This window comes from Pituophis catenifer, unplaced genomic scaffold (assembly GCF_029215685.1).
Source record: "Pituophis catenifer annectens isolate HBS135680 unplaced genomic scaffold, rPitCat1.0.hap2 SCAF_5, whole genome shotgun sequence".
In the NCBI taxonomy this organism is placed as follows: Eukaryota; Metazoa; Chordata; class Lepidosauria; order Squamata; family Colubridae; genus Pituophis; species Pituophis catenifer.
The window spans coordinates 46351664-46423752 of NW_027256885.1; positions in this window are offsets into that span (position 1 = coordinate 46351664).

Here is a 72089-nt window from a genome sequence, read left to right on the forward strand (position 1 = left end):
CAGGAGCCAAGTGTTTCTCTCTGCCTTATGTTTGTCATTTGGGTCATCGTGCCTGATCCCGTACATGGAGCCAGAGTTACTGTCCCTGGAGTGGTCTCTGCACTCGTGGTGTTTCCTGGGGTTGGGTGACCACCCTCGCCCCCTTTCCTTTGTGTACCTGCGTTCAGGTGACCTCCCCCCTCTACTGTCGTGCTGTCCCCTGTCCTTATGGTTCCTGGGGCAATCCCTCTTTAAGTGGTTCCTTGACCCACAAGAATAACATTCTGAGGTATCCCTGGCCCTATCTTGGAAATCCACCCTCTTCGTGGGTCTAGGATCCCTTTTGGATAGTTGGCGTTCCCTCCTCAGAGTGTCCTCTGCAACGAGCTGACTGGTCAGTGCGCCTAGTGTTAGGTATTGCAAGCTGAGGCTATTTAGTTGGGTTATGAAGCTGTCCCAACTGCTATCAAGAGAGTTTATGATTATGCTTATCATGCTCTCTTCAGTGATGATTTCCCCCCTCTGCATGAGCTCTGCCCTTGTAGCATTCATCTTTAAAATGTGCTCACTCATGGGGACCCCTGCCTTGTGCTTGGTGGAGTGGAACTCCCTAGATATTCTAGTGGTAGTGGCTCTGCTCTGGCTATAAAACAGGTTACATAGTTTTTGCATAACATCATAAACAGTCAGATTGTCCTCAATAGATGGATACATAGCAGATGGAATGGAGGTTAACATGATACAAAATGCCCTGTGATGAATACAGTCAATTTCCAGTGACCAGGGCTTTTGGGGAGGTCTGTTAGCTAGGAACAGTGCATTCTCTCTCATGAGAGCAACTCTTAATTGTTGACTCCATTCTATAACATTACCCCCATCTAACTGTAATTTTGGCAAATTGGCATAATTTGCCCCAGAAATGTTAGTAAGGTTACTTACTGGGGGGAGCTGTCCATGGTCCAAACTGTGATTGAACTCACAATAAGGCTTTGGGATGTCTGTGGCCATTCTGTACTTGCTTGGATCTATGTAGCTTGCTTCTCTTGTTACAGGCAGGTACTGGGCATGCGCGAAACTTATTCCGCGCTGGAGTCCATTGGGTGAGGTTCCTGTTGCTGGAGCTCCCAGGCCTAGGCCTAGGCCTGTCGGTGGGAGGCTGGACCCACCCCTGGTGGGTCCGAAGATTCCTCCTGAAGGTGGACACCACTGCTGGATGGCCGGATCCCCGGCGAAGAAGGGTAGAAGGTGAGGAGGCGACGCGGTCGTAAGTCGAGGACTTCCGCGGGTTGGCGGCGCGGCAGCAGCGGAGGTCGTAGGTTGAGGATTCCCTGCACCCAGCGGCTCGGCGATAATGGCGGCGGCGGCGGATCCTCCCTCGTGGTCGCTGGTCCCTGGTCGCGTGGATCGGCCTGGTGGATGTCATGGCGTTGGTGAGTAGCCGGTTCTTCTCTTCTCCCTCAGGCCTCGCGTAGTTGGTGTAGCAGGTGGCGAGTTCGAGTCCTGTGGTTGATCCTTCCTGCAGGTGGGCGGTCTTTTGTGCCGGTTGTTGGTGTGCGCGGTGTCTTTAGTTGGCTGTGACTCAGTTGCCTGGTCGTTGTTGGTTGTCCTGGCCTTCTTGTGTTTTCCAGGATTTTTCTTTGATTTTTTGAGTGCTGCAGGAGGCTCGAAAGCGGAGCCCAGGGCAGCGGTGATGGTCTCGATTGCCTTTTGCAATTCGAGATCGGTAGGCGTTTTTTTCTTAGTTATTGTGATCTCTTTGTGGTCGCTTTCAGAGCTGGGCTCTTCGTTGTCGCTTTCTGAGTCCCCCTCGTCTGTTTCGGGGTTCGGGCATTTTCGCGCCAAGGGATTCAAATCCTTGGAAGAGGGCGCGAAAATGGATTCTGCCAGCTCAGGATCATCGGGTTGGGGTGGCTTACCCTTTTTTGCTGGCTTTTCTCTCTCGGTGGTCTTTGGGGCCTCAATCGCTGCTTCTTGCTGCTCGAAGAGGCTTTGAAGGTCCGCGATGAGGTTTTCTTTGTCGCTGCTTGCCTCCATCAGTTTCAGGATGGAGAGTTTGAATTTATTCATTTTCTGTGCTGTTTCTTCTTCCGGGGCGGTGATCTCCTTGGATGGCCCCTCTTCATCTGATTGTGAGTCCAGGCTGGAGTCCTGCTCGCTTCCAGCTTCTGTCTCCTCCATGGCTGTGGCTTTGGTTGCAAGTTTCTCAGCCATCTTCTTGGTAAGAGCTCTGGTCTGTACTCTGTCTGCTTCTTCAGGGTTGGTGTTGGGTTCAGTCATTATCTGGAGTTATGGGCAACCGACCTCTGCTACCATTTTGTTGAAAGCTGGATCTAGCCCAATAACTCAAAGACAGACTTCGATTCTTTTCTGTAACTTTATTATAGATTTAATGGTACTGGAGGTCACTGACCTTGTACCTTTCTCTTTCAGGTATACATCTGGAATACCCTGTGGACCACGTGGTCAGAGCCTTTATACCCAGGAGGAGGGGCAAAGAGGTAAGGAGTGGTTACAGGGGTTATGGGATATGTGGTCAGTTAACCCTTGCAGGTCCGGGTGATCAGGGAGATGTAGAAGTTAGACATTTACCATGACAGAAACTCATAAGGGAATATGTCTCCCACCACCTTGAGTTCGGAAGCAGTTCCATAGGTGGAAGGCGTAGACATTTTGGTGAGGTAGTGACGTTTAGTACTGTAAGGAGCCCCAGACCTCTCCTGAGTGAAGGAGTGGAACATCTGCCAGTTTGAACTGAGGTAACGGAATGTGAGGCAACTGGCAGTTTGAACTTTTCAGGTGGGGAGAGGGAGTAGAATGTCTAACTCCTTAGCATCAGAGCATGTTAATATACTGTATATGAATATACTGTATATGCAGTGGTGGGTTTCAAAAATTTTTACTACCGGTTCTGTGGGTGTGGCTTGGTGGGTGTGGCTTGGTGGGCATGGCAGGGGAAGGATACTGTAAAATCTCCATTCCCACCCCACTCCAGGGGAAGGATACTATAAAATCTCCATTCCCTCCCCAATCCAGGGGAAGGTTACTGCAAAATCCCCATTTCCTCCCGATCAGCTGGGACTTGGGAGGCAGAGAATAGATGGGGGCGGGGCCAGTCAGAATTTTTACTACTGGTTCTCCGAACTACTCAAAATTTCCACTACCGGTTCTCCAGAACTGGTCAGAACCTGCTGAAACCCACCTCTGTGTATATGAAATACTAATGATCTGATGGTCATTTTGAAAAATCCTTTCTTAGCGAGCACCTAGAAGCCAAGAGGAACATATGTGCCAAATTTCAAGTTTGTAGGCTTTACCATTCTGGAGAGTTCATGATGAGTAAGTGGATTTCGCTTTTATACATGTAGATTATATTCTCCTCCTGTTAGAATAGAATAGAATAGAATTCTTTATTGGCCAAGTGTGATTGGACACACAAGGAATTTGTCTTGGTGCATACGCTCTTAGTGTACATAAAAGAAAAGATACATTCGTCAAGAATCATAAGGTACAACACTTAATGATAGTCATAGGGTACAAATAAGCAATCAGGAAACAATATCAATATAAATCGTAAGGATCCAAGCAACAAATTTACAGTCATACAGTCATAAGTGGAAGGAGATGGGTGGTGGGAACGATGAGAAGATTAATAGTAGTGCAGACTTAGTAAATAGTTTGACAGTGTTGAGAGAATTATTTGTTTAGCAGAGTGTCACGAGTGTTTCCAGGATTGCTGTGGCTATCTGCCTACTCACAAACAGTATGGTTTTAATCAAGCCATCTGCTGTTGGCAATTACCTGCAAGCCTTCCCCACCCTAGTTAATTGCAGGTCAACTCCCTATATAAGCAAAGACCTTTTGCTTGCTACTCGGGCCTAGTCTTCTAGGCCTAAAAGCACAGCTCCTGCAGGAAGCTTGGTGTCATGCCGCAGATGGAAGAAGAATGCAGATAAGGACTCCAGATGTTACAGAGAGACTCCCACGGATGCTTGCCTTTTGCTGTTTTATAGCACGCAAGCTATCATCGGGACTGCTGTTGCTGGATCTTCTTCCTCCCACAAGCTTCAAGCAATGTTTGCTGTTTGAACTGATTTTATTTCAGGTGACTTTCAGCTGTGAAGCTCGTGCTGCTCCCACCATGATGGCCTTGATGATGTATCGACGCCGAAGCTGCTTACCTTCATGCTAGCTTTATTCTTTTGTGAACTGTTTCGGTATTGTGGAGAGGGATCTAGGGAGATAGCCTTGCTTCACATACCCAGATAAGACTTTGTTTTTAATGTGTTTTCTTAAAGACATAGTGCTTTTTAAATGTTTTAAAGTAAATTATATTTTTACACAAGACACCTCTGTCAGAATCATTTCAGTCTCAGTGTGTTTACTCATGAGCTGGTTCACGGTCCGGGGCACCCCTCAACCCCATTTCGTCACACAGAGTGATGGCGTTCGGGAAAAAACTGTTCTTGTGTCTAGTTGTTCTGGTGTGCAGTGCTCTATAGCATCGTTTAGTCCTATGCATAAGAAAATTATTCCCAAATATGGAACCATTGCATTAAATCAATCCATTCTATATCTTCAGGGATTATCATATTACTATCTCCTAGCACTACTGTGTTCAAGTCAGGTTGATCTGATTCAATGCTCCAATATATAGAGTTTATATGGGGAGCAATATTTTGCACATTTCCACAATCACAGTGTCTCACTATTCCGCACAGTCATGTATCAGTTCACAATCACAACAATAATAACAACATTCAATGATACAGTTACAATCACAGAACCAACACAATCTGTATAGTGTGAAGTTGCACAGCTTCTTTTGGGATCTTCAGATGGAATAAGAGAGGCCACCACTCAGGCCGGAAAGACCAAAAAGTTGCTACTCCTGCAACAAGAAAAATCACAAACAAAATCCATTCATACCACAATGACCACATCAGTTTTTGGGAATGTTTATTCTCAGCGGGTCTTCTCCAGGAATCACTTGCCACTCTTTAAGTTCTTCCACTGGTCCTTTTACATGGGTGTAGTGGTCCACCCTTTTGTCTTTAGTTTGGACTGCTGTTTCAGTGGTTAGCAGGACTTGGTAGGACCTGTCCCAGGCTTGGCTAAGTTTTTCCTCATGTCAGGTTTTATCAGGACCCAGGGCCGGATTTAGATGAAAAGAGGCCCTAGGCTATTCCACTTATGAGGCCCTTTCACCTATAGTGAAAGTGTAATTTTAATTTTGCTAACAATTTGAATGTAGGTGTCAGGTATGCTTCCTTCAGTATCCAGGAAAGGAAAACCCAAACTCAAGCATTTTGAAGAATTTAGTACTTTTACTGAATATGAAAAGAATAGCAACCCAGTTAAAGCTGGAAGTGAGCAAAACGCGCGAAATGCATCTACTAAGCTTCTCCCCCCCTCGTGTTCATAAATCATCAGCCAATCCAAAGGTCTTCCAAAGGTCAGGTGGCAACACGTCTGGCAGCGTCATTCATCAGGAATGTAGGGCAGTTGGTCAGCCGTCCCCTTTTGAAGATTCAGTTTCGTTTCTCACGAAGTCCCATCCTACAAAGACAAAACCACCTCCTGCTCCCTTCCCCCCCCCTTTGCTCCATAACTAATCCCTCCCCGTTTCTTATGGCAGCTGAAGCAGGCAAGCTGAGGCTGACATTCGGCCCCCCTTGCAGAAGAGACGTTAGTCCTAAATAAAAGGAAAGGAAAGAGAGAGAAACAGAATATATACAATAATTATGGTTTATCTGGGTATTTGGTATAAAATTGTTGTACTTTCTTGGGAGCTCGGACATCTCGTTTATTCACCCATTCAGCCTGAGATAAAGGAAAATGTTTCCAGGCAATCAGATATTGGACTTTACCATGGTGTTTTCTAGAGTCCAAGATTTCCTTAACTTCAAAATGTTGCTCCCCCTCTATGAGAATGGGAATTGGAGGGGTGCTTTGATCAGCCCTTAGGGGAGATGAGTGTTCAGGTTTCAATAAACTAACATGAAATACAGGATGTATTCGTCTCAAGGTTTTTGGCAATTCCAATTCAACTGTTACTGGATTAATCAGTCTAATCACAGGGAATGGTCCTACATACTTAGGCCCCAGCTTTTTGGACTTCTGGGTGGTTTGTAAGTATTTGGTAGACAAATAGACTTTGTCCCCCACTTTATAAATGTGAACTGGGGACCTTTTCTTATCGGCTTGCGCCTTATGAGCCCGGTGTGCCTCATCTAATGCTTTCCGAGTCACTGCCCAGGTGCTCTTTAATTGTTCAATCCAATCCATCAAAGAGGGATTTTGGGGATCATCTTGAGGTAGCTCGGGAATGGGTACAAAATCCTGGCCCGATGCGACCTTAAAAGGGGTGAATCCGGTGCTACTGTGTACAGAATTGTTATATGCCACTTCTGCAAATGGCAACAAGTCTACCCAATTGTCTTGCTGGTAATTTACGTAACACCTAAGGTATTGTTCGAGCACCCCATTGGTTCTTTCACAAGCCCCATTTGTCTGAGGGTGGTGACTGGAACTCAACCCCTGTGCGGAGCCTATCAATTTCAAAAACTCCCTCCAGAAACTGGAAGTAAATTGCACACCCCTGTCAGAAATTATTCTTTTCGGAGATCCATGTAGTCGGTAAATCTGCCGAATAAACAGTTTTGCGAGGGTTTTTGCTGAAGGGATCTTTGAGCAAGGGATGAAATGTACTTGTTTGGAAAACAAATCAGTTACTACCCAAATGACAGTGCAGCCCTCACTGTCTGGTAAGTCCACAATAAAATCCATAGATATTTCCTTCCATGGGGCGTTCGGTCTAGCCACACTTTGCAGTAATCCAGGGGATTTTCCTGGAGGTCTTTTAGCCGAGGCACATACTGGACAACTAGCCACATATGCCTCTATGTCCTTTTTAAGTGCAGGCCACCAAAATTGTCTCTTAACAAGATGTAAAGTCTTGACAAAAGCAAAGTGTCCTGCGGCCTTGGCATCATGAGCATATTTCAATACGGTTGGTCTTAATGTGGTTGGAACATACAATTTCGATCCAACCCAAGCTAGTCCGTCGCGAAGTGTGCATTCATTCGAGTGGGGCTTAAACCACTCGTCAGTTTTTAGCGCTTCTCGTAATTTTTCGAGTAAATCCCCCGAGAGTTCTGGTTCGGTTTTACTCTGCGCTCTGGTAGTGACAGGTGTTGCCAATTGCGTTAAGGGGATCATTGGTTGAACCACTTCCTTCTTTATGCTGTTGTACTGTGGCAATCTGGAAAGTGCGTCCGCCATGAAATTTTTTCCCCCAGGAAGGTAACGTAAAGTTGAAACGCTTGAAATGTTGGGCCCAGCGCGCCTGTTTGGGTGATAGTTTGCGTGGTGTTTTTAATGCTTCTAGATTCTTATGATCAGTCCACACCTCAAAAGGGTGTTTCGCCCCTTCTAAAAATTGTCTCCATGTTAACAGCGCCCATCTAACTGCAAACGCTTCTTTCTCCCATATGGCCCATCTCCTTTCCATCTCTGATAGTTTACGGGATGTGTAAGCACAGGGTTGTAATATTCCATTCTCATTCTTTTGCAAGAGTATTGCTCCTACGGCGACGTCGCTAGCATCAGCTTGTACTACAAAAGGTTGTTCTATGTCGGGGTGTTTGAGCACAGGTTCAGCTGCAAACAGTTGTTTCAGTTTTTCGAAAGCAGTTTGACAGTCCATAGTCCATTCTAGTGGTTTCGAGGGTTTGGGTTTTACTTCCCCTTTGGTTTTTAGCAAGTTTGTAATTGGCAGTGCGATTTTCGCGAAAGAGGGGATAAATTGTCTATAAAAATTAGCAAACCCTAAGAAACTCTGTAACTGTTTACGGGTGCGTGGTGCAGCCCATTCCATCACTGCCCGGACCTTTTCCGGGTCCATCTCTATTCCCTCATACGATATACGATATCCAAGATAGTCGATTTTGTCTTGGTGGAATTCACATTTAGAAAGTTTGGCATAGAGTTCAGCTGCTCTGAGTTTATTCAAGACCGCTCGAACCAATCTTACATGGTCGGCCATGTTGTCAGAATAAATTAGAATATCGTCCAAATAGACCAACACCCCCTTATATAAGTGCTCATGCAACACTTTGTTGATCAACTGCATGAATACAGCCAGGGCCCCCTGTAGTCCAAAAGGGAGTACTCTAAATTGGAAACATCCCAGTGGGCAATTAAATGCTGTCTTCCATTCATCTCCCTCTTTTATTCTCACTCGGTAGTATGCCTCTCTTAAATCAAGTTTGGTAAAAAAAATTTCCCTTCCCTAAATGGGCAAACATGTCCTTCATGAGTGGGAGGGGATAGACATTTTCTACGCAAATGGTGTTCATGTTTCTATAATCAACTACTAATCTGAAGGATCCATCTTTTCGCGGAACATTACTGGCGCTGCCACCTTGGGTTTGGCTCATTCGATGAATCCCCGTTCTAAGTTTTTGTCAATAAAATTTCGCAATTCTCCCAATTCGCGAGGTGTCATGGGGTAAATTTTTGGTTTGGGAAGCTTTACCCCTGGGAGTATTTCAATGGTGCAGTCAGTGGCCCTGTGGGGAGGCAGAGCATCCGATGCTTTTTCGCTAAACACTTCCTTGAGGTCCCAATATTCCTTTGGAATTTTCTCTTCTCCCTCAATATAGTTAATGGCTACTGCCGCCCTTTCTGGTCTTATGTCGTCCCTCGGGGGGGGCCTTCCTTTTCCGGAGTTGGTTCTGCCGTGCGGATGTGTAGGACCCCCGTTTTCCAATTTACTCGTGGGTTCCATTTGCGAAGCCAGGGCAGTCCTAGAATGAGGGGTCTTTCCATACCAGGGGCTACAATAAATCTGAGATTCTCTACATGGTTCCCCAACTGCAATTCAAGGGGTTCAGTCATAAAGCTAGCTGGGCCCCCTCCTGCAATCGACCCGTCTAATTGACAAAATGCAATGGGTCTTTTTAAGGTTTTTAGTCTCAGTTCCAATTCCTCCACTACTTTGGGGCTAATTATGCACCTAGTGCACCCCGAGTCCAACAGGGCTAACAATTGCACGTGAGCCCCTGTGGAGGGCACTCTTATTTCTACGGGAATGAGTAAGGGTTCTTCCGTGTGACTCACCCGATCGTCGGTGTCGGAGTCGGAGTCCGTCTCGCTGTCGTCATCGTTGGTCGGAGTTCCCAACTCACTCTGGTTTCGGGGAGTGAACTCAACAACTTCTCCTTTCAGGGCGGTGCCCCGGGTTTTGGCGGGTATTTTGTCGCCTTTCTTTTGGCCGGCCCCGGAAACTTTTGGCGGTGGCTTGGAGAAACATTCGGCAGCCCGGTGACCCTCTTTCCCACATTTGAAACAGGTGAAGGGCTTTGTCTTGGGTTTGAATTCGGTCTTCCCGCCAGTCATCTTGGGTGCCCCCTTACGGTGGAAAGAGGATGACTGGTCCCCCATCCGCCTGCCTCGGAGTTCGCTCCGTCTCAGCTCGATCTCTACGTCCTCAGCTACTATGTATCATCTATCCAAATCATCGGGGACCCCCATGCTTCTGCAGTCCCGATATATCTCTTCATTCAGCCCATCCTTGAAACTCTCCAAAAGAGCCATTTCTCACCAGCCTGTCATATAGGGTGCCAGTTCACGAAACTCTTGGATATACTCTGCCACCGGCCTCCGGCCCTGCTGAATGCTCTTCATTCTGAGTCTCGCCTTTCGTTCAGCTAAATGGTCTTCAAAATGCCTTCTAAGGGCCCTCATGAACTGGTTGTAATTTCTCAGCAAGAGGGAGTTGTTATTGTGGAGAACCACCATCCATTCAGCCGCTACTCCCTCTAGGGCATTTGCAACGCTTCTGACTTTAGCCGCCTCTGTTTCGTAGTCCTCCCCCCAATCCTGCATGTGGTTCCACACTTGGGTCAGGAAAAATCCCAAGGTTTTAGGATTCCCATCAAACTTCCCAGGAAGGGGGGGGGGATTTTTGGCTTTTTACGTCTGCGGGGGGGGGGGGCTGCAAGGCTGGGGTTCTCTGGCCGGCTGCATCTCTCCCTCGAGCTGCCGAAGCCTGGGATGTTCCCTCCTCAAACTCTTCCTCTCCCCCGCAGGCTGTCTCTTTGGGCTCCCCCCTGGGGTCTGCTTCCCCCTTCTCCACAGGAATTTCAAAAGACTCACGGTTTTTCCTGCTTTCTTCCACATCACGGATAAACTGCAAGGCTTGGTCTATCATGAGACGTTCCTTCTGCTGTTGCATCCACACTGCCTCCTTTTTACGGGGTCTGGAAGTCGTCACTCCCCGGGGGTTCTCCCCCCACTCCGGCAGTCTCCCCACTCCTTTGGACCATCTAGCTTCCTCCGGCTCCAAACAGAGTTTTTCCAACCATTCTGCAGTTTCTCTTTCCGACTGGAGGGCGGTTGAACTCGCTGCCCCCATCTTCCCTTCTTCATCACTCCCTCGATCTGACATACTTTGGATTTTCAGTCCCCTCGGTTTTTGTCCGGGATGACTGGTTGTGACTTCCAGCTTAATGTCAGGTATGCTTCCTTCAGTATCCAGGAAAGGAAAACCCAAACTCAAGCATTTTGAAGAATTTAGTACTTTTACTGAATATGAAAAGAATAGCAACCCAGTTAAAGCTGGAAGTGAGCAAAATGCGCGAAATGCATCTACTAAGCTTCTCCCCCCCCTCATGTTCATAAATCATCAGCCAATCCAAAGGTCTTCCAAAGGTCAGGTGGCAACATGTCTGGCAGCGTCATTCATCAGGAATGTAGGGCAGTTGGTCAGCCGTCCCCTTTTGAAGATTCAGTTTCGTTTCTCACGAAGTCCCATCCTACAAAGACAAAACCACCTCCTGCTCCCTTCCCCCCCTTTGCTCCATAACTAATCCCTCCCCGTTTCTTATGGCAGCTGAAGCAGGCAAGCTGAGGCTGACAGTAGGCCCCTCTTGATCTTGAGGCCCTAGGCTGAAGCCTAGTTAGCCTATAGGAAAATCCAGTCCTGTCAGGACCCAATCACCAGGCTGGAACTTATGAACAGCAAATTTGAGAGGTAGGATTTGAGCTAGTCCTTTGTCTCTGAGGTAAGATAAAGAAGACAACAGGCCAAGTATACAGTTTTTTACAAACATATCTTTAATTTCATATTGTGGAATTTCCCCCATTCTGTCCAAGTGTGGTAATCCAAACATCATTTCAGAAGGTAAAATACCAGTAACCCTTTTTGGGCAGGGTTAAAGTCTGAGCAAGGCCAAAGGTAAAGATTTGGTTCACGGCATAGATGATTTTGCATTCCACGGAACATGACATTCCCACTGAATTCCCACTCCCTCTATGATTGATTGAAGCACTTTTGCAGTAAAATGAGTCTCTTGGTTGCTGTCTATAGCTTCTACTACTCCATATCTAGGTATAATCTATTCCAATATAATTTTGGTGACTACTGCTGCAGTGGCTCTCATGGCTGGATAAGCCTCAACCCATCCAGTCAAGTGACCCACTATCTATCTATATATAAATAAAAATGTAGCTGTTCGTTTGTTCAAAATCGTAAATCTCTGAAAGTTCTTCACCGATTGCTTTGAAATTTTGACACAATGTTGCATTTGAATACGCGCATGTTTTTATATACCTATATTATATAGATGTCACACCTGTGACAGGTAAAAACATATTTTTTTGAAAACCACAGGTAAAAACATGTTTTTTTTTTGAAAACCAGCGCCATCTGTTGGACATAAAAGCAACACACGCTATACTAAATATTTTACGATTCCATTTCAATGTTTCCCATTTACGATCCATTTACGATTTCCAAATTTCAAATTTTACGATTCCATTTCAATGTTTCCGATTGCATTGTTAAATTGAATTTTCATAGATTTTGATTTAGTCTCATTTTGATTTAATTATTTCGTGCGACATTGCATTGGAATTGAGCTGTGCCGTATCCCTCTGTAGCTCAGGTCACACCTACTTTGCCTCTGTCCCACCAGTCTTTTCACTCGGTCGATTGGATTCAGACCTCAGTTGCCTTTCTCTATGTTTCTTTTTGCACTTTAACGTCGCAGCACCACAATGGCAGGCACGAGTCGGGTCTTTTCCCTTCAGCGCCACTGCCGCCAAACCCACAAGCAAAATGGCGGCAAATGTCAACCGCCGCGAAGCGTCCTTCCGACTAACGGAGTATGCTGTACCTTTGGCAGGGACCCTGATGCCTCCTGTGGTGCGGAGAGCTGCGAAGGTGAAGGCGGTTATACCGGCAAGCTGGGAAACCAGCTCTTACACCCGCGGCAAAGTATCCTCGGAGGCGTCCAAAGACAAACCTCTGGATGGCTGCTGGATTCAAAATATTTGTCAGTGGCCACCGTCCCAGAGCCCCAGGAATGCAAACTCACCGACGCCAGCCCAGGCAGAGGCCTCCGCCAATCCCACGACGTGCAGCTCTCCCAATACAAGCACCAAATAGGTAAAAGTCCAACAAAACAATTGATTAAGCGACATTAAAGTCCAAAAAGAAACATAGAGAAAGGCAACTCAGTGTTCTGTCCCCATCTCACACACGCACACCAGCAGTTGACCAAGAGTTAAAATAAACCAGCAGACAAGAATTTCCTTTGATAACAGAATTGGCAGCAACCCAGTGGCTGCTTGCCAACAGTCTTTACTTACAAAGGGAGGTTTATCTCCTCCGACCGAAAACATCAAAGTCCACAAAAGCCAAAGAATAGTCAAGTCCAGTCCAAAAAATCAGTCCAAGCAGAGCATATAACAAAGTTCCAGAAATGCAGAATGACTTGCTAGCTTTCCGTTTTGTCCGTCACAAAGCCTGAATGGCCACCACACCCCCTTTTATCCCCTGTGGGGTGTGGTCCAGTGACTCAGCTTAATGTCTGGCACGCCTCCTTCTTTGCTGCACGCGCTTGTCTTTCCGACGCTGTCGGGGATCCAGCCAAGACTTATCTCCGTCGCTGTCTAACTGCGGCTGCTCGGAAGTGCCTGGCTCCTGGCCTATCTCTTCTCCTTCGGAAGACACCTGAGGCATTGCCAGAGAGGAGGGTCCTGGAGAGGGAGGCCTTGCCAACTCCTCTCCTTCACTTTCGGAGTCTTCTCCCTCCGATAAGATGGGCTCGGGGGTCGGAGTCACAACACTCAGAATCAAACTGGCAAAGCATAAATACTTTGAACATGCAAACAAAACAGGACGCTGGTTAGCGTATAGATTAAAAAAGAAAAAGAGAGGAGAATAATATACCAATTACAAGATGAAACTGTTGTGACTCCGACCCCCTCACTGGCTCACTGTACAAATCCTGGCAAGAAATTAGAAAGCAACATTATACTAAAATCCCGAGATGGTTATCGACCATGGAAGCATCGATCTACCCAAATGTAATGGACGTAGAAAAAACAAGGAGCTATCAAGAATTACTGAGCAAAGAAGGGAATTTATATACGAGGCAGGAACTCAAGAACCGGGGTATAGACATTGACTGGTGGCCATATCTCCAAATAGAATCAAGATACAAAGCAGATCGGGCAAAATTCGGATTTCAAAATGAACCAAATGAATTAGACAAGATATTAAAAAGTTCGAATGAGAAAATGATAACCAAAATTTACAATTACCTAATAAAATACAAATTAGAGGAGGAGACTGTGAAAGAAAATATGATAACTTGGGCAAGAAACATTGGATATACTATTGAATTGGATAAGTGGGATAAATTATGGAAAGAAAATTATAAGATGACAATGTCTATACCTTACAAAGAAAACCTTTATAAAATGTTCTACAGATGGCATCTACCACCGGCACTTTTAGCTAAAATGTTCCCAAATGTGTCACCAATGTGTTGGAAATGCAAGTCACAGAAGGGGTCATACTACCATCTCTGGTGGTCATGCAGAAAGGCGCAACATTACTGGCAAGAAATCAAGAAAATGATTGAAGAAATAACGAAACAGAAAGTTGAAATGAGACCGGAATTTTTTTTACTTGGAATAATTACCCCACAATTTACTAAGGAAATAAAATATCTCACTATACATATCGTAACAGCGGCACGCATACTGTATGTTCAAAATTGGAAATCTGAACAACTGCCAACAGAAGACAAACTAATTGCCAAAATAACAGAATGTGCAGAAATGGACAGACTTACAAAGCAATTACAAGAGAAAGATGATTCTGAATATTATTTAGTTTGGCAGGGATGGTATTTCTGGTTAGAGGGAAAGATAAATATAGGAAAATAATGTAGCCTGAATGTCTAAGCAGGAGCCACAGGTAGCTAAGCAAGAAGTAGGTTACAATTGATTTGTGTATAACTATGTGAATAAATGAATACGTAAAATAGATATGTATAGATATGTATAGAGGAAAACAGGTGGAACAGGAAAATAATCCACCGATGCAACAAATTTATGTTCTTTTTGATGTTGGTTTGTTTTTCGTATTGTTTTATTGTATTTATGTTTGTTTGTATTTTACTGTTGTTTTTCTTTTTTAAACAATAAAAAATTGGGGAAAAAAAAAAGAGAAAGGCATCTCAGGTCTGAATCCCATCGACCGAGTGAAAAGACTGGTGGGACGGAGGCAAAGTACGCATGACCTGAGCTACAGAGGGAAATTATTGACACTTGATCAAAAAATATTGTATACCCACAAGACTGGGCTACAGCAACACGTGGCCGGGTATAGCTAGTTACCAATAAATATTTAAGTCTCCCCACTTGAGGTAATGTAATAAAATCAACTTAAATGCATTGAAATGGTCTCATGCTAAATGTTGTCCTCCCTTTTCTTTATGTCATAGAACATACATTTGTCACAATTCACAGCATCCATAAGCTTCTAAAAACAAATCACATCATACCTTAGTCCCCCCAATGACTACCCTGATGTAGTACTACCTAAATCAAAGTTTGCCTTCTATCAGGTACTACCCATTTACCTCCTCCACTTTCTACTGCTCACACTTTCTCTAACTCCTTCTTCTCACCTAACATTAAACATTCAGTTCCTTCTGCCATTGCCAACCTGGCTTCCAGGTCAGCTAAATTATTGCCTCGAGCTTCAAAGGAATTCAAAGCTTGATTTAAGGCTTTTTTTTTTTTAACTTTTAAAAGCATTTTTTCATCGGAAGAGGTTGTAGAAAAAATGCTTTTAAAAGTTAAAAAAAAAGCCTCTGATGATCGTGCGGCTCAGCTGGGCATGGTGGTGGTGGGGGGGGGGGCAGGGATTTTTGCTACCGGTTCTCCAAACCACCTGCCACCATCGCTACTGGATCAGGCGATCCGGTCCGAACCGGGAGCATTTCACCCCTGGTTAAAACCCTCAAAGCCATTCCCTTATCCATGTAACACTAGGCTCTTCATCTAATAGTTTTGCATACCAGTCTTTATTCAAAATAGCATAATTATCTATTCACAGCCTACAATATCCAGTCAATCCAAGAAATTTCCTCAACTCCTTCAGGTGTTATTTTTCTACTTTCATTAATCAAATGTCCTAAGTATTTTATCTCTCTTTCTACATATTGTAATTGCTAACTCATCCCTGTAACAATTCCTGAAAAGGCAACAACTTGTGCTGCGAACAAACAAACAAACAAACATGCCATAGGATGGAGTACCTTGACTCCCAAGCACTCAAAATCAGTGTGTCAGACTCAGATTCCATTCAGATGGAAGCAAACAGCAAACTCTCATTAAGTAGGTTAAAAACATTTACAAATCTAAGCAAAAGATTTCAGAGTCATTTATTTCATAATTAATTAAGCATTTGAAATTTAAATCTCAAAAACGTCCAGAAAAAAAATCAAAATGGTGTTCAGAAAAGAAAAATATATCTGCATAGCTTTCTGTATGCAAGCCAAAAACAGTGCAAACTGCAAAACTTCAAAGGCAGGTATCAGATGTCACCCTTTACCCTGCCTTTCGCAGGCTGGCTTGGCAGAGAGAGGAAAAAAATGGGTAAAAAGAAGAGAAAACCGCACACACACCCCTTTCCTGCTTCTCTCGCTCTTCCAAGGCAAAAAAAAAAAAGTCCTTGCAGCAAAGAGAATACAGGGAGGAAAAGAAAGAAAGGGAAAAAAAATAAAATGCTACCTCACCTCCTTTCTCCACTCAGCATCCTTTCAACAAAATAATTTTCTCTCTCACTAACTTCAGTGAATCACACACATTTTTTCCACCAAGTTCTCTCCCACATCCTCCATGGGAGCTTTACTTACTTCACAACAACAACCTTGCAATTTACTGTTTCAGTCTGGGGATGGTGGTTAACACACAAGCATTCACACCAATTTTTTACCATCAACATACTCATACATTTGTACTGCAATCAGACTACTTGTGTAAACCAATTTCACATACAAAAATTCCATTTCATGCTTTTTCCATGCAAACCAATCATTATAATTATTTCAAGGAGCTTTTTCACAAGCCAATGAGCTCCATTTACTATTATTGGAGGGTCTCATCCCCCCTGCAGGTTTGGAAATGATTACACACACACATGAGCTGATGTAGTTCCCATCTTCAAAAAAGGAAACAGATCCAGGAAACTACAGACCTATCAGCCTGACCTCAATACCAGGGAAGATACTGGAAAAGATAATCAAGCAACGAATCACCGAACATCTAGAAGCAAACAAAGTAATAACCAAAAGCCAACATGGGTTTGTCAAAAACAGATCATGCCAGACTAATCTTATTGCATTCTTTGACAAAGTGACAAAATTAGTGGACCAGAGGAATGCTGTCGATATAATTTACTTGGACTTCAGTAAGGCATTTGCTAAAGTAGACCATAACCTACTACTAGATAAAGTAGAAAAATGTGGGTTAGATAGCATCACCACCCGATGGATTCGTAACTGGCTGACCAACCGCACTCAATGTGTAGTCCTCAATGGAAGTGCATCTACATGGAGGGAAGTATGCAGTGGAGTACCCCAAGGCTCTGTTTTAGGTCCAGGACTCTTCAACATCTTCATCAATGACTTGGACAAAGGGATAGATGGGGAACTCATCAAATTTGCACATGACACCAAGCTTTCAGGAATGGCCAACACTCCAGAAGATAGGCTTAAGATACAAGACTTCCAGCGGTGACGTCATCACAGAGTGGGAGAAAGGGAACAGAACTCCATACCCAAATCCCAAAAATTCTTCATCAGGAGCTCTTTAAGGGCAATAACGATCCCATAGAGATTGGGAAACTAAAAAGGAAGCTCTGAAGACGCCAGATGAAAAGCAATCACCCGAGCAGACAGGAGCATTCCTCTTAAATCTGGTGAAGAAAGAGTCTGCCTTTAAGACAGATTGGGAGCAATGACAGCTGCATAAGAAGGAAGCAAAAAGTGGAAAACGGCAGCTTCGTTTGGCGGAGAAGATAACCCAGAAGGAGGTGAGAAATATTTTGTGGATTGGAGGCGCAGAGAGAGTAAAGCTCTAAGGAGAAGGACAAAGCATGTCCAGGAAAGCGGCCCCTATAATGGAGTAGAGCACAGAGCGGTGAGACGGATCTGAGAAAGCCTAGCATAAAACAAGAAGAGCCCAGTAAGTGGATTCCATAAAGCGTAAGGAATTGACACTAACTGTGAGAGGACTTTAAGGATTGTGAAAAGCAGAGTGTGGAGAAGTGGAGATTGGTGAATACGAGGATAGCCAGTAGGAGATTGACTATTATTACAACTTTAAAGGAATTATATTTTTGAAACATTATTTATTTATTTATTTATTTATTTATTTATTTATTTATTAATCAAATTTCTATACCGCCCTACTCCCGAAGGACTCAGGGCGGTGAACAGCCAAGATAAAATACAGATAATACAAATATTAAAAGTCCCTTAAAATTATTAAATATTTTGGCCGAAACACAGATTAAAACACCCAATTTATAAAATCAAACGAATTAAAAATTTAAAAGAGGAGAGTTAGGCCAGGCCAGCCTGCTGAAATAAAAAAGTTTTGAGAGCACGACGAAACGTGCGCAGGTCCGGGATCCTCCGTATCTCCGGGGGGAGCTTGTTCCAGATGGTAGGTGCCCCCACAGAGAAGGCTCTCCCCCTGGGGGCCGCCAGTCGACACTGTTTGGCCGACGGCACCCTGAGAAGTCCCTCGCTATGGGAGCGTACTGGTCGGTGAGAGGCTATTGGTAGCAGAAGGCGGTCTCGTAAATACCCCAGTCCGATGCCATGGAGCGCTCTAAAGGTGGTAACCAAAACCTTGAAGTGCACCCGGAAGACCACCGGGAGCCAGTGCAGCTCGCGCAGGAGGGGGGTCACATGGGAGCGCCACGTCGCTCCCATAACTACCCGCGCGGCCGCGTTCTGGACAAGCTGGAGCCTCTGGGTGCTCCTCAAGGGGAGCCCCATGTAGAGAGCATTGCAGTAGTCCAGGCGGGAAGTAACGAGAGCATGAGTGACCGTATTTAATGAGTCCTGATCCAGAAAGACGCAACTGGCGAATCAGGCGGACCTGATAAAAAGTCCCCCTGGCCACAGCTGTCATGTGCTCTTCCAAAGACAGCCGTGAGTCCAGGAGGACACCCAAGTTGCGAACCCTCTCCGTGGGGGCCAATGACTCGCCCCCAATAGTCAGTGATGGCACCAACTGACTATATCGGGATGTCGGAAACCACAGTCACTCGGTCTTGGATGGATTGAGCCTGAGTCTGTTCCTCCCCATCCAGATCCGCACGGCCTCCAGGCACCAGGACATCACTTCAAGGGCATCGTTGGGGTGGTCCGGGGTGGAGATGTACAGCTGAGTGTCGTCAGTGTACTGATGGTACTTCACCCCGAAACCACGGATGATCTCACCCAGCAGCTTCACATAAATGTTGAACAGAAGGGGCGAGAGGACCGACCCTTGTGGCACCCCACATACAAGGGGCCTCGGGGTCGACCTCTGCCTCCCTGTCAACATGGACTGCGACCAGTCAGAGAGAAAGGAGGAGAACCACCGTAGGACGGTGCCCCCCACCCCTAACTCCTCTAGCCGGTGCAGCATGATACCATGGTCGATGGTATCAAAAGCCGCTGAGAGGTCTAATAGGACTAGGACAGAGGAACAACCCCTGTCCCGAGCCCTCCAGAGATCATCAACCAACGCGACCAATGCCGTTTCCGTGCTGTACCCAGGCCTGAAGCCCGACTGGAACGGATCCAGATACGTCGTTTCATCCAGGTACTGAGGGAGCTGTCGCACTACCACACTCTCAACAACCTTCGCAACGAAGCGAAGGTTGGAGACTGGACGATAATTTGCCAACACTGCCAAGTCCAGGGAAGGCTTCTTGAGGAGATGCCTCACCACCGCCTCTTTCAAGGCGGCGGGGAAGACACCCTCACTCAGAGAAGCATTTATAATCCCCTGGAGCCAGCCTCGTGTAACCTCCCGAGAGGCCAGCACCAACCAGGAGGGACACAGGTCCAGTAAACATGTGGCTGCGCTCAGTCTGCCCAGTATCCTGTCCACGTCTTCGGCATCACAGAATCAAACTCTTCCCAGATAATACTCACAAGACCTGTCTCTGTCCTCCCCCCTGAATCTACCCAGTCATTATAATTGTGAAAATCAGACTATTGGAGATATAGAAGCAAATAAGGAAAGAAAAGCTGATATCGTGTGGACATGAAGACTTGATTAAAGAACTGAGTAAGACTGATGCAATATTGCCTCATATAGATTTACACAGAGACTGGATGACAGGAAGAAACGGTTTGGAGAAAGAAATAAGAAACGAACAATTATAACTGTTGGAGTGATAAAAGTAATGCATTGATATATTTGAACACTGATAATAATTATAAACAATAAGAAACAGAATTGAAAAAGTAAATCGTAATAGATTAATGAATTATAGATTTATAAATTTAAAGATTAAGTGAATAATTTAAAGTTATTTATAAATGTATATAAAGATAGATATTGATTGAGATTTAAAGTGGTGATAAAATATTGAGGGATAAGAACTGTATATTGATAGTAACTGTGGACAGATAAAATTTTTAGTTTTTAATGGTTATTAATTGTTTAGTTTTAATTTGTTAATGGGTTTTAATTTGCACTGTTTTAATTCGGGCCAAAGTATATAATTCTTTTAATTAATTTTAAATTTTGTATTGTTATGTATTTTAGTTTTGGCTGTGCACCGCCCTGAGTCCACTAGGAGAAGGGCGGTATATAAATTGAATAAATAAATAAATAAATAAATAAATAAAATAATTTAAGAATATTATCAACCATATTAGATATCATATAACTTTAGAGTAAGCTTGTATATAGAATTTATAGACTGATATAGTGTTGGGTAATTAGATATATATAGAATAAACCTTTCTAGAAAATACAGATAGACTAAATAACCAGTATATAAGAACGTGTGTATAAAAGTATTTGGGTGTTATTTATTATATGATATTGGGGAAGAACTTTACCCAAGTGATAAGAATGTTGAGCACGGCAACTATAACTAAAGTAGGGAAAAAACCAGCCACAAATCTTCCACCTATAGCTGCATCACCATCAAACCAGAGAACGATAGAAAATATGCTGGGAAAAGAAAAAGAAAAATCAGAATTGACACTGAATAGTCAGAGTATGCAGAGTATGCTGCAAATTATACAAGAAACATTAATGAAAACACAGGAGAAAATTGCTGACAATCATGAAGAGACAAAAATACACCATAAAGAAATTAAAAATGAAATTGGAGAAGTGAAAGATGATATCAAAAATATGAATGATAAAATAGAGAATATCCAACAAGCAATGATGGGAAATGAACAAAGAATTTAAAAAATGGAAACAAAAATGGATCAAGTGGACAATAAAATGGAAATGATGGAGCAGAAGTCTCTGCAACTAAATAGGGAGCTGACAGAGTCAGTTGCATTTTTGGAAATGGAGAAAGCTTCGTATTTGTTACGGTTTCAAAATATCGTGGAAGAAAAAGATGAAGAGTTGGGAGAAAAGATGGCGGAGATCCTGGTGGAAATATTGCAAAGAGATAAGGCAGAAGTAAGAGGACAGATAGATGAAATTTACTGTGTGCACACAAATTATGCACGAAGACACTGGTTGGCAAGGGAGGTACATATAAGATTTACCAAACGAACAGTGAGGGATGAAATATATAAAAAGTCAAGAGAAGAATCAATAACATATAAGGGCAAGGAAATTATAATTCTGAAGCAGATACCACATAGGATACGGAACCAAAGACGGCAATATCAATTCTTTTTTATTATTATTAAAAAGTTTTATCAAGTATTACAACAATTTTTCCCCATCCCTCCTCCCCCTCTTCCCTCCTCCCCCCTTCCCTTCTCCACCCACCCCCCATCCCCCATCCCCCCTCTCCCTCCAACCCCCCTCCCCCCACCCCAGACTTTCCAGAGCAAATACAGGGTATAGCATTTATTTATTTTATTTTATTTTATATTGGATTTCTATACCGCCCTTCTCCCTGAGGACTCAGGGCGGTGTACAGCCAGATTAAAAAACATGCAGAACAAATATTAAAAACAATTAAAAGATATATAAATTTGGCCCAATTAAAACTCATTACCAATTAAAAACGTTTAAAACATTTAAAAAACAGTTAAAAATTTCATCTTAAGCCAGCCCGGCTTGTTTAAATAAATGGGTTTTAAGGGCGCGACGGAAGGCACTGAGGTCTTGGATTCTCCGTATCTCTGGGGGGAGCTGATTCCAGAGGGTAGGTGCCCCCACAGAGAAGGCTCTCCCCCTGGGGGTCACCAGCCTACATTGTCTGGCTGATGGCACCCCGAGGAGGCCCTCTCTGTGGGAGCGCACGGGTCGATGGGAGGTCGTTGGTAGCAGCAGGCGGTCTCGAAGATAGCTAGGCCCTATGCCATGGAGCGCTTTAAAGGTGATAACCAACACCTTGAAGCGCACCCGGAAGACAACTGGGAGCCAGTGCAGCTCGCGCAGGAGCGGTGTTACATGGGAGCGCCATGCTGCTCCCGTCACTACCCGCGCTGCTGCGTTCTGGACCAGCTGGAGCCTCCGGGTGCTCCTCAAGGGGAGCCCCATGTAGAGAGCGTTGCAATAGTCAAGGCGAGAGGTGACGAGGGCGTGAGTGACTGTGCACAGGGAATCCCGATCAAGAAAGGGCCGCAACTGGCGAATCAGGCGAACCTGACAAAAGGTCCCCCTGGTTACAGCCGTCAGATGTTCCTCCAAGGACAGCTGCATATCCAGGAGGACTCCCAGATTGCGAGCCCTCTCTGTGGGGGCCAATGACTCGCCCCCAATAGTCAGTGATGGAGTCAACTGACTATATCGGGATGCCGGAAGCCACAGCCACTCAGTCTTGGAAGGGTTGAGCTTGAGCCTGTTCCTCCCCATCCAGATCCGTACAGCCTCCAGGCACTGGGACATCACTTCAAGGGCATCGTTGGGGTGGCCTGGGGTGGAGATGTACAGCTGGGTGTCATCAGCGTACTGGTGGTATCTCACCCCAAAGCCACGGATGATCTCACCCAGCGGCTTCACATAAATGTTGAACAGGAGAGGCGAGAGGACCGATCCCTGCGGCACTCCACAAATGAGAGGCCTCGAGGTCGACCTCTGCCCCCCTGCCAACACAAACTGCGACCGGTCGGAGAGAAAGGAGGAGAACCACCGCAACACGGTGCCTCCCACCCCCAACTCTTCCAGCCGGTGCAGCATGATACCATGGTCGATGGTATCAAAAGCCGCTGAGAGGTCTAACAGGACCAGAACAGAGGAACAACCCCTGTCCCGAGCCCTCCAGAGATCATCAACCAACGCGACCAATGCCGTTTCTGTGCTGTGCCCAGACCTGAAACCCGACTGGAACGGATCTAGATAAGATGTTTCCTCCAGGAATTGCGGAAACTGTCGTGCGACCACACTCTCAACAACCTTCGCCATAAAGCGAAGGTTGGAGACAGGACGATAGTTGGCCAATATTGCCGGATCCAGGGACGGCTTCTTGAGGAGAGGCCTCACCACCGCCTCTTTCAAGGCGGTGGGGAAGTAACCCTCACTCAACGAAGCGTTGATAACACCCTGAAGCCAGCCTCGTGTAACCTCCCGGGAAGCCAGTACCAACCAGGAGGGACACGGGTCCAGTAAACATGTGGCCGCACTAAGTCTCCCCAAAATCCTGTCCACATCATCAGGAGTCACAGCATCAAACTCCTCCCAGATAACATTCTCAAGACTATTCCTCGTCACCCTGCCCTGATCTACCCAGTCAGAGTCCAAATCCCCCCGGATCTGGGCGATTTTGTCATACAGGTATTGTCCGAAATCCTCCTCCCTGCCTTCTAAGGGATCCTCCCGCACTCCCGGATGGAGCAGGGCGCGGGTCACCCTAAACAGGGCGGCCGGACGATTCCCTGATGACGCAATAGAGGCGGAAAAGTAGTTAGACTTTGCCGTCTCTATTGCCACTAGGTAGGCCTTAATATGCGACCTTACCAGTGTTCGATCAGATTCAGCGAGACTGGCCCTCCAACCGCTCTCCAGGCGTCTTTTCCGGCGCTTCATTTCCCTCAGCTCCTCAGTAAACCAAGGAGCCGCACGGGATCGGCATCGGGTCAGAGGCCGCAAAGGCACAACTCGGTCCAAGGCCCCACCAGCCGCCCGATCCCAGGCGGCTACCAGGTCCTCGGCCGAGTCATGTGCTAGATCCTCAGGAAATGGCCCAAGCTCCGTCTGGAACCTATCAGGATCCATCAGGCGCCTGGGGCGGATCCATCTAATTGGATCCGCCTCCCTGCGGCGAGGGGTCGCGGTTCGAAGATCTAGGCGAAGGAGTGAGTGGTCAGACCATGACAAGGGTTCCATGTCTATATCCCCTATAACAAGACCACTCAACCACTGGCCAGAGACAAAAATCAGATCCAGAGTGTGACCTCCCCTGTGAGTAGGGCCATGAACTAACTGGGTCAGGTCCATGGCCGTCATGGAAGCCATGAACTCCCGAGCCACCTCAGACGTTTAACACACATAAACTAAAATATGCTAACTTTCTGTAGGCTCCTAATTTCCTCTTGCTCTTTAACTCGCCTTTCAACTAACAAAACATAATTCAAAAAGAAAAAGTTGGTTTCATTCATAAGCTATTTGAAGCTTTTTAGTCCGATATTTGTTTTGAATATAGTCAATCCATCTTCTCCATTCCGATATATATCTTTCATTTGAATGGTCCTTCAAATATGCCGAAATTTTTGCCATCTCTGCTAAACTCACTACTTTTAATGTCCATTCTTCAATAGTAGGTAAGTCTTCCTTCTTCCAATACTGCGCCACCAAAAGTCTGGCTGCTGTTATTAAATTTAAAATCAACTTAGTCTCTATAACAGTACAATCTGTAATTATACCTAACAAAAAGAACTGTGGAATAAATTTTATCTTCTTTTTGAGAATGTTTTGGATCATCCACCATATTTTTATCCAAAATGCCTTAATTTTTTTACATGTCCACCATATATGATAATACGTGGCATCATCACATTCACATCTCCAACACTTAGGTTGCACATTTGGATACATACAGGCTAGCTTTTTAGGATCTAGATGCCATCTATAAAACATTTTATAAAAATTCTCTCTTAAATTTTGGGCTTGAGTAAACTTCACATTTCTAACCCATATTTTTTCCCACGTTTCCATCATTATTGGTTCTTCAATATTTTGTGCCCACTTTATCATACAATCCTTAACTCCGTTTCTGAATCTATTTCTACCAATGCATTATATAACCTTTTTATATGCATTTGACTTTGATCTCTAATTTGTTTTACCAAGTTCTCCTCATTTTGCAAGATACCAATTTTCTGATCTTCTCTCCATCTAGCTTGCAACTGTACATATTGAAACCATGTTTGAATTATCCTTTCTTCTCTTTTTTTTTATTTAATTTTTTTATTAATTTTATATTTCAAATTACTAACATTACAAACAACATATACAATATTTCACCCTGTGCTATACATAAGAAAGGAAGATTTGGTTCTTCGGATATATCCTCATGATCGCCAAAATCCACGTTCTCGGGGTACAGGTACTGAAGCATCCAATTTTCCCAGCGCATAGTCCACAAATGGTTTCCAAATTTTCCAGAAAATATCTTCTTTATAGTCACCATTTCTAATTTTAATATCACATGTCATTTTATCATTTAAGGCTAATTTCCACATTTCACAATACCATTCTTCTATTCTAAAATTCACATCTAATTTCCAATATCTGGCTATTATAATTCTACCCATTATAATCATAATTCTAATCAATTCTTTCTCATATTTTGTTGGTTCTATTTCCTTAATTATCAACAGTAATATAGTTTCTGGTCTCAATATTATTGCTTTCCCCATCATTTCAAATATCATTTCCTCCAATTGTTGCCAAAACTTTTTAACTTTATCACATTTGTACCACATATGTTCATAAGTCCCTAATTCCATGTCACATCTCCAACATTGTTTACTAATTTTTTTATCCATCAATGACAATCTTAATGGAGTCAAATACCATTTCCAAACAACCTTATAATTATGCTCTTTAATCCTTACAGATAAAGTCTTCATAATTCTACTCTTCCAATTCACGTTCCAATCTAAATCTGATATTTTAATATTAAGTTCTTTTTCCCAATTCATCTTCATCACCCTTTGTGGTTTTCCATCAAAATTTATGATCTTATATATCTTACTAACGAGTCCCTTTAGCCCAATTTCATCTTTCATAATTTGGAATACTAAATATTCAAATTCAGTTTTACTTCTACTTATCGAACAATTGTCCCTTACCTTCTTAGTCCATTTTTCTATCTGTATTTTTTCAAACCAGCCTAAACCCAATTTTTCAATGATTTCTTTTTTCCTCCTTTCATTTTCTGAAGTTTTTAACCAATCTATTATAGTTTGTATATTTTCAACTTCCATTACCCTATCACGACTTATATTAGTTTTAATCGGCCAATTTTCAATTGTCTTCCCTAAGAAAATTATATCTGGAATTAAAATTTTAACAAATTTGTTCCAAATTTTACTCAGTCCCTTTAACCAATAGCTATTAATTACACATTTTGATTTTGCTTTATCTAAAAACCATGTTGAGCCAAATCTCTTGATGTCCTTTAATTCTAAATCTCTCCAATGACTATCTTCACCTTTAAATATTTTTACCACAGTCCGAATAGCATAAGCCCAATAATAATTGAGTAGTTTGGGGATTCCTAATCCACCTTCCTTTTGATTTTGATACCACATTTTCTTCACTAATCTAGGTCTTGTGAAACCCTAGCCCCGACGCTTCCACCCCCCCCACCGAAGCGCCTCTGTGCATCCCCCCCCACGTGTAAATGTGCGCATGTCCCAGCCGAAACTAGGAAGCGTGTCGGAGGGGCAGGTGCAGCCCCATGCTATCCCACGCCCGTGTTGCCGCGCAGGCGAGCGGAGCCAGGTGAGTTGTCGAGCGGTTCGGCGCCCAGCGGGAGGATAGGGCTCGACAGGCGGCTCCCCTTCACCAGGGACCTCTCTGTAAGAGATAAAATAGGTGTATTAGTGATAGCATTTGGTTTGCCTGGGTATTTTTTATGAAACTTCTTGCATAGTTTATCAGCATTTAAGTCCGCCTCTGGGACCCAGGATGCTTCCTCGAGCGGATATCCCTTCCACCGGACTAGGTATTTGAGCTTCCCCCGGTCAAGTTTGGAGTCCAGTATCTCCTCTATTTCGTAATGGTCACCTGCTATCGGTCCAGGGCACACTGGCTTATCCCGTACTGTCGTTACCGGTTTTAGGAGACTGCTGTGGAACACAGGATGGATCTTGCCTAATAAGGGTGGTAGTTTCAGGACCACCGTGACAGGGTTTATAATATGACGTATAGGAAACGGCCCGAGGTATTTCGGTCCTAACTTCCGGTTTGGTATACGCAGTTTGATGTACTTAGTGGATAGGTATACCAGATCACCCACCCTAAAGGGTTTCATACCCATCCGTTTTTTATCTGCCTGTATTTTATACACATCTGCTGCTCGATCTAACGCTTCTCTAACCTGGGGCCATAGTGTGCCTATTTTCTCTGTCCACTCTTGTGGTTCTATTTTGTTACCCTGTGATTCCTCCAATTCAGGTATAGCGACGAAATCACGTCCAGAAACAATGCGAAAGGGCGTAAAGCCGGTGCTGCTATGCACTGCATTATTGTATGCGACTTCGGCGAATGGTAACAGGCTTGACCATTCCGTTTGTTGGTATGAGACGTAACAGCGGAGGTAGCGCTCCACCATGGCGTTCGTCCTTTCCGCTGCACCATTAGTACTGGGGTGGAATGCTGAACTGAGTCCTTGGGTTGAGCCTATAGCCCGCATAAAACCCCTCCAGAACTTAGCCGTAAACTGCACTCCCCTATCAGAAATGATACGGCGTGGGACCCCATGTATTCGATATATATGTAGAATAAACAGTTTTGCCAGCTTCCATGCCGACGGTAGGCCACTACAAGGGATGAAATGGGCCTCTTTGGAAAACAGGTCTATGACCGTCCAAATAACTGTGTGGCCGTTGCTCTCCGGAAGATCCACCACAAAGTCCATTGCGATTTCATCCCAGGGTTTATCAGGGGTGGCAACTGGCTGTAACAGGCCAAGGGGTTTGCCAGGCCGGGGTTTGGACTTTGCACAAACAACACAGCCAGCAACATACGTTTCTACATCTTTTCGCATATGCGGCCACCAAAACTGGCGTCGTGTTAGGTGAAGGGTTTTTAGAAACCCAAAATGGCCGGAAGCCTTCATGTCATGACATCTATGTAGAACCGCCGATCGCAGTTCAGGGGGGATATACATTTTATCCCCTTTCCACTCTATCCCGTCTCTGTGTGTGAGTATGTGTTTGTTATCGTGTATCCACTTATCTCTGGATAATGCCTCCCGTAACAGCTCCTCCCAGTTCTGTTGTGTGTCTATACCGGTTGCCACCCTTCCCCCCTGTATACCTCCTAGTATGATGGGCTGTATGACATCGTCTCGTTTACTATTGAACTGTGGGAGTCTGGATAGTGCATCAGCCAAGAAATTCTTCCTCGCGGGTACATATTTCAACACGAAGTTAAAGCGATGGAAGTATTGTGCCCAACGGACCTGTTTAGGTGACAGCCGCCTCGTGGTTTGCAGAGCCATCAGGTTTTTGTGGTCTGTCCAGACCTCAAAAGGCGTACGTGCCCCCTCCAGGATGTGACGCCAGCTTAAAAGCGCCCACCGTACAGCGAAAGCCTCTTTTTCCCAAATGGCCCAGCCCCTCTCTGTTGGGGTGAATTTCTTTGAGGTATACGCACACGGCTGCAAATGTCCCTGGCTATTGGCCTGTAATAACACAGCTCCGACAGCCACGTCGCTCACATCCACCTGTACCACAAATGGGATGCTTTGGTCAGGATGTCGAAGTACTGGAGCCTGTACGAAGCAAGCCTTTAGCGCCTCAAAAGCTGCTTGACATTCTGGAGTCCAGATTAGTTTTTGACTTGGCCGAGGTTTTCCTCCCTGTCCCCGTGTCCGTAGGAGATCTGTAAGTGGTAACGCTATTTGGGCAAAGGAAGGAATGAATTGTCGATAGAAATTAGCGAAACCCAGGAAGCTCTGTAGTTGCTTCCGGGTTTCGGGAGCTTGCCATTCTACTACTGTACTAATCTTTTTCGGATCCATTCCTAAGCCCTCTCTGGAAATCTTATAACCTAGATAGTCTAGCTCGGTTCGGTGAAACTCGCACTTGGATACTTTGACGTACAATTTCGCATCTAATAATTTCTTTAACACCTGGCGTACTAGTTGTACATGCTCCTCCATTGTGTGTGTGTAAATCAAGATGTCGTCTAAATACACTAGCACACCACGATATAAATATTCATGGAGGACCTCATTAATTAGCTGCATAAACACCGCCGGAGCACCTTGCAGCCCAAATGGCATAACCAGGAACTTGTAGCTGCCAAGAGGACAGTTAAAAGTGGTCTTCCACTCATCCCCTTTTTTTATTCTAACCCGGTAGTATGCTTCCCGTAAGTCTAGTTTGGTAAAATATTTACCCGTCGCCAATGTGGCTAAGAGGTCTTGTATCAATGGGAGGGGATATAATGGCTCCATGCTAACAGCATTTAAACCACGAAAATCAACACATAAACGAAGACCCCCATCCTTTTTCTCACGGAACAGTACCGGTGCAGCTAGATGCGCTCGACTGGGTTGAATAAACCCCCGAGCTAGGTTCTTATCTATGTATGTACGTAGTTCTTCGACCTCCCTAGGTGTCATCACATACATTCGGGGTTTTGGCAGTTTTGCCCCGGGTATCAGTTCTATAGCACAGTCTGTGCCGCGGTGTGGTGGTAACATATCGCATTCCCCCTCATCAAACACTGCCGCTAAATCCGCATATACAGCGGGCACCCCGGGCACCAGGGGATTATTGCCCACCCTCGGATATTCCTCCACCACACCTGTCGAGTCTGTAGCCCCTGGCTCCGGGCTTGGCTCTGGCCCGAGTTCCAAACGGAGCTTCCGGTAACCCCCTTCCCACCAGATGGTCGGCTTCCATCTGTCCAACCAGGCCAGCCCCAAGATAATAGGTTCGATCATAGTCTCTACTACCACAAACCAGAGATGCTCGAGATGTTCCCCTATCTGCAACTGCACCAACTCGGTCACTAGCGTGGCAGGTGCACCCCCTAAGATGGACCCATCCACCTGTTCAAATCGGATAGGGGACCGTAGGTGATACGTCATAAGACCCAATTGCTGCACTAAGGTTCGTTTTATCAAGCAACGAGTACACCCGGAGTCAATCAGTGCCCCTTGGCGTTTCTCCATCCCGGTACGTGCGTTTTTTATGACTACCGGGATTACAAACGGGTGTATCGGAGCACTCACCATTGGATCGTTATTCCCGTTGTTGTCTTCATCACTATCCCCCTCAACAACTGGCACCACATTGATCCTGGAACGGTCCACAACCTCGGACATCGATGCGTTAGGACCCGACTGGGGGATCTGTGATACCGCCCTGGTGCGCTCGGGTGTTACCCGTTGGCATTCACGACCTCTTACGCTAGTCGCAGGGGTGCGACTGGTGACTGGTTGGGGGGGTGGAAGAGGACAGTCTAAGGCTCTGTGGCCCACCTGGTTGCAACAGAAACACCGGAAGGTTGGTCTACGATTGGAATCCCCGGATCCAGGGGGAAAACTGCTGCGATTGATGATGGGCCGTTCCGGACTCCTCCTCATTTGAGGCGGTGGCCCTGCAACAGTTTTGACCCGAAACTCCCGTAAGCCGACATCCAATTCAATTGCTGCTCGGAACCACTCTGAAAGACGAGGAGGCAGTCCCCTGTACACACATGCTTGTCTGAGATCTCTGTCCAGGCCTAAATGGAACTGATGCACTAGCATACGTTCAGGCCATGCCCGTAGCCGTCCCGCAACAGTCCGAAACTCCTTATCGTAATCCTTTGCAGGGCGGCCCTTCTGTCTTAAAGTCACCAACTCTCCCTCGGCCTGTTGTGTCCTGGAGTCGTCCTCAAAACGAGCCCTGAGACCCTCAAGGAACAGGCCAACATCAGTCAGGTCTCGAGCATGGTCACTGTGAAGGTCTGCTACCCAATCCGCCGCCTCCCCAGTCAGGACGGTGGTGATAGCAACTACCATGGCCCATTGAGATGGGTAGAAGTGGCCGTAGAGGTCCATATAGCTGATGACCTGGTTCAAGAATATGGCTACCCTATCAGGACTCCCGTCAAAAGTCGCTTGCAAGGGAGGCGGACCCCACAGTGGCTGCGAGCCCCAAGTCCCTGGGGCCCACGATGGTACCGGCCCGGGTGGACCCGCTGGCCCCCGGGACCCATGCGACATGAGCCGCTGCCCAGGACCGGAGTGAGCCCCCCCCCCGTATCCCCTGTGCAGGAAGAGAACGTCCTCGGGCATCCATTCGTGCTCCCCCGTCCCCCCCTGAAGATGAGGTATGTGTGTCCGATGAGGGGGGGTCTGCTTTCCTCTGTTGACTGGCTGCCCGCTCCACCCGCAGTTTAGGGCTGGCTACCCGGAAACGTGTGCTTGCACCTGATGTTCCTGTCCCACTCTGCCAACCAGAACCAGGTTCCACCCCCACAGCCCATGGCTGCCAGGACTGTGCATCACGGAAACTGGACTCCCCAAACCTTTCCCTCAAAACATCCAAGGTGGAGGGGCCCAGACCTGTGGAATAGCTCCACTCACCCCCTTCCTCATCCTCCACCCACCATCTCTCATGCCACTTCAGAAACCTCTCATCCATAGAAAAAGGAGTCTGCGTTTTGAGGCTTCCAGGGCCAGCGAGCGCCGAGCTATGCCACCAGTCACCAGAAGCAGAGGGGGTGGCACCAGACTGTGTTTCAAGTATCTCGCGCTCCTCCCCGTCGTGGGTCTTTACTTGCTCTTTTGGCCAAACCACCGGATCCGGAGCCAGAGAAACGTCCTGGGTTGGTGGGGTCTCCTCTCGCTCATCCCCCACGATGTCCTGTGTAAGTGCCTCAGGGTCCAAACCCTCCGCCATCCCGCCGCTTTAGAAAAGATGAAAAGATGAAAAGAGGAGCGCCAATTTCCTCTCAGAATCCTCAGGCGCAACAAGGACAAACCACCAAGAACAACGTTGGAATGTAATGCTGGTTTAATCTTGTCCATCCCGAAAACGCTGCAGTCGTAACAATGTAAAATTGGCGCTCCATGCATACGGCATGTAGCGCTTAAATCCATCCCACGCCCGCCAGCTGTGAGGCGGAGCCCGGAACAACGCCCCGCCAGTGGCGAATCAGCAGGCTGGAAACGGGCGGGGCGGTGATAGGAGCCAGCTGCTGCATGTCAGAAACTTCCCGAGCAAAAGCTACCCGACCCTGTGAAACCCTAGCCCCGACGCTTCCACCCCCCCCACCGAAGCGCCTCTGTGCATCCCCCCCCACGTGTAAATGTGCGCATGTCCCGGCCGAAACTAGGAAGCGTGTCGGAGGGGCAGGCGCAGCCCCATGCTATCCCACGTCCGTGTTGCCGCGCGGGCGAGCGGAGCCAGGTGAGTTGTCGAGCGGTTCGGCGCCCAGCGGGAGGATAGGGCTCGACAACTCAGTCCCTTTAACCAATAGCTATTAATTACACATTTTGATTTTGCTTTATCTAAAAACCATGTTGAGCCAAATCTCTTGATGTCCTTTAATTCTAAATCTCTCCAATGACTATCTTCACCTTTAAATATTTTTACCACAGTCCGAATAGCATAAGCCCAATAATAATTGAGTAGTTTGGGGATTCCTAATCCACCTTCCTTTTGATTTTGATACCACATTTTCTTCACTAATCTAGGTCTTTTCCCACCATTGCAAAATTTATCCAATTTCTTCTGATATCCTTCAATATCTTTCTCTGTCAAGTTTAATGGTAACATCTCAAATAAAAAATTAAACTTTGGCAACAACATCATCTTACACATTGCAATTCTACCAAACCAAGACAACTTTATCATTTTATATTTATCTATCTTTTTCTCAATTTCATTCATCACCACATCATAATTTAATTTTTTCATTTCTTTAACTTTGAGTGAAAATGTTATGCCCAAATATTTCAATCTTTTTTTAATCCTTATCCCAAGTTGTTCTTGCATATTCTCCCACTCCTTACCATTATTATTCATTAATAATTCAGATTTTGACCAATTTATTTTCAAACCTGTCATTTCCTCAAATTCTTCCAAATGCTTATGTATCTTTTTCAAATCTTTCTCTATATCTTTCAAAATAATCAAAGTATCATCCGCATACAGATTTATCTTATATCCCTTATACCCTTCCAATTCTTCATCTTTTTCTATCATTTTAGTCAAAATTTCCATAACCAATAAAAATAATGTTGGAGACAGGGGACATCCTTGTCTTGTACCCGCTTCCAATCTTATCTCTTCTGTCAGCCTTCCATTCACCTTCACTCTTGCACTACTTTTTTGATACAGTTTTGAAATAACATGTATAAACTTATTACCAAAACCTAGTACCTCAACAATTGTTTTAATAGTTTCCCATTGTACAGAGTCAAAAGCTTTAAAAATATCTAATGATATTATACCTATTTTATCAGCATTATATTCAGCAACATCTATAATATTTAATACTCTTCTGACAATATCACTCATGTATCTACCCTTCACAAAACCTACTTGGTTATAACTTATATATCTATCTATAAATCTACTTAATCTATTACTTATAATGGCAGTAAATATCTTTGCATCTTGATTAATCAAAGAGATGGGCCGATAGGACTCAATCCTTTCTAAGTCTTTATCTGGTTTAGGGATTATAGATATCACTGTTCTGTTCCATGACAACGGAACTTCTCCACCATGTAAAATTCCGTTAAATAGTTTTTGCAATTTTGGTATTATTATTTCCTTAAATTCTTTATAAAACTCAGCAGGTAATCCATCTTCACCTGGAGCTTTCCCTAATTTTATTTTTTGTATTACTCCATTAATCTCATCTTGTGTTATATCTTCTTCCATTAAATCTTTATATGTTTGGTCAATTTTCACAACATGTTTTTCTAAATAGCTTCTCAGTTTTCCCCGATCAATTAATTTTTTCGAATATAAATTTTGAAAAAAGTTCCTGACCACTTCACATTTTTCTAATTTTTTATAGCGTCTTATACCCTTATCATCTATCAAGGCTCCAATTTCTCTCTTCTCTCTTTTATTTTTCGCCATCCTTGCCAATAACTTAGAGTTTTTATTGCTAAATTCAAAAAAATTCCTATTTAAATATCTCATATTCTTTTTTACCAATTCTATATCTTCTTCTATCAATTTATTTTTTAGCAAATTTAATTCCTCCAAAAAAAAATTTTCTTTAGTAAGCAAAAATTGATTTTCCAATTCCTTAATCTGGCTTTTCTCTTTTTCAATTTTATTTTTATAATCTTTATATTTTCTGCTTGATAACTTGATACTTTCCCCTCTAAACACTGCTTTCATCGCATCCCAAACAATTTCAAATTTAACCTCTCCATTATCATTCAATCTCCAACATTCTTCCCATTTTTTAAATATCCATTTTTTATCTTCCTCATTTTTATACAGTTTTTCATCATATCTCCAACAACTTCCTTTTTTCTCAAAATTAAAATCTATTTCCATCGTAACTTCTGCATGATCAGAATCCTTAAAAATTCCCACATCTATCTTATCCACATTATTCAACAAATCTTTAGAAACTAAGATATAGTCAATTCTTGAATATGTATTATGTATCTTAGAGTAAAAAGTGTACACTCTTTCAGTTCCTTTCACTTCTCTCCAGACATCCACCACACCGTTTTGAAACATCCATTTATTTAAGGTCCCCATTTTATTTGCTCCTCCACAACGAGTGGGGTTAGTACTATCTATTTTATCTCTAATTAAATTAAAATCCCCAGCCACAATTACTTTCCCTACACTTTCGATTTCCAAAATTTTAGTTATTTTTTCAAGAAATTCTTTTTGCTTCTCATTTGGTAAATATAAATTAACCAGTGTCACTTTTTCCTCGTTAATATTTCCCACAATTATTACATATCTTCCTTCTTCATCCACAATTACTTGTTCTTTTTCAAAATATACCCTATCTGATATCAATGTAGCAACTCCTCTAGCTTTTGAAGTTCCAAAAGATTTTTCATAAATTTGCATACCCTTTATATACATTTTATTTGAGTCTTCAGATTTCTGATGGGTTTCTTGCAAAAATAATATATCTGGTAGGTCTCTTTTAATTTTAAGTTCCAATCGTCTTCTCTTGATCTGATTCCCTGTACCCTTCACATTCCATGTCATTATTTTTATTAAACCCATTTAAACTGTAACTTTTTTAATCCTTTCCCCTCCTCTTCCTTTCTGTGCCCAGATCCCAACACCAATCTCCCACATTCCAAACAACATTCAACATAGAAGAAAAAAAACAATAAAAAAAAACAAAAAAGGACAAAAAACACATCAAACATTGAATAACAAACAATCTTCGTCCCCCACATCCTCAATTGGTTTCCGCCTCTATAAAGAGAGTGGGGGAGAGGGGACGTGCCAATGGTCGGGTCACTTCTTTCGGGTAGTCTACTTAAATTTATCTCTCAGAGAAAAGGGTGGTAACTTCTCCCCGCACTCAGCTTCCTGCAATTCTTTTTCAAGATCCTTGAATTTCTTATCCGCTCCATCTCCCATTATATCATCACGACTTTTCTTTTACCAAGTTCTCCTCATTTTGCAAGATACCAATTTTCTGATCTTCTCTCCATCTAGCTTGCAACTGTACATATTGAAACCATGTTTGAATTATCCTTTCTTCTCTTAGTTGATTCAAAGATTTTAATTGTAGTATACCTCTTTCCTTGTAAAGAAGCTCTTTGTATGTAGTCACATCTTGTTTTTGCTCTACACTTATATTCTCTATCGCGTGTCTGGGTATTGCCCACATTGGTAACTTCTCGTTTAATTTATACTTATACTTTTTCCAGACACTCAATAAAGCATTCCTTAATATGTGACTTTTAAAAGTATTATCCACTTTCTTATCATATAATAAATAAGCATGCCACCCGTAAACCAAATCATATCCCTCAATATTCAATATTCTTTCTTCTGTTGAGTTCATCCAGTCACTCATTGCTGATAGGGCAGCTGCCTCATAATATAGTCTTAAATTGGGCATTTTGAGACCTCCTCTTTCACGTATATCCTGCATTATTTTTTGTTTTATTCTCGGTCTCTTCCCTGCCCAGACAAAATTATTAATACCATTCTGCCATATCTTCAAATTTTCATCTTTTTTAAGTATTGGTATCATTTGAAAAAGAAACAAAAACTTAGGCAAAACATTCATTTTTACTGCTGCTATTCTTCCTAACAAGGATAATTGTAATTTTTTCCAATTTTCCATCTCTCTCTGTATTTTTTGCCACAACGGATCATAATTATACTTAAATAATTTCGCATTTGATGTCATAATATAGACCCCCAAATACTTAACTTTTTTTACAATTTCAAATCCTGTTAGTCTTTCTAATTCATCTTTTTGATTTATAGTCATGTTTTTAGTTATTATCTTCGTTTTCCCTGCATTTATTTTAAATCCAGATACTTGTCCATATTGATTAATTATATCCATTAAACCTACAACTGACTGTAATCGTTGGGTTAAAGTAACAACCAAGTCGTCTGCGAATGCTCGTACTCTGTAATCATACTGCCTAATGTTAATTCCATTTATTTTGTCCGACCCACGTATCTTACTCAACAAAAATTCCAAAGTCAAGATGAACAATAATGGAGACAAGGGACATCCTTGTCTTGTTCCTTTTTCTATATTAAAAGTATTAAAAGTTAAGGGTTTTACATCGGGTGAAACAAAATTGATATTGTATATGATAACAGCAGCAAGATTGTTGATAGGTAAATATTGGAAGAATGAAGCTTTGCCCACTATTGAGGAATGGACTTTGAAGATGGCCAGTTTTGCAGAGATGGCGAAGATTTCAGCATATTTAAAAGACTGTTCACAAGAGACTTATGAGTGGGAATGGAAAAGGTGGATAGAATATGTTCAGAACAAATATCAAACTAGAAAGTATCAAATAGCTTTTATTTGAAAATAATGTACTAGAAATTTTTTAATGTAATGAGATAAAGAGAAACATTATATAGGGGAGGGAGGGGTTCAAGTCTATATATAAGTGTTATATTAGGGTTCTTTATGAGTATGAGTATATTATAGGGAAGTCTGGGGGGAGGGGAGGGTTAGGGAGGGTTAGGGAGGGTTAGGGAGGTTGGGAAGTTTGGGGGGGAGGTGGGGGGGGAAAAGGGGTGAAAATGTAATTGTAAAACTTTTGCAATAAAAAAAAAAAGTATCTGTTAAACTACCATTAATTATTATTTGCGCTGTTTGTTTCTGATATATTGCCTTAATAGATTGTGTAAAATATTCTCCAAACTGCATCTTTTCTATTTTTTTCAATAAGAAGTGCCAATTCAATCGATCAAATGCTTTCTCCACATCAAGAAATATTAGCACCGCAGGGATTTGGTTGTTCTTCCCCAAATACTCTAATAGGTTAACCACTTGCCTTACATTACTCTTCATTTGTCTACCATTTATAAAACCAGTTTGATCATTATGAATCATTTGTTGCATGACTGTCATTAACCTATTTGCTAGTATTGTAGCAAAAATCTTATAATCTGTATTTAAAAGTGATATAGGCCTATAATTTTTTGGCTGGGTGTGGTCTTGCTCCTCCTTTGGAATCAGAGAAATAAAAGCTGTCCTCCAGGATGGGGGTACATCTCCTCCAGATTGTATGTTGGTAAATAACTCTTTGAGTGGTCCCACCATTTCTAACTGCAAGTGTTTATAATAAGCAGCTGTCAAACCACCCGTCCCAGGGGCTTTACCCACTTTCAACAGCTTAATTGCAAACATAATCTCTTCGGAAGTTATTGGTTGATTTAAACCCTCCCTTTGCTCTCTTGTAATTATAGGAATATTCTCTTTCTGTAACTATCTATCTACATCTATACTTTGAATTTTATCACTAGCGTACAACCTCGTATAAAATTCTAAATGCTTTTTTAATCATATTTTGCTGATAAACCTTTATATTCTATTTTCTCTACGGTCTGTGACTTTTGTTTTTTCCTTAACAAATATGCTAACCATCTCCCTGGTTTATTAGCATTGCAAAAAGTATTATGTTTAGCATATTGCAAATTAGTTGTGACCTGATCTGCCATTAGCATATTAAATTGCCCTCACAATAAGTTAATTGCCTCTTTTATTTTCTTGTCTGCTGGGTTCAATATCAAAGCTTGTTCTTTTTTTTTAATTTCCTCTTCTAAATCCTTCCTTTTTTTTTCCTGTTTACGTCTATGTTTATTATTCAAATATATCAAAATACCTCTCATATATGCTTTGCTTGCATCCCAAACCATTTCCATAGATGTACCCTTATGCATATTTATAATGAAAAATTCTTTCATAAATTTTTTACATTCTTTTACATTTTCCTCATATCTAAACAGATTTTCATTTAACCTCCAAGACCTCTTAAATTATTATTATTATTATTATTATTATTATTATTATTATTATTATTATTATTATTATTATTATTATTATTATTATTATTATTATTATTATTTAAATTTGTATACCGCCCTACTCCCGAAGGACTCAGGGCGGTGAACAGCCAAATAAAATACATATAATACAAATGTTAAAAAACCATTAAAATACAATTAAATAATTGGCCCAGAGAATGAAATTTAAAACACCCCAAATTCATAAGACAAATTTAAAATTTAGAAATTTTAAAAATTTAAAAAAAGTTTAAAAGAGAGGTTAGGCCAGGCCGTCCTGCTGGAAAAGAAATGTTTTGATGGCACGGCGGAAAACGCGCATCCCATTCCATACTCTAGTTCCATCCAAACTGGACTATGATCCGTTAAAACTCTTGGGCAAAACTTCGTCTTCTTCACCCTAGGAAAAAGATCATTAGTAATTAATATGAAATCAATCCTAGAGAAAGATTGATGTCTATCAGAAAAAAAGGTAAAGTCTTTTTCTTCAGAGTTCCTCTCTCGCCAGATATCTCTCAACTTCATATAATAATAATAATAATAATAATAATAATAATAATAATAATAATAATAATAATAATAATAATAATAATAATAATTTTATTTCTATACCGCCCTTCTCCCGAAGGACTCAGGGCGGTGTACAGCCTAATTAAAAACAGAATAAACATCAATTTAAAATAATTTAAAAATATTAAATAAATTTGGCTTAATTTAAAACCCCAAAAATTTAAAACATTCAATTTAAAATTATATTGCTAACCCAGCCTGGCGGAACAATAGGGTCTTGAGTGTGCAGCGAAATACCCGGAGGTCAGAAATCTTACGAATTTCCGGGGGCAGTTCATTCCACAGGGCTGGGGCTCCCACAGAGAAGGCCCTCCCCCTGGGTGTCGCCAGCCGACATGACTTGGCTGATGGCACCCTGAGGAGACCCTCTCTGTGGGAGCGAACTGGCCTGTGGGAGGCTATTGGTGGCAGAAGACGGTCTCGAAGGTACCCGGGTCCTATGCCATGGAGCGCTTTAAAGGTGGTAACCAACACCTTGAATCGCACCTGGAAGACCACTGGGAGCCAGTGCAGCTCGCGCAGGAGGGGTGTCACGTGGGCGCAACGGGTTGCACCCATAACCACCCGCGCGGCCGCATTCTGGACCAGTTGGATCCTCCGAGTGCTCTTCAAGGGGAGCCCCATGTAGAGAGCATTACAGTAGTCCAACCGGGAGGTAACAAGGGCATGAGTGACTGTGCGCAGGGTGTCCCGATCCAGAAAGGGCTGCAACTGGCGAATCAGGCGGACCTGATAAAAGGCCCCCCTGGCCACGGCCGTCATATGTTCTTCTAAAGACAGCCGTGCGTCCAGGAGGACACCCAGATTGCGAGCCCTCTCTGTGGGGGGCAAAGATTCACCCCCAATAGTCAGCGATGGCACCTGCTGACTATATCGGGACGCCGGGAGCCACAACCACTCGGTCTTGGAAGGGTTGAGTCTGAGCCTGTTCCTCCCCATCCAGACCCGCATGGCCTCCAGGCAGCGAGACATCACATCAAGGGCATCGTTGGGGTGGTCTGGGGTGGAGATGTACAGCTGAGTGTCGTCAGCGTACAGGTGACACTTCACCCCAAAACCACGGATGATCTCACCCAGCGGCTTCACATAAATGTTGAACAGGAGGGGCGAGAGGACCGACCCTTGCGGCACTCCCCATGCGAGATGCCTCGAGGTCGACCTCTGTCCCCCTGCCAACACAAACTGCGAGCGGTCGGAGAGGAAGGAGGAGAACCACCGCAGAACGGTGCCCCCTATTCCCAACCCCCTCAACCGCCGCAGCATGATACCATGGTCGATGGTATCAAAAGCCGCTGAGAGGTCTAATAGGACTAGGACAGAGGAACAACCCCTGTCCCGAGCCCTCCAGAGATCATCCACCAACGCGACCAATGCCGTTTCTGTGCTGTGCCCCTGCCTGAAGCCCGACTGGCACGGGTCCAGATAGATAGTTTCATCCAGGTGTCGGGGAAGCTGTCGTGGACCACGCTCTCAACAACCTTCGCCACAAAACGAAGGTTGGAGACCGGACGATAGTTGGCTAATTCAGCCGGGTCCAGGGAAGGCTTCTTGAGGAGGGGCCTCACTACTGCCTCTTTCAAGGCAGCAGGAAAGGCACCCTCGCTCAAAGAAGCAGTTATAATCCCCTGGAGCCAGCCTCGTGTAACCTCCCGGGAGGCCAGTACCAACCAGGAGGGACACGGGTCCAATAAACACGTGGCGGCACTAATCTTACCCAGAACCCTGTCCACATCCTCGGGAGCCACAGGATCAAACTCCTCCCAGATAACATCCATCATTTCAAAAAACAATTTTGGCAATCTAGCACGCGTTGAGATATTTTGCAAGAGCCCCTTTTTATCTTTTTTAGTGTCCAAAACTCCATTCCAATCGCCCAATAAAATGCATGATTTGTAATCCCATTGTAGTAACTTGGAATGTAGAAGCTTATAAAAATTTTCCTGTTGTTGGTTCAGTGCATATACTCCAATTAAAAGTATTTTTTCTCCTTTTATTAACAGTTCAATTGCTATAAATCTTCCTTGATCATCTGCTTCAATTAATTTGGCAATTAAGTCTTTTTTTAGGTATATAACTATACCATTCTTCTTCTCGGGAGCAGATGCAACAAAATGTATACCTAACCTTGCATTTATTAAATATTTTTTATCTTTGCTTCTAATATGAGTATCTTGTAAACAGATTACATAATTTTTAAACTGTTTCAAATAATGAAATATTTTTCTCCTCTTTTGTGGTGAATTTAGGCCATTAACATTCCAAGTCAGAAATCTAGTTGCCATTCTTGGTCCCCTGAAGCTTTTGGAGCATCTGCTGGAAATCTCCATGCATTTTGCTTTTTGGCCTTGCTCCTCCCACTGCTTCTGTTTTGATAGTTCTTGAATCAACTGAAGTTGCTGCACTCTTAATTCTTCTTGACGCTTGGCTGCCGCTCGGGTCTGTCTTTGATCCTTAGGTTCTTCTATCTCCAAGGCTTGAACAGTAGTCGAAAGTTGTATTAAATCTTCTTGAGTAATCAAAACTCCCCTTTGGGCCTGTGCCAACAATTCTTCGTTCTCCCCCTTTCTTGCCCCCTCTGCTTCTGTCTTCCTTCTAGCTCCTGGGGACTGTGGGCATCCAGCCTTTAGTACATTGGTGTAAAAATCTCTTGCCTTCCACACTGAGTTAAGACGATATATCTCGCCTGAATAGTTTACCACTAGTCCAGCTGGAACCTCCCATCTGTACTGTATCTGACGGTTTCTCAGTTCTTCCACCAGAAAGGCATAATCCCTTCTGGCTCTCAACATTTTGGGGGGGATTTCTTTCAGTATTAAAACCTCCTGCCCCTGCACTTGAAGTTTGTTTTTAAAGGTGACTTGTAGGATTTCATTACATATTCTCCTTGTTGTAAAATAAACTACAATGTCTCTTGGTAGATGTTTCTGTCTGGCAACCCATGAATTGACACGGTAAATTTTGTCAATTTGCCATTCAAGATTTGCTTTTTGATCTCCCATTATCTGTGCAAATGCTTCTGAAAAGATCTCTCTCAAATTCTCTTGCTTATTTTCTTTGAGGCCTCTTATTCTCAAAGCAAATTCCATATCTCTATATTGTATCATTATCACATCGGCCTCAGCTCTTTCCGTCTTATTCTGGACATTTCCCATTTTATTTTCCAAATTCTCATTAGACTGCTTAATTTCTTCGACTTTTTCATATATTGCCTCAATATGGCCTGCCAGACCTTGGACTGCCATGATAATATCTTCTCTAATTTCCTGATTTCGTTTTTGAATGAACTCTTTAATTTGAGCCGTCTCCTCAGCAACATCTCGAATTTTATCCTCAAACACCGAAGTATTTTTTTTTCTATAACAGAGGCTTGTGTTTTAAGGGCTTCCTGCAACATTTCAAGTGTTAATATTGGTGGTTCCATTGGAACAGAGAGAGATTGCAATTTGGATGTTTGAGCTGGTGAGCTCCCAGCACTTTTAGGAACAATAGTCTTTATTTGTTTTGAAGCCATTTTTAGTTTCCAATTTAAATTTATTCAGCAACCAGAACAACAAATCCACCAAATCCAGAAATTTTCAGTCTTTAAATGATATCAATCCTTTTTTTAAAAAAAACACTGCTATAAGCTTTTTAACCTTTAATCTTCTTTCTTTCCAAGCAAAGATCTCTAATTTTAGACTGGGGCTGCCAGCGCTAAACAAAATTTTCCTTTTTAACTTTTGCTTTCACGCCCCATTAAAGCTCAATCGCCATCTTGGTTTCACTTTCTCCCCTTAGTAAATCAGAAGGAAGTAATACACATTTGGAGTTAAAGTTTAGTACTTGCAAATCTGATCTCTCCTGAGTTTGCTCAGCCTGCTTCCGAATGATGTTTTATTCCAAGTGTTGCTTGCAGGGGTGGTCGCGGCATCTTCTTCTGCTTAAAGCAGAAACGTCCCGGATCCGGAGCTCTGTCGGGCTTCCAGGGAGCTCTCACCCTTCGAGCCCCAGAATTGTTCCTGGGGCTTCTTGGGGAGCTCTACCTGCACCCATCTGCTCTCTTCCTCCCCTTTTCCCGGGGAGAAAGTTTTCAAGCCACTAGACAGCTGATTTGCGTTGTTCTAGCGGCTTTACGCGATCACGGGGCTGGCGCTCACAAAAGGAGCATCTTCGGCACCTACGGTGCCACCGGAAGTCCCCTAGACGGCAATATCAATTCTTAACAAATCAATTAACAAGATATAAAGTTACGTGGACAGGATACTCAGGCGGCTGAACACGACCACATGTTTATTGGACCCGTGTCCCTCCTGGTTGGTGCTGGCCTCCCGGGAGGTTACGCGAGGCTGGCTCCAGGGGATTATCAACGCTTCCTTGAGTGAGGGTGTCTTGCCATCCGCCTTGAAAGAGGCGGTGGTGAGGCCCCTCCTCAAGAAGCCTGCTCTGGATCCGGCTGTTTTAGCTAACTTATCGTCCGGTCTCCAACCTTCCCTTCTTGGCGAAGGTTGTTGAGAGTGTGGTGGCGTGACAGCTTCCTGGGTACCTGGATGAAGCTGTCTATCTGGATCCGCTCCAGTCTGGCTTCAGGCCTGGGCACAGCACGGAAACAGCATTGGTCGCGTTGGTGGATGATCTCTGGAGGGCTCGGGATAGGGGTTGTTCCTCTATCCTGGTCCTGTTAGATCTCTCAGCGGCTTTTGATACCATCGACCATGGTATCCTGCTGCGCCGGTTGGAGGGGTTGGGAGTGGGGGGCACCATCTTGCGGTGGTTCTCCTCCTATCTCTCCGACCAGTCACAGTTGGTGTTGACAGGGGGGCAGAGGTCGACCCTGAGGCACCTTGTTTGTGGGGTGCCTCAGGGGTCGGTCCTCTTGCCCCTTCTGTTCAACATTTATGTGAAGCCGCTGGGTGAGATCATCCGTGGCTTTGGGGTGGAGTTCCATCAGTACGCTGATGACACTCAGCTGTACATCTCCACCCCAGGCCATCCCAACGATGCCCTTGAAGTGATGTCCCGGTGCCTGAAGGCCGTGCGGATGTGGATGGGGAGTAACAGGCTTTGTCTCAACCCTTCCAAGACCGAGTGGCTGTGGCTTCCGGCGTCCCGATATAGCCAGCTGGTGCCATCGCTGGCTATTGGGGGCGAGTTATTGGCCCCCACGGAGAGGGCTCGCAACTTGGGCATCCTCCTGGATGCACGGCTGTCTTTAGAAGAGCATATGACGGCCGTGGCCAGGGGGGCTTTTCATCAGGTCCACCTGATTCGCCAGTTGCGCCCCTTTCTGGATCGGGACTCCTTACGCACAGTCACTCAGGCACTCGTCACTTCCCGCCTGGACTACTGCAATGCTCTCTACATGGGGCTCCCCTTGAGGAGCACCCGGAGGCTCCAACTGGTGCAGAATGCGGCCGCGCGGGGGATTATGGGAGCCAGGGGGCGCTCCCATGTGACACCTCTCCTGCGTGAGCTGCATTGGCTTCCAGTTGTCTTCCGGTTGCACTTCAAGGTGTTGGTTACCACCTTTAAAGCGCTCCATGGCATAGGACCTGGGTATTTGCAGGACCGCCTTCTGCCGCCGATAGCCTCCCACCGACCAGTACGCGCCCACAGAGAGGGACTCCTCAGGGTGCCGTCAGCCAGGCAATGTCGGCTGGCGACCCCCAGGGGGAGGGCCTTCTCTGTGGCAGCTCCTGCCCTCTGGAACGATTTGCCCCCAGAGATACGAAGGATATCGGATCTCCGGGTCTTTCGCCGTGCCCTGAAAACTTTTCTTTTCCATCAAGCAGGGCTGGCGTGAACCCCCTCCCCCTTTTTTAGTCTTTTTAGTTTTTTAGTTTTAAATTGTCATGGGGTTTTAAATTGAACTGTTTTAAATTGGGCCAGTTATATAATTCTTTTAATAATTTTAAATTTCGTATCTGCATGTGTTTTAGCTCTGGCTGTTCACCGCCCTGAGTCCACTAGGAGAAGGGCGGTATACAAATTGAAATAAATAAATAAATAAATAAATAAATAAATAAATAAATAAATAAATAAATGTTTAGATGGCTGATACCAGATGGCATACTGATAACGTGGCAAGAGAAAAAATACAAGGTGGACACGGTAGAGAAAGCGCAAGAATTCTATAAACTTCATTTTACACAGGAAGACGAACAAGAAAGTAGGGAAGAATTGGAGAGTAAAAGCCAAGATGAAGATCAAATAGAGGAAATAGAACGAGAAAGAGAAATAAGAAAGACACAAGAAAAAAAACAAAAAGAAAGAGAGAGTGTGAAAGGGAGAGTACGAAGGGAGACAAGAAACACAAAAAAAACCAACTCCAGTAAGAAATGGAAGAGGCAATCAAACTCTTCTCTGTAAATATAAACGGTTTAAATTCACCAAGAAAAAGAACACAAACATTTACTGCAAAAACTTGAAGCAGATGTGATATGTCTACAAGAAGTACACATTAAAAAGGGATACCAAAAGCTTTTAGAGAACCCAAAGTTAGGGATATTATATACATCATTAATACAAAAAAAGAAAAGAGGAATCACTATATATGTAAAAGAAAGAATAAAATCAAAATTAATTTTTTCGGATGAAGAAGGTAGAATTTTAATGGTAGAATTAGAAGTTGAACAAAAACAAACTTTACTAACAGTAATATATGCACCCAACAAAAACCAACACGAATTCTTCAAAAAGATACATAACAAAATAATAGAATTAGAATACAATAATATTTGCTTAATTGGGGACTATAACACAATAGCGGATGTTAAAAAAGATTATAAGAGTAACAAGAAAAATAAAAAGAAGAAAGATACATTACCAAAAGAATTTTTTGATATGGCAACAGAATTAAAACTTAGAGATGTATGGAGAGAAACACATAGTGTAGACAACCAATACACATTTTATTCGCCCCCACATCAATCCTGGTCCAGGATCGATATGGCCTGGATGGCAGCAGAAATTCGAACAGGACTAGAAGAAGTAGAGATAGGAGTTAATGACTGGGCAGATCATCATCCAATAATCACAAAATGGAAAGGACAAAAATGGTTTAAGTATATGCAGAGACAAAGAATACAGACTGATGCTAGAGAAAGAGCTGACACTATTTTTTACTGTAAATAAAAAAGAGGATACCTCAGTTCAAAACCTGTGGGACACAGTAAAAGCATATATCTGCGGATTAATGGTAGTTTATAAAGCGAGGAAAAATAAAGAAAGGAAATGTCAACAAGAAAAACTACAAGAAGAAATTAAAAAGGCAGAACATAAATTACAGGAAGACCCTCAAAATAAGAAATTAAAAGAAGAATGGAATATTCTTACCTCGATGACGGGCTTTGGAACCCCGAGAGGTGGCATGCCACAAAGAGGGGGCTGCAGGATTTTTTAAAACTGTCTTTGTCCAAACTTTTAAGGGGTTTGGGGAGGGGGGAGGGGGGTTGGACAGGGACTAGGGTTGTGGGTTTGGGGGATAACCCACTTAGGGGAGGGTCGGACCGGGCCAGGATGTGCGGCGGGGGGTGGGGGGGATCCGGGGGTAACAGGGGGGTCAAGCTTGTCCAGACTGTGTTTCCATCATTGGTACTGTGAGTGGGAGGGGTAGATATGGCGGGAGTAGGGGGCCATATCATGTTAAGGGAGCACGCACCCGCTGTCTTCAAGCGGTAGGGCGCTCCGGCCCCCATAGCTCCACTCGTTCTCCAGGTTGCACAGACCCTCAGGGCCTGGGCCTTCGACTGATGTTGTGCAACGCCAGGTCTGTAGTAAATAAAGCCCCCCTCATTTGTGATCTTATTCAGGAGGGGGGAGCGGACCTGGCGGGTATTACGGAGACCTGGTTGGGCCCAGAGGGAGGGGTCCCTCTGGTAGAAATGTGCCCACCAGGCTTCCATGCATTCCATCAGCTGAGGCCTCAGGGGAGGGGCGGGGGAGTAGCGGTTATTATTAGTGAAGGCCTTAGGCCGAGGGAGACCACTGTTCCTCAGACAGCCGGTTGTGAGTCCCTCCTTGTGAAGTGGGGTCATGGGGTTCAGATGGGCTTGTTCTTTTTTTTTTATTTTTTTTTTTATTTTTTTTTATTGAAAAAGTTTTAAAAACAAACATATTTTCCCCACAACCCCCCCCAACCCCCCTCCCCCTCCCCGACTTCCCAGAGCAGAACACAAGGTATTTCTATTGATCTTTAACAATAATCTAAATTGCATAACCAATCATTAAACTAACATCCCTATAAAAAAAAGTTCTTAACCCCCCATATATAAAATCCTATTTCTTAAACATAATACTTCTAATGTCACTTATATAACGCTTATACAAATAAAAGAAATCATTCATAAGCTATTTGATATTTTTTGGTCTGATACTTATTTTGTATATAATCTATCCATCTTCTCCAGTCCTGTATGTACCTTTCTTGTGTGTGATCCTTCAGATATGCTGAAATTTTAGCCATTTCAGCTAAATTAGTTACTTTCAATATCCAGTCATCAATAGTAGGCAAAAAGTCCTTCTTCCAGTATTGTGCTACCAACAATCTTGCTGCTGTTATCAGGTTCAAAATCAATTTAGTCTCTGCAACTGTACAGTCCGTAGTTATACCCAGTAAAAACAACTGTGGAGTAAATTTCAGTCTCTTTTTGAGAATATTCTGCATCACCCACCAAATCTTTATCCAAAATGCTTTGATTTTTCTACAAGTCCACCATATATGATAATAAGTTGCATCATCACAGTCACATCTCCAACATTTAGCTTGCACATTAGAATACATACATGATAATTTTTTAGGATCTAAATGCCATCTATAAAACATTTTATAAAAATTTTCTCTTAAATTTTGTGCTTGTGTAAATTTCACATTTCTAATCCAAATCTTTTCCCAAGTTTCCATCATTACTGGCTCTTGAAAATTTTGTGCCCATTTAATCATACAGTCTTTAACCAATTCCGTCTCAGAATCTATTTCCAATAAAGCATTATACAACCTTTTAATATGCATTTGTTTTTGATCTCTAATTTGTTTTACCAGATTCTCCTCATTTTGCACAAAGCCAATTTTTTGATCTTCCTTCCATCTAGCTTGAAGTTGACCATACTGAAACCATGTATAAGTTATACCTTCTTCTCTCAGTATATCTAAAGATTTCAAGTACATTACCCCCCTTTCCATAATAAGAAGCTCTTTATAGGTAATCACCTCCTGTTTTTGTTCTATACTTATATTTTCTATTGCGTGTCTAGGATTTGCCCATAAAGGTATCTTATAATTTAACTTATATTGATATTTTTTCCAAACCCTTAACAAAGCATTTCTTAATATATGAACCTTAAATACTTTATCCACTTTTTTGTCATATAACAAATAGGCATGCCATCCATATAACAAATCATAACCTTCTAAATTATGATTTGTTATATGGATGGCATGCCTATTTGTTATATCGCTCGCTCGCAGATGGGCTTGTTGATCACGTACCTGGCTCCCTGCCACATGGCTGCAGCCCTGCCCGAGCTACTCAACGTTATCGCCGCGGTGGCGGTTGATACCCCCAGACTTATGGTCATGGGGGATTTCAACCTGCCATCCACGGGTGAGGCATCTGAGGTGGCTTGGGAGTTCATGGCTTCCATGACGGCCATGGACCTGACCCAGCTAATTCATGGCCCTACGCACAGGGGGGGAAACACACTGGACCTGGTTTTTGTCTCTGGACAGTGGTTGAGTGATCTTGAGATAGGGGACATAGTCATTGAGCCCTTGTCATGGTCGGATCACTCTCTCCTTCGCCTTGACCTTCGAACCGCGGTACCCCCGCCGCAGGGAGGCAGAACTGGTAAGATGGTACCGCCCCAGGAACCTGATGGAACCTGATAGGTTCCAAAGGGAGCTTGGGCCAATCCCCGAGGATCTTGCACACGCCTCGACTGGAGACCTAGTGGCCGCTTGGGATAGAGCGGCTGCTGGAGCTCTGGATCGAGTCGTGCCTTTGCGGCCTCTGACCCGGCGCCGTTCTCACCTGGCTCCTTGGTTTACTGAGGAGCTGAGGGAGATGAAGCGCCGGAAAAGACGCCTAGAGAGTAGTTGGAGGGCTAGTCTTTCTGAATCGGACCAGACACTGGTAAGATCTCATATTAAGAATTACCTAGTGGCGATAAAAGCAGCAAAATGTACTCATTGTGCTGCTCTTATTGCGTCATTAGATAATCGCCCGGCTGCCCTGTTTAGGGTGACCCGCTCCCTGCTCCACCAGGAAGCGCGGGAGGACCCCTTGGAGGGAAGAGCCGAGGACTTTGTTCAATATCTGCATGACAAAATCACTCAGATTCGGGAAGGTCTGGACTCCGACTGGGTAGGTCCAGCGAGGGTGACGGGGGCAGGTCTTGAGAATGTTATCTGGGACGAGTTTGATCCTGTGACCCCAGATGACGTGGACAGGATTCTGGGTAGACTGAATGCGACCACATGTTTGTTGGACCCGTGTCCCTCCTGGTTAGTACTGGCTTCCCGGGAGGTGATGCGAGGCTGGCTCCAGGGGATTATAAATGCTTCATTGGGTGAGGGTGCCTTCCCCGCCGCCTTGAAGGAGGCGGTGGTGAGGCCTCTCCTCAAGAAGCCTTCCCTGGACCCAGCAGTATTGGCTAATTATCGTCCAGTCTCCAACCTTCGCTTCGTTGCGAAGGTTGTTGAGAGTGTGGTTGCACGACAGCTTCCCCAGTACCTGGATGAAACGTCGTATCTAGATCCGTTCCAGTCGGGTTTCAGGCCTGGGTACAGCACGGAAACGGCATTGGTCGCGTTGGTTGATGATCTCTGGAGGGCTCGGGACAGGGGTTGCTCCTCTGTCTTGGTCCTATTAGATCTCTCAGCGGCTTTTGATACCATCGACCATGGTATCATGCTGCACCGGTTGGAAGAGTTGGGGGTGGGAGGCACCGTATTACGGTGGTTCTCCTCCTTTCTCTCCGACCGGTCGCAGTCTGTGTTGACAGGGGGGCAGAGGTCGACCCCGAGGCCCCTCATATGTGGGGTGCCGCAGGGATCGGTCCTCTCGCCCCTTTTGTTCAACATTTATGTAAAGCCGCTGGGCGAGATCATCCGTGGTTTCGGAGTGAAGTACCATCAGTACGCTGACGACACCCAGCTGTACATCTCCACCCCGGACCACCCCAACGATGCCCTTGAAGTGATGTCCCGGTGCCTGGAGGCCGTACGGATGTGGATGGGGAGGAACAGGCTCAGGCTCAACCCATCCAAGACTGAGTGGCTGTGGTTTCCGACGTCCCGATATAGTCAGCTGGTGCCATCGCTGACTATTGGGGGTGAATCATTGGCCCCCACGGAAAGGGCTCGCAACTTGGGCATCCTCCTGGATTCACGGCTGTCTCTAGAAGAGCACTTGACGGCCGTGACCGGGAGGTTTTTTCATCAGGTTCGCCTGATCCACCCTTTCTAGATCGGGACTCCCTACACACGGTCACTCATGCCCTCGTCACCTCTCGTCTGGACTATTGTAACGGTCTCTACATGGGGCTCCCCTTGAGGTGCACTCGGAGGCTCCAACTGTCGCAGAGTGCGGCCGCGCGGGTGGTTATGGGAGCAACGTGGAGCTTCCATGTAACACCTCTCCTGCACGAGCTGCACTGGCTCCCGGTGGTCTTCCGAGTGCGCTTCAAGGTTCTGGTTACCACCTTTAAAGCGCTCCATGGCTTAGGACCTGGTTATCTACGGGACCGCCTGCTACCACCAATAGCCTCCCACCGGCCAGTACGCTCCCATAGAGAGGGGCTCCTCCAGGTGCCGTTGGCCAAACAATTTCGACTGGCAGCCCCTAGGGGGAGAGCCTTCTCTGTGGGGGCACCTACAATCTGGAACAAGCTCCCCCCGGAGATATGGAGGATCCCGGATCTGCGCACCTTCCATTGCATGCTTAAAATGTTTTTATTTCATCAAGCTGGCCTGGCCTAAATCTTCTCCCTTTTAAAATTTTAAAATTTAAATTTTAAACACTAATTTTAATTTGTTTAATTATGGGATATTTTTAAAATTTAGCCAAATTGTTTAATCTGTCTTAATCTATTTTAAATTTTGTATTTCTGTGTTTTATCTTTTGGCTGTTCACCGCCCTGAGTCCTTCGGGAGAAGGGCGGTATAGAAATTTAATAAAATAAAATAAATAAAATAAAATTATAAAATATAAAATTAATTTGATAACTCAAAAGGAAATAGCCCAGAAAATAAAGATGTCAAAACAAAATTATTTCGAACATGCCAACAAAACTGGTAGATGGTTGGCCTATAAATTAAAAAAGGAAAAGGACAAAAGAATGATATATCAATTACAAGATGAGAATGGGACAATGCAATATAGTAGGGAAGAAAAAAAGAAAATTATCCAAAAAATCTATACTGTCAGGAGGATATAATAGAAGAAAAAGCCAAACAATACATAAAGGGAACAAATTTGAATAAAATCACAGAAGAGCAAAAAGAAATATTAAATAGACCGATAACTGTGACAGAACTTGATATGGCATTGAAAAAAAAAAAAAACAATAAAACACCTGGTCCAGACAGGCTCCCTGTGGAGATATATAAAAACACCCAAGAAACGCTAGGATGGATAATGTTGGAGATATTCAACGCTGGAGGAGGCAAAAATACCGATAACATGGACAGAAACAATTATCACTCTGATTCCCAAAGAAGACACAGACCACCAACAAATCCAAAACTACAGACCAATCTCACTATTAAACACAGATTACAAAATATTTGCATCAATAGTAGCCGAGAGAATTAAAAAAATATTGAACAAATATATACATCCGGACCAAAACAGATTTTTGACAGGCAGACAAATCAAAAACAACATGAGAACAATAATAAATACTCTAGAATTTTATGAAACACACCCTGAAAAACAAGCTTCACTGGTTTTCCTTGAGGCCCAAAAGACATTTGATAATTTGAATTGGAAATTTATAATAAGGCAATTGGAATTTATGGAATTTGGGACAACATTTGAAAAGATAATTGAAAAAATTTACACCAAACAAACGGCAAGGGTAATTATGAATGAGGACACTACAGAACAATTCGATATAACAAAAGGGGTGAGACAAGGGTGCCCACTCTCTCCACTTCTATTTATTTTAACCCTAGAAATGCTTTTGATGAAAATTAGAGAAGACCAAGAAATAAAAGGTCTAAGAATAAAGAAAGAAGAATATAAGGTACAGGCTTTTGCCGATGATTTGGTGTTTATCCTGGAGGAACCATTAGAATCAGGACCAAAATTGATACAAAAAATAGAAGAATTTGGTGAAGTAGCGGGACTCAAGATTAATAAAAATAAATCCAAATTAATAACTAAAAATCTTACAAAAAATCAAGAAAAAAATTGGAACGTAGTATAAAAATACAAACAACCAAGAAAATAAAATATTTAGGGATTTGGTTTACAGCTAAATGTTCCTCAATCAAAGAAGACAATTATGATGAAATTCTACAGCAAATTAAAAAAGATTTAGAAAACTGGAAAAACTTACAGATCTCATTATTGGGGAGGATCACTACGATCAAAATGAACATATTGCCAAAAATACTATTTTTATTCCAGGTTGTTCCAATAAAATTAGAGAAATTTTTTTTGAAGCTTTAAATAAAATAGTTACTAAATTCATATGGCAGGGGAAAAGACCAACAATTAGACTCAAATTTTTACAAGATACAAAAGATAAAGGGGGATTAGCACTTCCAGAATGGGAATTATATTACCAAGCTTCTATCCTAACCTGGCTAAAAGAGTGGATAGAATTAAGAGATAAAAGAATCTTAGCAATAGAGGGACACAATTTACAAATAGAATGGCATGCATTCCTTTGGGACGAAAAACACAAAACACGTAACTATTTCAGAAGACACATATTAAGGAACGCATTGCTACAAATCTGGATAAAAATAAAAAAACAGCATTATACAAAAATACTAATCTGGATTTCACCAATGGAAGCATTAAAACACCTAAATTTAATTGAGATGGATAAGATTATAAGATATAGGAGCGCTCGCCACGCGAATGGACGCCTCTGTTGATCCAGCGCGAATGCGTCTGTCATCTTGGAATGGCAGACCTGAGGCTGCGATGAGCTGATAAGCAGTGGGAAGACAAGATAATCGGAACAGACAGTGTCAGTATATGGGATCTGCCAGAACACCATAATACTACCAGAACTTTAAGAAGTGAGATCGGTCTTTTTGGGTCAGAGGGCTCACGGCAAGAGATTGAGTGGCGACTGAGTGGAGAATGAATCAGCAGAATAATTTCAACTGTCAAGATGGCAACGAGGAGAAACAACGACTTCGGAGAAGCAGAGGTACAGACAGGAAAAGCTGGTGAAAACTGTGAGTGAACAGCAATCGGGTGAGAAAGTTGACGCTGCGGAGAGGCAGAAGGGGCTAAGATCGGGACCGAGAAGAAAAGAAGTAGAGAGAGCTGCCATTGCAGCGAACTAAGAGAGGAAGAGAACTGACTGCTTGAACTGCGAAGGAAAGAGAGGACTATTATACGATAACTGAACTCATATTTGAACGGAGGACTTGAGAATATCGAGGTGATAGAAGGAGAGCATTGACTATAAGAATTAAGAATAGATACAAGATATAAAAAATCTGTGAGAAGTCAAGAGCCGTATTTGAAAAAGCACTAAAGACTTGAACCTTTGAGAAACGGTTGTTGAACGGTTGTTGAAAAGAATATTAGTTTAATAGCATTTAATAATTTCTGAATAGTATTTAATAGTATCTTTGTCAGTTCCATCATCCTTTGTTTTGCTCTTTTCTTGCTCTTGTTTCTCCCCCCCTCATATTATTGTTGGGTGATTAATTAATTAATTTGATGATAAATGAGAAGTAATCAATTACTAACTATTAATTAAGTATTAATTATTAAGTACTAATCACATAGTTTATTATAGTATTAACTGAAATATACAAGATAGGCTTAACATAAGATATAGATATACATGGTTATCAATAAGAGATTTTGACCTTGATCTAATTTTACTTTTACATGTTTATATACAGATTTCCCTGCCTAGTAATTTAAGATTATACTGATTAACTTAATATAGAATATAATTATTATAGAATATATAGAATATAAGTTTATAAGATATAAGATTGTATAAGATATAAGATTCTATCGATTAACATACTGGTAGCTTACTAGTGGGATATTATAGACCAACACGAGAAAGAAAGAAAGAAAGAAAGAAAGAAAGAAAGAAAGAAAGAAAGAAAGAAAGAAAGAAAGAAAGAAAGAAAGAAAGAAAAGAAAAGAAGAAGAAGAAGAAGAAGAAGAAGAAGAAGAAGAAGAAGAAGAAGAAGAAGAAGAAGAAGAAGAAGAAGAGAAATAGGCAGATAATAGTGGATGATAGTGTGGAAAAATATTTACAAGATTCTGGGAGATCAGAGTAGAATACTGAAAGAAATGACAAGCCTCACCACAACAACTCTAAAGGCAGGGAAGAAAACCACGTCAAACCCAATGATTACAATGGCATCTCCCTCAACTCAACAGTCAACTGAAGGACAAACGAAGATGGAAAGATTTATTGTAACCCCAACTATGCAGACAATGCAATGCAAACCACCTTAACGCTAATACAAGAGACGGTTAAAATGCAGGAAACAATGTTTAGTAACCACAATGAGATGAAAACAGATATCCAGAATCTAGATAGTAAAATGAATGCTATACAAGAATCAATTCATAAGAATGAGCAAAAAATAAAAAGTGTTGAGGCTAAAGTGGAACAAAATGAAAGGAAACTGGAACAGGTAGACCAAACGATGATGGCCCTGAACAAAGATTTCGAGGATTCAGTGATACAATTGGAAATGGACCAGGCGGCATTCTATCTGAGATTTCAGAATGTAACTGAAGGAAAGGAGGAAGATCTGGGACAAGTAATGGCAGAGATCATTGCAGAAATGAATGAGGTATACCAAATCCAGACAGACTACGCCAGACGACACAAATTACCAAGGAAGGTCTATATCAGATTCGTTAGGAAAAAGGTCCATGATATAGTTTACAACATAACCAGAGAAGAACCGATGATGTATAAGGGGGAAGAAATCATAACCCTGAAACAAGTCCCCAGAAGAGTAAGGGAGTTACGGAGAGACTACTGTTTCCTGGCCACTCAATTGAACAAACGAAACATCTTGTTCAGATGGATATTGCCAGAAGGAATGCTAATCACGAGGCAAGGAAAAAAACTAAAAATAGATAGCCTAGTGACAGCACAAGACTTCCTGGACCAATTGATAGGAACGGAAGAGGAGCAGAGTAGTAAAGAGGAAGTGGAGACCATAAATCAGGAAGAAGAAACCCCACACCAACGAGACATCAAAGAAGGACCTTCGGAAAAGAAAAACACAGAAGAAAGAGAGAACAGAGACACAAAAGGAAGCAAAACAAGAACACAAAGGGTCACAAGGGTGAATAAATACTAATACTTGACAGAGAATTTAAAAATGGAAGACTGGAAACTTCTATCGATAAATGTGAATGGACTGAATGCAACAATAAAGAGAAGACGGACATTTACAAAATTAGCCAAACAAAATATAGATATAATATGTCTCCAGGAGGTCCATATACGGAAACAGGATGAAAGATATCTGGAGTATAGTAAATTAGGGAAAGTATACACAGCACTATCGGGGGAAAAAAGGGGTCGCAATATATGTTAAGGGAGGGATTGTTGCTACACAAAAATATGCGGATCCTAAAGGAAGAACACTAATGGTGGAAATAAAGAGAGGAATTCTACCAATATTGTTAGCAGTTATTTATGCATCCAACAAAAACCAGGGAGAGTATTATAAAAAAACTACATGAACAGATAATTAGGATGGATTACAGAAACATTTGTATTGTGGGGGACTATAATGGGATAATAGATATAGAAAAAGACTATAATAGCAGTAAAGACAATAGGAAAAAAAGGAATATATTACCTAGAACATTCTTTAATATGGTAGAAGAATTAAATCTAACAGATATCTGGAGGACCCTACACCTCAACGAAAAAAAGTATACCTTTTATTCTAACCCCCACGCATTGTGGTCCAGAATAGATATGTTATGGGCAAATAAAGAATTAGGATTGGAAATAGAAACAATAGAAATTACCCCCAATTTATGGGCAGATCATAACCCTTTGGAAGTAAATTGGAGAGCCCCCCAAAAAAAAGAAAGAAAGGAAAAGATTCCACCATTAGGAGAGGATGAAAGAGAAATGCTAAATAAAGAAATAACAATAGAAGAGCTAAGAGTGGCAATTTTGAGACTTAAAAACAATAAAACACCAGGCCCATATGGTCTTCCAGGAGAAATTTATAAAAAACTAGATGAAATCATAGAACCAAAATTATTGGAGATTTGTAATGAGGCCCTATTGGAAGCAAAGATACCAGAATCGTGGAGGGAAGCATACATTACATTACTTCCGAAAGAAGGTACAGACCAAAAACAAATAAAAAACTATAGACCGATATCCCTCTTAAACACGGACTATAAAATGTTTATGAATATAATTGCAGAAAGATTGAAAAAGATACTAAATGCCATCATACATGCAGATCAAAATGGCTTCCTACCAGATAGACAAATATTTATTTATTGTTTATTTATTGGTTCAATTTATATGCTGCCCTTCTCCGGAGACTCAGGGCGGCTTACAATGCGTTAAGCAATAGCCTTCATACTTTTGTATATACCTGCTTAGTAGGGCTTTCGCCCCCCCCCCCAGCGGTGTTCTTTTTATACAAAGTCAGCTTATTGCCCCCACAAACCAGGTCCTCATTTTACCTACCTCGAAAGGATGGAAGGCTGAGTCAACCTTGAGCCTGGTGAGATTTGAACTTGCAGTAATTGCAGGCAGGAATAATATAAGAATAATTGTAGATACCCTAGAGCACACCCGGAGAAACAAATGCCCCTTGTTTTTTTGGATGCCCAAAAAGCCTTAGACAATCTAAAATGACAATTTATGATTGAGCAAATTAAATTAATGAAATTCGGAATTAAATTTAAGAAAATGATAGAAACAATATATAAACTACAAAGGGCAAAAATAATATTAAATGGGGATATTACAAACATTTTTCAAATAAGGAAAGGGGTAAGACAAGGGTGCCCATTGTCACCATTGTTATTCATTTTGATATTAGAAACCCTGCTAAACAGAATTAGGAAGAATAGTGAGATAAAAGGATTAAAGATTAGAAGAGAGGAATATAAGGCACAGGCCTTTGCGGATGATGTAGCACTCATTATAGAGGAACCCTTGGAATTGGGCCCAATACTATTGCAGGAAATGGGAAAGTATGGGGAAGTAGCTGGATTTAAACTAAATAAAGGGAAAATGAAACTATTGGTTAAAAATTTAACAGCAATACAGAAGAAAGAATTAGAAAAGGAATTAGACCTACAAATAGTTAAAAAAAATCAAATATCTAGGGATTTGGTTATCAGCAAGATGCTCAGCTTTAAAAGAAGACAATTATATAGCCCTGGTTCAAAAAATAAAAAGGGATTTGGAAAAATGGGGGAAATTGCAATTATCATTTTTGGGCAGGATAGCCTCGATCAAGATGAATATTCTGCCCCAAATATTGTATTTATTTCAAATGATACCCATTATTTTGGATAAAAAATTCTTTACAGAACTCAATAAAATTATCAGAAAATTTATCTGGGCAGGGAAAAAAGCAAGAATAAAATTGCAATCACTACAGGACAATAGAAGTAGGGGAAGTTTTGGACTCCCGGCTTGGGAAATATACCACAAAGCGGCCACTCTAGTATGGATAAGAGAGTGGGTTAACCTAAGGAATAAAAGAATCCTAACCTTGGAAGGACATGACCTACAAAGAGGGTGGCATGCCTTTTTGTGGGATAAAAAGAACAAGACCAAAACATACTTTCATAGACATAAGATTAGAGAAGCACTAATACAAATATGGGAGGAAATTAGAAGGAAACAGTATATGAAAATCCTGAATTGGCTATCAACCATGGAAGCCATGATATATCCCAATACAATAGAGATTAGCAAAATGATTAGTTATATAGAGCTCCTAGACAATCAAGGAAAACTCAAAAGCAACCAGTCCCTAGGTGAGCAGGGAATACATATTGACTGGTGGCCATATTTGCAGATACAATCCAGATACAAAAAAGATATAGAAGAATTTGGTATTGAGGTGGAAGCAAATCAATTAGATAAATTATTGGTAGGTCCAGAAAAAAAATATTATCCAGACTATACAATTACCTATTAGATTATGACAGGGCAGAAGAGGTGGTAAAAGAACCAATGATAGCGTGGGCCAAAAATATTGGACATAATATAAATTTGGATGAATGGGAAATGATTTGGAACAGAAACTACAAATTAACAAAAGCGGCATCATATAAAGAAAACCAATATAAAATGTTATAGAGATGGCATCTAGCACCTGCAAAATTGTCAAAAATCTATCTGAATGTAAGTCCTAAATGTTGGAAGTGTGGATATCACCAAGGTACCTTCTTTCATATGTGGGGGTCATGTCCCAAAGCGAAGAGGTATTGGAGTAAAATACAAAATTGGCTACAAGAATTAATTAATAATAAAATCGAATTGATTCCAGAAACTTTTCTCCTGGGAGTACTAAAGACTAAATATGATAAAAAAACAGGATATTTAATCATACACATACTCACAGCAGCGAGAATAACATATGCACAATATTGGAAAGGAAACAATATACCACCAGAGGAATGTATTATTCAGAAAATATTTGGGTGTGCCGAAATGAATAAATTAACATTAGAACTAAATGAAAAAGAAGATTCAGAATAATATACGGTGTGGGATAATTGGTACAGGTGGATTGATAACCGAATTAAAAATGGATGAAAATTAGTATAAAGTTTAAGATATACTGTATATATATACTTGGAGTTATAGAATATATAGGAAAAATTAATCTAACCTGTGGGAAAAGTAACACTGTCTGATCAATTATGTATTGGAATTATGGAAAACGGAAAAAACTACAATAAAAATATTTTTTTAAAAAAGATTATAAGATATAGGGATGTGTTAAAAGAACAAGGAAATTTGAAATCGAAAGAGGAATTAGAACAGGATTTAAATAGGGAAATTGATTGATGGACATATATGCAAGTTCAGTCTAAACATAGAGAAGATACAAAATTATATGAAATACAAAATGAGCAACATGAACTAGACAAAATTATACAAGGGACAGAGGAGAAATTAATTAGTAGGATTTATAAATTTTTACTGCGTTACAAGATGGAAGACGAGGTAGTTAAAGAAACAATGATTAAATGGGCCAAAAATTTTAATTATAATATAGAACTGGAGAGATGGGAGAAAATGTGGCAAATAAATACAAAATTAACTATGTCTGCAGCATTCAAGGAGAACCAGTTGAAGATGTTCTACAGATGGCACCTCCCACCGGCAAGGCTTGCTAAGATGTTCCCGAACAGCTCGCCAATATGTTGGAAATGCAACAAGATCTATGAAACATATTATCATCTTTGGTGGACTTGCCCGGGCACAAAAAGTTTTGGGCTAAAATCAAGAAATGGCTAGAAAAAATAACGGATCAACCGATTGATAGGAAACCAGAGACATTTTTATTAGGAATATTCACTAGAAAATATACTACAGAAATAAAATACTTGATTTTACATATTATAACGGCCGCACAAATATCATTTGCACAAAATTGGAAAAATAAAAATACACCAACAGAGGAAGAATTGATAAAAAAAATCTTAGAGTGTGCCGAGATGGACAAATTAACAAAAGAACTTAAAGAAAAGGAAGATACGGATTTTTTTTTTTTTTTTAATTTGATTTATATGCCGCCCTTCTCCGGAGACTCAGGGTGGCTTACAATGCGTTAAGCAATAGCCTTCATTCTTTTGTATATTTTATACAAAGTCAGCTTATTGCCCCCACAAACTGGGTCCTCATTTCACCTACCTTAGAAAGGATGGAAGGCTGAGTCAACCTTGAGCCTTGGAGAGATTCGAACCAGCAGAAATTGCAGGCAGCTGTGTTAATAACAGGGTGCACTAAACCCCTGTACTATCAAGGCTCTTCCTTATTATGTAGTATGGAATAAATGGTACAACTGGTTGAAGATTAGAAATAGTGAACAATAAGAACTTTGCGTTCTTCACTGTGTTCTTTTATTTACCAGCTGAGCTCATTATTTCTGGACTATCAGGCTTTCCGTAGCTTGCCAAGAATTGTTATCAGTAAGCTAAACTGCGCATGTCATCCACCCATATTTCTTCACACACACTTTCCTTTGTTCTCTTGCCAGAAAGGTCTGGCTGAGAAATAGCCGGCACGAACTTTTTCAAAAATGTAACAATTAATTTTTTTAGATAGTGAGATGTTTTATTTTCTTTATAACAAATAAATGAGTTTAATTAGAAGATATATCTTCGGGGTTTTGTTTTCTTAAAGTATGCTGGCAAGGAAAAGTCTCGATCCACTCCTCTTAATCAAGGTGCGATTATCCCAAAGCAGAATGGGATTAATCAGCGCCCTGACAAAGGGAGAAGTTATAAATGTAAAATGTTTATAGGACGAGGTATAAAATGTACAAAATTAATATCATGATTGTTAGGAATTATAATGTAAATAAGAGAAAAAAGGACAAGAAGGAAAAGAACAGTATAAGGGGAAATGGGGGAAGATGTAAATATTAGAAGATGACCGTTACGAAACAGTTGTAAAAAGGGAACTTATACTATGTGTTTTGTGTTTTGTGTTTTTTATATTGTGTTGTGTTATATATATAATTTTTTTAAAAAAAGATACAGAAGGATCTTTGTTTGTTTCCCCTTTTTCTATTTCTTCCATTGTTAATTGCAATGTAATTTTCGAAATTCTCCTTTTTATTATTGCTACCCACATAATCATTTAATTTTCCATAATCAATCTCCTTGTCTTTGTCTTCTTCTTTATTGTCAATCTCTTTTTCTTGCTTCTCATTAGTTGTTTCTTTGTCAGCTTGAATGTATCCTAAGTCAGTTTTTTGGTCATCAAGTTTCAATTTTCCATGCAAGATTGTGGTCATTTCCCTTATTTCCATTTTCAATGATAAGCACATCATTTTCATCATTTCCTTAAGTTCCTGCACCATTTTGTTCTTTCTAGGTTAATATTATTCCAATTGAAGTTACGTTACAATCCTCTTTTTTTTTTCAAAGCCAAAACACTTGTGAACAAACAAAGCCTTCTTAAAAATTCTCACACGCTGTTATCCCTTTCAAGGTCCAAGTTTTTTTCCTTTCCAAAACAAAGATTCAGTGTTGCAATATTTTTTTTCTCCTGAAGATGGCTCTCTGTAATCCGCTATTACAATCAACAAGCTGGAAAAGTATCCATTTTGTTTGCTTTCGGCTTTAAACAATTTTTACTTATTTAATTTTTCTTCTTCTTCTTTTTCACCTTTATATGCACCAAATCAATTTAAAGTTCAGTCCAAATCTGCATAGTCCAAGTTCAAGGTTACATTCCAATTTAGTTTCAATTTAAAGTCATTAACTGGTCCTTTCTGTTACAAGCTTTTCTTCCTTCTTTATCCTTCCTCCTTTTAAAGTTCCCAAATTAAAGAAGAGTCTTTTCGGGTTCTTAATTCTTCTGATTTTTTTTTTTTTAAGTTCTCCAAATACTTAAATCCAAAAAAATAATTTTCAGATCGTGTTTTATCACTTTATAGTTTCCGCCTTAATCTTCTTTTCCCATCATTTCCCACGCCTATTAGCCGCTGTTATCACGCCAGGACATTTACAATTATTTTTAAAAATCCTCTTTTTTTCTTTCTGCCTATGAGTTATATATCACTCACCCGGCATTAATATTCCGCTCAATTCTCCACTCCTGAACAGTGCTTGGTCTGGTTGCCCCAGCTTACTGGCGGTCGTAATGGCCGCCGCCCCCCCCCCCCCCCCACTGCAGAGTCAGAGAGAATTTCCTCTGACCTCTGAGGAACTTGCCTGTTCCTCTTGGTCTTCCAAGGTGCCTCTCTTTCTTCCCTGTCCCTACAGGACAGATTCGGTCCAAAGACCCCTCTGCAGCGGTTTGTCAGCCCGGGATTTTGTGGAGCTCATCAGAGCCCGCTAATCCCCAACTGTCTCACCGGGACGCTTCCGGTTGATTCCCAGAAGGATCTTGACAGACTTGAACATTGGGCACTATCTAACAAAATGAAATACAATGGTGAAAAAAGTAAGGTTCTACATTTAGGCAAGAAAAACAAATGCACAGGTACAGTATATGTGGTACCTTGCTCAATAGTAGTAACTGTGAAAGGGATCTTGGAGTCCTAGTGGACAACCATTTAAATATGAGCCAGCAGTGTGCAGCAGCTGCCAAAAAAGCCAACACAGGTCAAGGCTGTATAAACAGAGGGATAGAATCAAGATCACATGAAGTGTTAATACCACTTTATAATGCCTTGGTAAGGCCACACTTGGAATACTGTGTTCAGTTTTGGTTGCCATGATGTAAAAAAGATGTTGAGACTCTAGAAAGAGTGCAAAGAAGAGCAACAAAGATGATTAGGGGACTGGAGGCTAAAACATATGAAGAACGGTTGCAGGAACTGGGTATGTCTAGTTTAATAAAAAGAAGGACTAGGGGAGACATGATAGCAGTATTCCAATATCACAGGGGCTGCCACAAAGAAGAGGGAGACGAGCTATTCTCCAAAGCACCTGAGGGTAGGACAAGAAGCAATGGGTGGAAACTAATCAAGGAAAGAAGCAACTTAGAACTAAGGAGAAATTTCCTGACAGTTAGAACAATTAATCAGTGGAACAACTTGCCTCCAGAAGTTGTGAATGCTCCAACACTGGAAGTTTTTAAGAAGAGATTGCACAACCATTTGTCTGAACTGGTATAGGGTTTCCTGTCTGAGCAGGGAGCTGGACTAGAAGACAGCCAAGTTCCCATCCAACTCTATATTCTATTCTATTCTATTCTATTCTATTCTATTCTATTCTATTCTATTCTATTCTATTCTATTCTATTCTATTCTATTCTATTCTATTCTATTCTATTCTATTCTATTCTATTCTTTCATACATTTTCATGTCCTGTTCCTGAAACTAAGAAGCCATGCCCTCCAACTCTTAAAAACATCCAATAGTCCAGGGGTCTCCAACCCCTGGGACACAACCTACTACTGGGCCTTGAGTCTTTTGGAACCGGGCCGTGGAAGTGGTGGTTGAGAGTCTGTGTTCATGCGCATATCCCCACTTACACGAGCAGTATGCAAGCATGTGTGCATGCACTCCATTTCAGCAAGAAGCAGACATGTGTGCCCGCTGCTTGTGCAAATGGAGCTGTGCACGTCCTCACCCACTGCTCATATGAAAACATCCCTCCCCCCCCCCGCCAGTCTGCAAAGCCAAAACAGTTGGGGAACTCTGCAATAGCTCCATGTCTGCCCTACCTGAACATCTGACTCTCACTGGGAAAGTCTTCATCTGTAGAGACAAATGTCAACTTGCAAAGCTTTCAAGTTGCCATAAGCAGGAGGGGGGGGGGCAGAACTGACGGAGCTGATTGATTTCCCTAACCGAAACTACATTCCACAAATGCCTTTCTATAGATTGTGTCCTAGGTTACCGGAGTCAGTAGGAGGGCTTTGGGTTTCACAGGCCACCAACATGGTCAATTGGAGAATGTGATTTATGACATGGCCAGGGAGGAGGGGGGAGACAGGGTCATGGGGGACCGTAAATCTACGTGAGGTCAATTCTAACTGCATCAGAATATTGCCGGAATGGTGCTCCTAATAAATGACTGTATTTCTTTTGAAGTTTGGCTCGTGGCTCATGTATTAATTAGGGCATCTTTCGGTAACTTCACAACAATCATCAATCTTTGAGTTCCTTCAGTCTCCAATATGGTTGATTATTAGCATGTACCCTAGGTCTTTCTTTTCCAGGATTCAGGAAATGCTGGGCAATTTGGAGTCTCTGTTTATATTTCCTACAAGGCCCTTGAGCATCACTCTGGAGCACTGTGGGAAGCTCTCCTGGAATCCTTATGTAACTCTCTTTCTCTGAAGCCCCTGAGAATTACAGTATTAATACAGTAGAGTATATAATCATGAGATGATGCCCAGTTCTCAAAAACTGCTAATGGAGCAGCAGGGTTGGTTATGTCAAGGAAAGTATGTTGCTAACTGAATGAAAGCCATTTTAAGAAGTATAGGTAGTCCTTGACTTATGACTATTTGTTTCGTCACTGTGCTGAAAAAAGTGACCTACAACCAATCACAGTGTCCCCGCAATTATGTGATCCCAATTCAGGTGTTTGCAACCAGCATCTATTTACAAAGATTACAGCATCTTGCGGTCATATAATCACCATTTGTTACCTTCCCAGGTAGCTTCCAACATGCAAGGTCAATGGGGGGAAGCCAGATTCACTTAATGACCATGTGATTTGCTTAATGACCCTGGCAGAAAAGGTCATAAAATCAGGCACAGTCACGTGATAACTCACCTAACAAATGCATTGCTTAGTGATGGAAGTTCCAGTCACCATTGTGGTTGTAAGTTGAGGACTACCTGTGTTACATTATCAATTTTGCATGTAGAGAAAGATAGAGGATAAAAACCTGTATTTGAGGGTCCTTGGTGCTCTCTGAGCTTGGTTGATTTCTTGCAGATGTTACATTACCCAAATGAGGTAACATCATTTGTTACAAACCTATATTAGGAGCCATGGTGGCACAGTTGTTAGAATGCAGTATTGTGGGCTAACTCTGCCTACAGCCAGGAGTTCGATCCTGACCAGCTCAAGGTTGACTTAGCTTTCCATCCTTCCGAGGTCAGTAAAATGAGGACCCAGATTGTTGGGGGCAATATGCTGGCATTTGTAAACCGCTTAAAGAGTGCTACATGAAGCGGTATATAAGTCTAAGTGCTATTGCTATTTGTTCTTCAGTTGGTGCAATCTCCTATTACAAATGAACAATCTATTGCCCAGTCTGGGTTGGCAACCACACTTTGGTGATATCTGTTATCTAATATCTTTTTTTTTTTTTTACTTTAATAAAGACAGGTATGCAGTGTTATTCCAGATTTTCTGGGTTTGGAAGAAAAATATTCTACTTGTCCCAAACCAAAACTGGATATGAGGCATTGGACTGACTGAGCAGGGAATGGTGATATGGAGCTGATGTCACAGTTCCAAACCAAGCCAGCAAAAGAAGAGGCCACACTGTGAGCAGAACGGGTCTCTTTACTGGAGTCTCAGCTTGGCACATGGTGAACAATACAAGTAAAAATGTTTCTAGCCAGCATTACTGGCTTCTGCTAGTCAGCTGGCTATATGGACTCAGTGTCATATTCTGCTCTACAAGGTGATTCGAACCATTGAAAACACGACTCGCAGGCAAAGAACGAGGTTGTAAACGGGTTTACTTTTCATTTCTTGGAGCAGTCACACACGAACGTTAATTGACAAACATAAAGTCGGCGTTGGGAGCAGCTGCCTCCCAACGCTATTTATACAAACTCAAAATAAACCGGACGCCCTATTAGCCAATCGGCATTGCTTCCAGGTGCCGCCCTTTTTTGGGATGGCGGGTGATAGCCAATCGGCATTGCTTCCGGGTGCCGCCCTTTTTTGGGATGGCGGGCAATGTCAGTTCCCTACGCTGCCCCGGCCGTGGGGTGACCGTCCGCCTCCAAGTAAGGTATTAACACCTGCCACCCACCCTTCACCAAAGTGCACAGCTAACAACCACCCACCACCACCAGACATCGTCGCAGCAGCCCGCTTCTTGGATTTCTTCGTTAGGTAGGGTTTTCCCCTGTCAGCAACGGATCTGCAGCAACTCCCCTCCCCATGCTATGTCGAGACGGCTTGAATCTCGACAGGCGGCCCCCTCTACCAGGAGTCCACCTGCAAAACATGAAAGAGATAGATTAGATTGTGGGACCCGGTTTGTTGGGGTTATTTTTATGATAGGAATTTAAGAGTTTAGGAGCTTTCAGGTCCGTATCCGCCACCCAAGAAGCCTCAGCTAAAGGATAACCCTTCCATTTCACTAGATACTGAAGCCTGCCATTACGGATCCAGGAATCAAGAATGCCATCCAATTCGTAGTGGTCATCCTTTACAGGGCCTGGACCCTGTGTACCCCCTCTGTTTGCCACCGGTTTCAACAAACTACAATGAAAAGTGGGATGAATTTTTCCCAAATATGGTGGTAATTTTAGAACTACCGTAACTGGATTGATTACCCTTTGGATCCTGAATGGGCCTAGATATTGGGGTCCAAGATTTTTAAATGGGGTTTTCAACTTTACATACTTAGTGGATAGGTAAACAAGATCCCCTAATTGGAATGGTTTATGGCTAGCTCGTTTTTTGTCCGCTTGCACTTTGTATTCATTCGCCGCCTTGTCCAGGGCTGCTTTTACTTGCGGCCACACTTTACTTATATTGGTACTCCATTCAGCTGGAGCTGGGGGTGTTTGTCCCGAACTTGGACCACTTAATTCGGGGATAGCATTGAACTCTTTTCCGGTGACAATTTTAAACGGAGATGCTCCGGTACTCCGATGCATGGTGTTGTTGTATGCTACCTCAGCAAACGGTAACAGGTCCGACCAATCGTTTTGTTGATAGGACACGTAGCACCATAAGTAACACTCTACCATTGAGTTTGCTCGTTCCGCTGTGCCATTAGTACTGGGATGGTAGGCTGTACTTAGTCCTTGAGAAGAGCCAATCAGGGTTATAAAGTTACGCCAGAACCGTGCCATGAACTGAACTCCCCTATCCGAGATAATACATCGTGGAACCCCATGTAGACGATACACGTGCTGGATAAACATCTTTGAAAGTTTCCGGGCTGAAGGCAATCCTTTACATGGAACAAAGTGCGCTTGCTTGGAGAAAAGATTGACTATGGTCCAAATTACGGTATTCCCATCGCTCTCCGGGAGCTCTACGATAAAATCCATAGTGATTTCCTCCCAAGGCCCCGTAGGACTGGCTACAGGCTATAAGAGACCCAAGGGCCGACCGGGCTTTGGTTTAGTCGTTGCACATATAGAGCAGTCTCTAACATATCGTTTAATATCCTTGCGCATTTGGGGCCACCAGAATTGCCGTCTTGTTAGATGTAAAGTTTTGAGGAATCCGAAATGACCACCCAATTTTGAGTCGTGACAGCGCCGTAATACTGATCGGTGCAATGCTGCTGGTACGTAAATCCAAACCCCCATCCAAGCTAACCCATTGCGGTGTGTCAATATGGACTTGTGAGTCTGGGCCCACATGTCTTTCGCCATTTCACGACGCAGGTCTTCTTGCCATACGCTGTCCGTCGCCTGTAAAGAGGGTTCGGCCAGAGTTTTAGGTATCATTGCTTGGACAATATCCTCTCTCCTACTATGAAATTGAGGCATTTGTGACAAGGCGTCCGCTAGGAAGTTCTTCTCTCCAGGTACGTATTTCAGGTCGAACTTGAATCGCTGGAAATACTGTGCCCAGCGTACCTGTTTGGGGGACAGTTTTCTGGGCGTTTGGAGAGCCTGTAGGTTTTTATGGTCCGTCCATACTTCGAATTTGGTGCCACTCCCCTCCAAGAGGTGACGCCACATAAGTAATGCCCAGCGAACGGCAAAGGCCTCTTTCTCCCAGATCGCCCAAGCTCTTTCAGTCGGCGTTAGTTTGCGAGATGTGTAGGCACACGGATACAGCACTTCTCCCTCCCCTTTTTGAAGTAACACCGCCCCTACAGCCACGTCGCTGGCGTCCGCCTGTACTATAAACATGAGGGCCGGATTAGGGTGTTTCAAAACCGGTTCCCGAGCAAAGAGCCTTTTTAGCTGTTCAAAAGCTTGCTGACACTCGATTGTCCAGTTCAACCTTTGGCTGGGTTTGGCCTTCGCACCAGTATGTTTAGTACGCAATAGATCCGTTAGCGGTAAGGCCACTTGGGCAAAGGCTGGTATAAATTGTCTATAAAAGTTGGCAAAGCCAAGGAAACTCTGCAACTGTTTCTGTGTGGTAGGGGCTTGCCACTCCAGGACTGTTTTTACTTTATTCCGATCCATTTCTACCCCGGTGCCCGAAATGCGATATCCCAAATAATCTAGTTGGGTGCGATGGAAGTCGTATTTGGACAACTTTACAAAGAGGCGTGCAGCCAGCAAGTTGTTTAGCACCCGGCGTACTAATTGCACATGTTCCTCCATTTTTTAGTGTAGATCAGTATATCATCGAGATATACCAGTACTCCGCGATAAAGATGCTCGTGCAATACCTCGTTGATAACCTGCATGAATACGGCAGGCACACCCTGTAATCCAAATGGCATTACTTTGAACTTATAACTGCCCAATGGGCAATTAAAGGTGGTTTTCCACTCATCGCCTTGCTTTATACGCACACGGTAATATACTTCACGCAGGTCCAATTTTGTAAAGATCTTTCCCATAGACAGTACTGCCAGGTGATCTTTGATTAACGGTAGAGGGTATAGATATTCTACGCACACTGCGTTCAGATCTCGGAAGTCAACACAAAGATGGAGCCCCCCGTCTTTCTTTTTCCGGAACAATACAGGGGCAGCCATTCGTGATCTGCTGGGCTCAATAAACCCTCTCGCCAAATTCCGATCGATGTACTTCCGGAGTTCTTCCAATTCAGGTGGTGTCATAGCGTACATTCGAGGCTTTGGTAGTTTAACCCCCGGGAGTAATTCGATAGCGCAGTCAGTGGTTCTATGGGGGGGGGTAATACCTTAGCCCCCTCCTCATTAAACACCTCACCCAAGTCTCGGTACACCTCCGGGAACCCCCCTGACACTTCCTCTTGGCCCCTGGCCGGCTCGGACTGTTCTTCTGACTCTGTCTTTGATTCAAGAACCAGACGTAATTTCCGATACCCCCCTTCCCACCATATATGAGGCTTCCACTGATCCAGCCAAGCTAGTCCTAAAATAAGGGGTTCAATCATTCGTTCTATGATCACAAACCTTATAGTCTCTTTATGCTCCCCTATTTGTAATTCCACAGGCTCGGTAACGTGTTTGGATGGAGACCCGCCCAACACCGACCCATCCATCTGTTCAAAACGTATAGGGGTTTTCAGCTGCGCTTTACGCAATCCCAGGTCATCAGCTATTGCTTTGCTCATTAAACATCGAGTGCACCCTGAATCTATGAAAGCACCCCTGTGACTCGCTTGGGAGGTGCGCAGGTTTTGCATGACAACTGGTATCACAAAGGGGCGAACGGGTGCACTTACCATGGGATCGTTTGGATCGCTGTCCTCTTCATCGAAGTTGGTTATGGGGTCTTCTTCCGTTCCCACGGGGCTCTTTACTTCTTGGGGTTTGGGATGTGGACCACCACGTGGACTTTGAGTGGCTAACTGGGATTGATCTGGACTTATACGAGCTCGGCCCCTGGGTGTACGACCCACCCCAGTTGGAGTTGTCTTGGTCTGGACGGGAGGTAGGGGGCAGTCCAGCGCTCGATGACTGGGTTGGTCACAACGAAAACAGCAAAACGTGCCATGGCCTGCCGACTCAGCTGGTCGCATGGGGAAAGAACTGTTCCAACCTGAAGCCCTCGGAATGGGCGGCCTCTCCGCCGGGCGTCGTTGCTGAATAGTGTCGCCCCCTCCCCCGAGGCCTAAACTCCCGCAACCCCACATCCAGGTCTATGGCTGCCTTGAACCACTCCATTAAGCGAGGTGGCAACCCTCTATAAACACATGCTTGTCTAATTTCTTTATCCAACCCCAGCCGAAAATGATGCACTAACAAACGGTCTGGCCAGGCTCAAAGCCGTCCCGCAAGAGCCCTAAACTCCTTTATATATTCCCTAATGGGGCGGCCCCGTTGTTTTAAAGACACTAACTCCCCCTCCACCATCTGGGTACGAGTGTCATCCTCGAACCGGCTCCTTAATGCTTCTAAAAACTAACCAACATCAATTAGTTCCCTCGCGTGGTCGCTATGGAGGTCCGCAACCCAATCTGTGGCCTCCCCTGTTAACACGTTCGTAATAGCGACCACCATGGACCATTGAGAGGGATATAGGTGTCCATAGAGATCCAAATAACTGAGTACCTGACTCAAAAAGAGGGAGACACGGTCAGCACTACCATCGAATGTGGTTTGTAATGGAGGGGGTCCCCAGACCTGCTGCTGGCCGGGCACCCAGATGGGGGGGGCTCAGGTGGAGGACAGGCCTCCCTTGTATCCCTCCTTTCCTCCCTCCGTGAGCCCTCATGCTGCCAGGGCCCATCGTATCCTGTAGTAACTACACCCTGCCGTCTGGGTCCCTCTTGATCTAACCCCCTCAGGGCACCCCCCACTGACGCGGCGGTTGGCGTCGCTGTTAATTGATCCGCTTGCTGGGGCCGGCCTATAGCTAGTCGTAGTTTCGGGCTAGCCAAATGGAAACGGCTGTCCGTGCCTCTAGGTCGCCCCCCCTCTTGCCAAGCCGATGAAGCCTCCGTTCTGGCCATCCACGGTTGCCATGAGGGGGCGTCCCAAAAGCTCGCTTCTCCAAATCTCTCCCTCAGGATATCAAGCGTTGAGGATCCCAGGCCCGTAGAGTAACTCCACTCCCCGTCGTCGTCCTCAAGCCAACGTCGCTCCCGCCAACCCTGGAAAGCGGCGTCTCCCGAACGGGGTTTTGAAGACGTGGCTACCCCGACACCCACCAGGGCAGGGCTATGCCACCACTCCCCTGACAATGTCTTCTTTCCATTAGTGCCAGCTGGCTCTGCCAGTGCTTCATGCACCCCCAGCCCCTGTTGAGACGATCTATCTTTCGGTTGCACAACAGGTGGGTCAGGTCCGCTGGGTGCATCTGGAACCACCTCCTCGGCCGCGGCTTCGGCCCCATTTCCCAGCACTGGGGTTCCAGCCTCCACACCCTCTGCCATCTCGTCCCAGAGAAATAAGAAGGGTAATCAAAACGCCGACTTTCTGTCGTATTCTGCTCTCCAAGGTGATTCGAACCGTTGAAAACATGACTCGCAGGCAAAGAACGAGGTTGTAAACAGGTTTACTTTTCATTTCTTGGAGCAGTCACACACGAACGTTAATTGACAAACATAAAGTTGGCGTTGGGAGCGGCTGCCTCCCAACGCTATTTATACAAACTCAAAATAAACCAGGCGCCCTATTAGCCAATCAGCATTGCTTCCGGGTGCCACCCTTTTTTGGGACAGCGGGTGATAGCCAATTGGCATTGCTTCCGGGTGCCGCCCTTTTTTGGGACAGCGGGCGATGTCAGTTCCCTACGCTGCCCCGGCCACGGGGTGACCGTCCGCCTCCAAGTAAGGTATTAACACCTGCCACCCACCCTTCACCAAAGTGCACAGCTAACAACCCCTCACCACCACCAGACATTGTCGCAGCAGCCCACTTCTTGGATTTCTTCATTAGGTAGGGTTTTCCCCTGTCAGCAACGGATCTGCAGCAACTCCCCTCCCCGGCTTGAATCTCAACACTCAGCACGTCCCGCCCTCCTATTCCTGGTTGCTCCCAGCTGGCTCCAGCAAGTACTCTTCGAGCCAAGTTGCTCCTTGGCCGGTTCCAGCAAGTACTCTTCAGGCCTGGATGGCTTCTGAACCAACCACAGCCGGCTTGCCTTCCTGGCTCCTCTCCCAGTGTGAGTCCCATCACCCGACACACATCTGTGTCCCCCATGCACCCCCTCCCCCTGCGCATGTGTGGCAACTCCGAAACGGCACATTGTGGCAACTTTGAATGGCATGCTGTCTTAGACATTGACAGGCGGCCCCTCTACCAAGGGGAATGTAGCTGGAAGAGAACAAGCATATGCACAGATTAGTGGACCTGCAGCTCACCCCAGGTGTCCTGCCTGGGCTTCAAGGGATTTTCTTTATGAAACTTGTTGATCAGTCTGTCCGCCCGTACATCTCGGCTCCTCACCCATGAGGCCTCAGCCATGGGGTACCCTTTCCAATGGACTAAGTACTGCAGGGTACTGCACCCAAGAATCTAATACTTGGCCTATTTCGTAGTGGGTGTCCCCATCCACCATTATGGGTCTGGGCGGGTATGGGGTCAAGGGTGTACTGCTTGATGCCACCACTGGCTTCAGCAGGCTGCTATGGAAGACCGGATGGACCTTCCCCAGTAGGGGTGGGAGTTGTAACTGCACTGTCATGGGGTTGATTATTCTGACTATGGGGAATGGACCCAGGTATTTCAGACCCAGCTTTTTGCAA